General features: G+C 34.2%; 2 protein-coding genes across 7 annotated transcripts; one reads left to right on the forward strand and one right to left on the reverse strand.

Annotated features, from left to right (window-relative positions):
• Window positions 1-26,477: 26,477 nt before the first annotated feature.
• Window positions 26,478-38,841, reverse strand: LOC123705450 (probable medium-chain specific acyl-CoA dehydrogenase, mitochondrial). 5 transcript variants are annotated; one of them, XM_045654225.1, is made up of 10 exons: window positions 38,673-38,841; window positions 38,047-38,143; window positions 35,730-35,897; window positions 32,175-32,275; window positions 31,092-31,172; window positions 30,512-30,642; window positions 29,254-29,362; window positions 28,545-28,685; window positions 27,404-27,593; window positions 26,478-27,109 (listed from the first exon to the last, which is right to left on the reverse strand). In XM_045654225.1, the coding sequence occupies exons 1-10, from the start codon at window positions 38,688-38,690 to the stop codon at window positions 26,874-26,876; spliced, it is 1,272 nt and encodes a 423-aa protein (XP_045510181.1). In that variant the 5' UTR covers window positions 38,691-38,841; the 3' UTR covers window positions 26,478-26,873. The 5 variants fall into 5 exon arrangements, with proteins under 5 accessions (XP_045510181.1, XP_045510179.1, XP_045510180.1 ...); XM_045654223.1 differs by lacking the exon at window positions 32,175-32,275 and adding an exon at window positions 33,839-33,942; XM_045654224.1 differs by lacking the exon at window positions 32,175-32,275 and adding an exon at window positions 34,437-34,540.
• Window positions 38,842-42,446: 3,605 nt separating this feature from the next.
• LOC123705445 (USP6 N-terminal-like protein) lies at window positions 42,447-57,444 on the forward strand. 2 transcript variants are annotated; one of them, XM_045654211.1, is made up of 6 exons: window positions 42,447-42,964; window positions 44,887-45,715; window positions 46,085-46,320; window positions 46,864-46,925; window positions 51,324-51,516; window positions 55,681-57,444. In XM_045654211.1, exons 1-6 carry the CDS (start codon window positions 42,822-42,824, stop codon window positions 56,051-56,053), a joined length of 1,836 nt encoding a protein of 611 aa, XP_045510167.1. In that variant the 5' UTR covers window positions 42,447-42,821; the 3' UTR covers window positions 56,054-57,444. The 2 variants fall into 2 exon arrangements, with proteins under 2 accessions (XP_045510167.1, XP_045510168.1); XM_045654212.1 differs by having other exon boundaries at window positions 51,324-51,507.
• The last annotated feature ends 3,504 nt before the right edge of the window (window positions 57,445-60,948 follow it).

Raw genomic sequence — 60,948 nt, forward strand, 5'->3', positions numbered from 1 at the left:
TACAGCAAGTATCGTTCATTGCGACACTCCGAATCGAATTAATTACCTCGCAACCGAGCGTAGTATTAAAAAACGGTTTGCGCAAGAGTCGATCCACACCTTGACACAGATAGAGCTCAAACTGTCGTTTTGAATACACAAAACCGGACGCTGCCTTCACTATTTAAAAAAATCTTAATATTATGTTTAACTCTAAAAATAAAAAAAATTAATACTTTACTGCATCTATTTCATTATGATTTCGATGAAAAACATCTTTAACTATTCTCATGTGAGTCTGTGTGTATTCTAAACAATTTACCATCTTTTAACACGTCTTATAGATCTTATCGTAAAAACATTTATTTTTAATAATATTTATTATCAGCTATACATATCAGAGTTTCATAATAAAACGCAGTTTCGTCACAAAGGCTGTCGTAATGTTGGTAACTGATTATGAATTTTTTCGGAGTGATATATTTTGAAAATTGACTATTTGTTCGAGTGCCTAACCCAGAGTATCTATAGTATCGTGAAGAATGTTAGATAAGTTTCGACTATCTGTCGGGTAAGCGCGTCGCAAAAAGCTGAAACAATGAGACTCACATAAAAAGATGTACACAATACACGTGTTAAGAGTTGCGTAAAACGTCCGCAATCGTAAACGCGCCCGCATACAAACGTACCTTTGTGTTATCCTGCAATGACTAACAGACAATATGTATATAGGTCGGCATTTTCTGTCTGCTTCGAACAAAGATTATTTTGAATTATTTACTCTTTCTTATGGTGATAAATATGAATCTATGCGCATAAAATAACGAGAGTATAGGAGCATGGAAAAAACTGTTGGAATAACTGGATTATGAAACGGCAGAACTAAGTCATTCGTAGTATCTGCCCCTGAATGGAGCAGACATCTTGACCTGGATGGGATTGTAGTCATAATAAAACACATTCCTATTAGTTGTTTCAGCCTATCTTTTGTTTTGCTGCATTGTATTCTGCTTCTCAGCTAAAACGGGAGTGCAGGCCCCAATTCTTCGTAGAAATATTAACATAAAATAGGTGATAACTGAAGCATATTTTATGAACATACATAGAGTAATAATTCATGTGAAAATTGCTGTAATATTTAATGTGTGGACTATTAATGTCCAATCATAAGTTAATGCCTAGGCTTTGAAAACTCCTATTTCATCAAGAATAGATTTGTTGAGTTGTTCAATTTGGATCTAAAACCAATACCTACCTACAATATGTCTTGTAAAAATTGCCACAATATATTAAGGGTTTTTTTTTAATTTGTGGCATTTATTTAACCAGACACATGACTTGAAACCTCACATTAATCAAAGACTTTTTTAGATATTCCATTGAAGCTACGCACTTTCGCATAATTTGGTTTTTAAACAATAGGCCTGCCAAACCCCACGAGTCTCTGATTACGAAATATCAAGGACACAGTTCCACAGTAGTGGGAAGCCCTACGAGTCATTACGTCGGTGGCTGACATAAAGTTGATTATGTTTACATCGCTTGGACATTTTTCACGTCAACGTATATGGTTGCCAGTACAAAACATGCCAATTAAGTTCATAATACTTCATTATATTTCCTAGAACTGGGTATTTACCAGGTTCTCGAGTTCCGTAATCCGTACCATCGTAAAATTGATTATTTTTAAACAAAAGTATAGGTACGTCACTGTTTGTGAAAATAATAAACTTCAGTTAATATTACCCTCCATTATTTCCATTCACAGAAACACATTCAAATAGCTTATAGCATATTAAACACCCGTAATCCGTTCAAAGGTTGAAATCGTTCTAAAGCTTCATGCTATTGGTATTGCAATCAAATAAGCTGCGTGTTTGAATTTTCATATCCATACAGGAATTCATCGAGTGGACGGATATTATTCAATATTGTGGGCATAATAGAGTTCACTGAAGTGATATTGTAATTTCGCAATCCATTTCAACGATATTGTTATATTGTGCATTTCAACCGTGTGCTGGGCATTGAAAACTCTGTCAGGAATTTTTTCCTGTTGCAAATAACAATTAAAATGTGCGATTGATTTTACTAATGGGAATTGTAATATAAAGTTTTGTTTTTAATACGCACTCGAGTGCAAAGAGGGTAATCGTTATTCTGAAACAATGTTTTTATGTAATGTTGTCTGTTGGTGTAAATAAAGATTTTCAGCTTAAAACTATGTCGCAGTAAGCTGACGACCCGGGTCAGTGGGTGACGAACCACGTCATACGGATTAATGTTATTGGCCAGCTCAATGCGGCGAATTTAAGTGTTCCAATATGCTACAGCAGTGATGCCTGGCTGGTAGATATTTACAGCGCTCGCCCTAATTTTCTTAGCAATTCAGAAGTTGTTAAAGCTTTGTATGTTCGCTTGAAATAAATTTTAATATTTAACGCCGCTTCAATGAGGACTTCCCATTAATTTAGTAACACAATAGTGTAGTAGAGTTTTCAATTATGTTGTCTATGCTAAGGAATAATAAACGATTTTTTTTAAATATAAAGGATCACTTCTAATCCAATGGTATACCATTGGATTAGAAGTCCTATACCTATAACATTATCTAAAGTAACACAGAATAAAGGATCTTGTAATTACTTTACAGATTTTGTTTTACAGCACACGCGTGTTTAAAATCTTCCTGTACATGTAGTTATAATTTTTAAAACGAAATATTTCATGTTATTCCCATCTTACCAATTTCCATTACGTGATGTAAATACCTTCTATAAATTAGCATTTAATAAAAAAGGCTTTCACGGGAACGCTCTTTGATAAAGCGGTAGGTAGCAATATGGTTTAGCGGGATTAATTTCTCCTTTCGCCTATGCGCTGTTGAAGATTAATCTCGATGGCAAAACGAAGCTTTTCCATCACAACAACGTCTAATTGAAACAAAGGCTTAGTCGCTGATACAGACGTGAACAAAAAAATATCAATTAGCAAGTGCCTCTGTATATTGGTACGGTAGAAATTAAGCGGCTTTGACGGTGGAAATTGTGTTTCAGGTGAACAGGACCAAAAAATTAAAAGTGAATTGACAACGAGTAGTAAGTCTTTAGTGTTCGCATATTCCTAATTGATGAAATTCGTTGGCCGTTGCTATATAAAAGTATAGCTTTATCTGTTTCTATAAAACTTCTTGTAGAAAATATAACTAAACAAATCAAACGTGATTGTTATATTGATAACATTGAAAGCATCTTGATCATGTATTTCTCTAGAACGATTTTATGCCATTTGTATAATATATTTTCCTAACTAAGACTGCTTGATCAACGTATAATAAATAAAATTATAGAAAATCACCCTGGATACCCCTCGAAGTCTATCAGGGAAGGTAAACAAGCGAAGTAAATGGATGAACAAGTAAATTATTAAAAAAACAAAATACCCGACTGCACACTAAAAAAAGAGTGATTGAAATGAATCTAATGATACCGCATACATATTTTTTTAAAGGGAAATTTAGAAAAAATATTATTATGTCTTTATCCCGTGGGACTTTTAGGATAAAATGTATCCTATGACACTCCCGTAATCAAGACAAATCTAACGATACCTCATACATCAAAATCCATCAAGCCGTTTAGGCTACAGGTGGTCACAAAGGAAAAGACATACATACATACTTACATACACTCGAAAAACATTACCCTCCTTCTTTGGCAGTCGGGTAAAAATAGAGAAAACGAGCAGTAAGCTAAGAATACTTCAATATTTTTGTACCTATAAATTCAGAGAAGTATCACATTTTAAATAAACACATTTGAAGTATTTTAAAGAAATAACTTCATAAGTAACATGTTATAAATAAATTTAAAACATTGTTTTATTTTTGAAATCATCGGTTCTAGTCGCTCTCTATTCCATTTAACACTAGGTATCTATGTGATTTATTACGGCAGTGGATGAAACCCACATTTTATACCTAACCAGCATTATACTTCGACGATGCAATCGATATAATTACTTGAAGTTTCCTTCACTTTTAAAAGTTGTCTATCGTCTAGCATACCCATTATATCATTATCTACGGTTTTCTTCGCTTTATATTTTATTAATAATAATTATTCTTTCACTGCTACTTAATCAATATATTTTTTGTGAATTATTTGCGAGTGCTACCTTAATGGTTGGTTAAATCCCTTGATATTCAATGAAACATACCATTTATTCAAAATTCGTGAAACTTGTGTCCTAGGATAGAAAATATTAAATCGAAAAATTTTAGACTATGCATAGGTATTCAGAAAACAAAAACCCAGCTTCATTTTATTTTTCCGTACACAATAAACTCAGTGCCCTCGCGTAGTGGTATGCAGCCATGTTTGATCCTCTTTGACGCGACAATCCGCTCGAATTCTCTCAAATCTATTCATCGAAATTTTTTTTTGTTCACTACACCTTTCCACCTAAAAATTTTAAATTCACGTCAAAAAAGCAAAGCTCTTATTCATTGAGCGAAAACATAATATAACAAACTACGAGCCATACTTTATCACGTTGTAAAATGTAAAAATTATTTATATTATTTACTCTTACGAAGAATAGTGAGTGTTTATTCAGAGTAAGACATACTCGTGGATAATGTGCGACTGCTACTCTACGTATCTGGGTCAGTGGGTCACAGACGAGGTCTACTGATAGTAAAGAGCAGTCATTTCCCAAAGTGTATTATTGTTTTATACGAGTCGAGTTTATTTATCGTACGCACCCACTTTTTAATGGTTTTCATTATCACATTTTATTGTGTTCGGGGTATAAGAGTCCAGGTGGCGTTGATAACATGTCGCTTCGACATATATTTCGAGGGAATCAATAAAAAAACTAAACTCAATAAGTGGAACCAACATCTTTGGTTGAATAAAGTACATGCGTAGTAAATAGTAAACAAAGCAGAGCGGACAGTAAGTACCAAGTGCAATATTTACAGTACGTTGTCACGTAACCTGTGATTAGAATATCCCGTATAGATCCCGATCCCATTCGAAGTAGGGAACACATCCGCAGCTAATGGTCGGGGGTGCTTACGTGCGTCGCTTACCTAACAGAGACATGCGTACAGTCCATTACTATTCTTTAGGTACTATAAACATTCACTCACTATTTTAGTGAAAAGAAAATCACCATTTAATTTCAAAATATTTCAGAATTTGGTTGGTAAAGAACATACCGGGAGAAAAACTGTCAAGGTCAAGTCGACTCGAAGGACTTTTTCTGCTCAAAATTCTCAGTAAAATTCTTTTTGACTGACGGTGGTTCTTGTAAAATCAAATTATTCGGGAATGTTTAGCGGTTACAAATGATATCACAGGATAGATTAATCATTGAATACTCTGATATTTTACATTTAACCAATAAACCGCATAGAATATTTATTTCACAATGGTAAAAATATGGATAAAGCGATGTCCTACTTAGCAAACTATTTAATACAATTAGGTTCTACCCAATTCGCTAATAGCCGATAGATTCGATTGATTTCCTTTGCCTTTTTCCATTTGCCCATTGCGGACCAAACCCTCGTTCTCTACACGCTATACAAATAATCGAGTCCTATCTTTAGTTCAATAATTGATTTTTTACCAACTCAGTAGTAAACGGTAGCACTCATTAATGTGTAAACATTGCAGAATTAGAACATACATTGGCAATTAGAATCGCAAATCGAACACGAGCCGGCAAACTATGATCATTACGGTTCATTTCATTCTATTTAAACATCAGTTGACCATCAGCCTTGCGCCACTTCTAGAGAACAATTAATTGTTAATTAAAAAAAAAAAAAACTAGTGCGACGTAAATGGATTTACCCGCGATAAGTTCACTTGTACAGTTGTATTGGCTGGTTAGTAAAATATTAGCAAATTGAATACTGGGTTGTTTTGATATATTCCACAAAAAAATCTTATTGTACCACCAGATCCCAAACTCTATGATAGTTTACTATTTTCAGTGTATTTTTTTAGGTGTTCCTGCAAATAAATATACTCTTATTTGCGTAGGTGCTAACGATTTGTTTTAATTACGGTGAAAGAGTTTTCATTTTTTGTTCGGATTAATTTAATTCTTCAAAAGCGTTCAAATGACACAGATATTACAATTTACATATCAGATTTCCTATCATCAGTGGTTATAAAAATATTTCAAAAGAATTAGGTCGAATGTCTCGAAATATATTTTTTATCGCCACGTAGAAAATGTTATAATAAATAATATTAAAATGAAATGGTACGTCATTAAATTAAAAATTCTCTCAACGCCCCTTAGATGCACGACACCTGTAATAATTCACACCGAACTAGCAGATAGCAAATAAAATTGCAACGAGGTCGAGTATCCCACTCTGAGCTAGAAAATGGGTCACAACGTAGCACATAAAGGTACTACTCTGTACCTAACATTTTATAAATATAAATATTACAAGCTTGAACGCCTTTTTTTCTTACCGAAGCAGCTAACCTTATTAGTATAACGATAGACTTCGAATGCAAAAGCTGTAGATGGAAACCTCTCATCTGCTCGACACTGAATAAATACGAAGCAAAATGGAAAATATTCCGAACATTTTATTCTTGTGTCTACTAATTGAGCATAATATTATAATACTGTTTGCGCTACCTTTGTTATTTGAAATGCAGAAAATATCAAGTAAACAATATTACCCTTATTCATAGAAATAGCTTGAAATATTTACAGAGAATAGAAAATAATATGTGAATTCTTATCCTGCATATTACTTTATTTTTCAGTGTTTGTATTGAATTTGTAGAAATTTTATTTCATACGAGCTTCAAGTTTTGTGTAATTCACCGGAAGGGATAATAAATCTACGCAGAATAGATAAGTACGGGATAAGATTAGAAATTTCTCGAAGTATTGAATTCTAATATAAAAATCAAAACAAATAAATCTGGAGCGAATTCATATTACATAATTCATATTGTACTGAATAAAACAAACAATCATGTAAAGCAAAAAGTACAATGACGACACTAAAGATGTAATATTTTTGGGTCAGAGTCCTTATTGACACCGTTTAACTATCCAAAGTTTTTTTTACATTCATACTAAGTCCATATTTTACAATATTTGTTTCATTCATGATGTGATTTCTCACATATTTGTATATAAATTTGGGACTTCGTAATCCATCAGAATGCCTCGACCGGTTCTGACAATGTTCTTAATAGCATTTCATACTTGATACATTTTAAATGCTTAGTAATTAGAGTGAAAGCAAATTGGGTTTCAATTTGAAAAGTCACGTAACTCGGTTATGGTCGTGATACCGAGCTGAGGCTAATAAGGCTTTTAATCATTCAGCTCTTATTGCAAGTTTTATAATGATTTACAAGTATTTTATAAATTTGGTAGGTACATAATATGACGTCCAATTAGTACAGTTTTTATTCAGTAACGAAGTAAAAAATATCACCCCTTTGTTGTTAATCGGATGCCCGGATCGTATTTATAAAAGGCCATGAGGAAAATCCGGTTATATAAATTCAATTCTCGTCAATTTTGCCCCGGGTGAAAACAGTGCCACTGTTAGTAAATCCGCATGACAAAGAAAATATGTGGTAACATATTATCGATGGAAAACCGTAAATCCTCCACAAAAATTCATGCTTTTTTCATATTTAAATTTTACGATTACAATTATTTCTAAATATGTAACGTAACAGCACTAACTATAAGTATTGGAGACGCTTTTCCCGACTTTGTCCAGGATAATTTAGGATTAAACAATGCAGCCCTTATTACTCAACCAAGAATTTTTTCTTATGGTGTCATGTCATTTTCGGTTAAGGTTTTTGAAAAAAAAAACAAAAAACATAAAATCTATCAACTCTATAAAATAATATTAATTTATTATACGAAAAGATATATAAAATTATTACACGTGTTTCGTTATTGTAACATACTATCGGGAAATAAATTGAAACTATGTAGGTATAATAGATGCACTTTGATGCATTGTCGCTATGGTGATACTTACTAATAGATCGATGCAGAATTTATATGAATAATAAATATGTATTTGGTGCAATCGTCTCTGTTATAGAAGAGAATTGCATTTCTTATTGCTTTGGAAAAGAAGATACGTACGAAGGTACGTAACTGTTTTCTATACTGATGGTTCTTGGTAGGTAGTAATTTTGACGCGCCAAAGAAGTTTACATGAATAAATAATGAATTTTTAACCGACTTCAAAAAAAGGAAGAGGTTATCAATTCTTTTAAAAAATATGTAGGTAAGTATTTATAATATGATTACAGGTTGACAAATAGAAATCATAAAAATTAAATTTAAAAAAATAGTCAAAAATGTAACCTAGAATATAAATCATAAAATACAGCTGATTAATTCAATAATTTTTGTAAGTGACCAAATAGGTAAGAATTTCGTAATTATTCGTTTATGTTTATATGAACTCATTTTATGTTTAAAAATTCATTGTTAGCCACTAGAAGGTTCCAACTTTATGTGAAGATTTAATTGAACGATAATAATACGAAATACACTGCGCAACGTATTGTTACACAAGTGTCATTTGTAAAATTCACACGTGGTTGGTCATGCTCGCACACTGGCGACGGTCCCCACGCACACATGCATCACATATCTCCATCAAAATGCGTATATATACATCCTAATGTTGCGTACGACCAGTCTCAACCCTTACGTTAAAGGCGAATAAGGGTGATAATAGTTTGTAGTGTTCGTTTTGAAAGTCCGATATTTCTGTTACTTCCACAGTTGCATGCTCGAGGGTCATGGGTAGACTATAATGAATCGTTTACTGTTTACTACGGCGACCCTGCACTTGCTAACTCTTTGAAGACCTATTTTAATATTTAACCTCGATGCAAATCGATATTATCATAATAAAGTAGAAATGTGCTTGTTGCTTGGTTGCGATTTTGCAAACACGTTAAATTATTTAATTTAAATGCGGCGTAATCCTTTGTTCACTTTATGTTTATTAATTATAAAATATTCTATGTTACCTTTTTAAATATGTAAATCAATGAATTTTCAAAAGACTAAGATATGAAATAGGTATATTTAACTATTTCTAGTACCTATTCTCTTTAAAATATAATGTGATGAATGTTATGTATCTATCATAATATTTCCATTGAATTGTCATAATTTTATGGAGTGGACGAAGCTTACTATGCACATAATAAATGCAAATTGCAATTGAGTTTATGCTGCGATAAGAAAAGATCGTGAAATAATTATAAAATATAGATTGCTCTTAGTTTGTTCCGTTATAACACTTTAATGGATTACCATTTGCATACAAATAAATTACTATAATTGTATAGGTACTAAATTACTTTTTTTGTAACCAAGAGCAAATTAATGGTACTGTCTAGTCTAGGCAGATTACTTCGAGACGTGATAATTATATGCTAGATTGTATTCCTGTCAACCTTACCTGATTATGGAGTAGTTACATCAACATCTGCTTTGATATTAAAAAAAAACTAAAAAGAACAATCTTTTTAGTTTCATACACGCTTCTGCTAATATGCATCATACGATGTTGAGCTAATTTTTTCTCTTTGCAATCGGCTCAAGTATGGATAATAATTCTATTATAGTAGCCAATAATTCTATTGGCTACTTATTTGATGCCATTATTAAGTTTTAAAAATTATATAATTCTTCACCTAGAGTACACATTTAGTCCATTTCTTAATTATATTTTAAAAAGCATCGTACGCTGCTCGTTAAAAAGTAGGTATCTAGTATATTAAACGGATTTCGATATATCGTTAAAAAAACACACATTGTGTAACTAGGTACTAATAAAACAATTTACAAGAAATGCAAAACTTGAGCGATCCTCGTCACGTCAAAAAAAAATTCACAGCACTTCGCGTGGAATCACGGAATCCGGATTTATGTCCATTAAAAGGGTTTCAGTGCTTAGCTGTTGACAGTCCAGTTGCATGCAAATGAATAGAATTATTAGACAGCATTTCGCCAGTGCACGTACAACCAAATGCAATCGGGCGTAGCCGTGTCAACAGTTAATCCGGATTTCAGACATGGATCGGAAATGGACGCTCGGGGCAAAAACGTGGGATTATCTGAAAACGTACAATCCCTTTACGTCCGCATACACTGCCATATACTGCGACGCTAATTAACTAGATTTTTTTTTATCTTTTAAAATAACTAACTAGTTTACTGGCTATCCGCCTTCAGCTTCTCCCGCTTTGTTTTGACCCAATAAATGATAATATACTTACTGAAACTTTCTCGAGAATCATTCTATCTATTAAAAAGACGCATCAATATCCGTAGCGTACCTACTTAAAAAAAAAATTCTTTATTGACACATTCATAGGGGCAGAGAAAGCGACATTGTTTTACATGTATTGAAGTGATAGGTAGTTAGTTTCCAACGTTATCGATGGTAGAGTAATATCGATCAAAGTAAGATTATGTGAATGAAGCTTTGCTACATGTTATTGTTATTAATAATAATTATATATCTTCATTATAATATGTGTATACCTATGTATAGGTAAGTATATTTCTTTGGCACGATTTGTAGCTCTAACGGTTTTATGGATTTCAGCTAAAGCGGTTTCGTTAAATTCGTATTATGGGAATGCTTATACTATGTACATTGCAATGGTTATATTTTTTGCGGATCAAATTTAAAAGGTCCAAAAGGGAACTACGATTAATTTTTGCACCGGCAGGTTTGCTAATTACTGTACATTTTTTGTTTTTTTTTAATAATTTTTGTGAATACATTGATTAGTAATAAAATATGACACGCTCTACCTAATAGAATAGAGGCTTATTAAAATGAACAAATGTTTAATAATCCCGTGAAAAAGGTACCTTACTTGAAAGGAACTTTTTCTGTAATTAAATACTTGAGTATCGATGCTCACGGCGATGTTTTTCTTTAATCATATCATATTCCTTGATTCATAGAAAACTATCATATTGTATGCACTACTCTCCAATCGAGTTTGCTTTTTAATTTGATTAATTATTATTGCATTCTTGAAGTGTTTGGTGGCCCCATACGATTTATCTGTGCCATTTAAATATTTTTCGAGTTTTCCTTACTAGAATGGTTTCATTCATTTAAGTACTATTTCTTTTTACGCTGTGAATACGAAGTAGAGCCGCCGTCAAATATAGTTTTATTCATGTCATTTCTCTTTCGAAGCGTGGAAAGATATTGTTTTCATATGGCTACCCTCGTACCCGCATATTATGTTATAATGTTCTGTTATCTTTGACAAATACAAACGCTGGACGCCATATACTGCAATTTTTCTCTTTCAATTAGTAACCAAAGCCTTTGTTGTTTAATGGTGTCCTTTTGTTAAGGGCGTATTACATGATTACAGCAATTTAAATGTTTATGGATAGGGTTGCAGGTATAATTTCAGCCATTCGTAACATTTTAATTAGGAACTTTATATTTTTTCTATAGGTATTATTGTGCTAAGTTTTTTACTATCATTGCTCATCACAAAAATTGACAAGCCAAGCCAAGGGAATTAATTTGTTTAAAAATCATGAATTTATTATGATAAAGGGTATGGGAAAAACGGTAAATTCGTGCGAGTACCTATCTGGATTTTCTAATACGAGTTGAACCCTAGTTCTGAGAATTTCAAAGGTCTATATTTCAATCTTTTTACACTATACTGTAACTTCCTATCAAATATCGACTGGTAGGTACTATTGATAGTGCTTTTAATAATAATATTACGAGATAATCTTATTTTACGAGATTCTTTTCAATAGATTGGCCTTTTTATTTCTTATATTCTTTTCCCATTACATGCTAGGTATAATATTTCTAAGTAATATTTAGCTTTTTTTGTTCCTAGGTCAAATTTGAAGGAGTGGCTAGTTTTTTTTAAGTACTTACATATTTAAAGCTATTACAGCAACCTGTCACATATTTATAATATACTTTATGGTTTATAGGTAATAATTACAAATTACAAAATCCTTAGCGAAACTTTTATTACAAAATTTAGCCTCAGTCACGTAATAAATCTGAATTATTCAAACTACACACGCACTCACACTCACACGCAGGTTTTATCTCATTTATTTTATTAGTATTATTACGCAGGTACCTAGGTATTATTTTATTAAACAATTTTTTTATATAGAAGTTTGTTAATAGTCTTAGGTATTTGAATAGAGTCTTGAGTGCTTGTTTATTGATTACACCAATGTGTTAGAGCGACTCTACATTTTTTTCTAAAGCTGTTATGAAATAAACGATTTTATTATCACATTATACCTACCTAATCCAACACGCTAAAGTAAAGTAGTAGCCAGATTCTAAACAGAACGATCGCTCGGCCTACTTACAAAAATACGCAGAATGTTTGCGCAATACCGTACTATTATGACAGAGTTAGATAGAACAAGTCAATCATCGATCTGCGAAATATCAAAACTAAGTACCTATAGAATATCATGATGCCCGTGTCTGTAACTGTGTTTCAACCGCGCGTCATGATTACTTCATAATGTATAATACCTAACGTGATGTTGTGGACTGTGGAACTCTTCGCTGCACTGCGGGCTCACTGAGCGTGCCCTACTAACACAAAACAATCTAACAATAGGAAAAGATGCCTCATTCTCTAGCACGCTAGTGTAATTCATTCAATTATTTCGAATTCAGATTCTACGAACTTAGTCAGTCGCAGGAGTCTTTTAAAATAATATCCGTTAAAAAAAATCAGTCAAACTATTTTACACGGCTCGTTCCATCGTAGTTACCGCGAAAAGCAAATGCGGCGTTGCCACACCGTGCGACCGAGCGTACGAGCAGGTAGCCTATACTCTATAGCCTCCACAATGCATACAATGTAATTATTATATTATACAACCAGCACTTGTCTGTTTTGAATAAAAGCATTCATATTCCTTATGGCCTCATGTCCCAAAACTTGTTTTATTCATACTCTTTCCAAGCGGAGTCTAATTCGAAATTACCTTTCATAATATAGAGTCCCAAAATATCATTTGAAAGGTAAATTACTTAATCGAATATTCATCTCTTTTTTATCAACCTGTGAGTAATGACTTAAATCAATAGGTTTATGATCCGGCTTTTATGAATTTCATGTCTATTAATATCTCTGTTTGGGTTCCTGTACTAATTTAGTCGAAGCAGTAATGGATTAATTAGGAAATACGTACCGCTTGTGGGATCCACATATGCAATTTTCATTTCCATTTCTATGTTACTTTGCGTCGGTTTGTTTTCTGTTAAACTCATCTCGTACTCAGATGGAGTTTCTAGTATAATATCGCTCTTCACCTGGCTCGTGGAGGCAACCAAACCCTGCGCAACACTCATTTTTGGAGAATCTTCGTGCAACATTTACAGATATTCGGGCGAAACAACTAAATTTAGCTGTTCGCAAAATAGAAGAAATACCATCTACGCGTAAAATAATAATGTTTTATCTTAAAAATTGTCCACGAAAACCGATAATTCTATGTAAAACACAAATGTAGGTCTCTAGGCCACTTCACTTACACTTTGATATTCCGACATAACTCGGACTCAATAGAACTACTGTACTCATGACTGACATTGAAATAAGTCGGTAAAGGGCAGTGGGAAACTAACCCAATTTTAGAAAAGTATGTCACAGGCTTTTTTCAATATATTAAAAGTAAATAGTATAAAGTCAATTTTTATTCATTTATTTTGAATTTTTACAGTTGTTAAATACCAAAAAATATGTAAAATATTTGTAAAAGTACTTCTTTGAATAGTTTTAATTTCGTGTTAAATCTGCTTAAATTCATGAAAATAGTGCAAAATTACTACATTTGCTTATGAATACGCTGCGTTGTGTAATAAATGACCGTTTCTATTGCACAATCCTTTCACAAGGGCTTTGAATGTAGGTCAATCTGTATGAGTATGATAGCATAGCATTACTGTAACAATTTTGTTAAAAGTATTAAAAAAAACAAAAGCTTTAAACTTAAAAGTATTATTAATTTAATTTAATGATAATAGGATTAATTTCTTTTAAATAAAAGCATATTAAATATTTAAAAGACCTGGTATTTACTTTAACATCCGGTATATATAAGCGCCATCTATGCAGTGATCGTTTACATTACTTCATGGTGCGGTTCAGTATAGAGGGCTCTGTTTTCAATTGAATAAATAGATATGTCGCACTCACTGTCGATAACACTTTATAGATGTCGCTGATACAGAACTTTGATTTGCAATAATTAGTACGTAGGTACGCTTTTATAATAATACCACAGACTAATAATAATATACTACGTATACAAATAATACTAGCTTTCCGCCCGCGGCTTCGCCCGCGTTTTCAAAGAAAAACCCGCACAGTTCCCGTTCCCGTGGGATTTCAGGGATAAAACCTAGCCTATGTTACTCGTGGATAATGTAGCTTTCGAATGGTGAAAGAATTTTTCAAATCTGCCAAGTAGTTTCGGAGCCTATTCAATTCATACAAACAAACAAACAAAAAATCAAACCTTTCCTCTTTATAATATTTGTATAGATTAAGCTTCGTCTGTATGTTTGTATGTAGTATGTACCCGACTCCTTTCGACTCGATTTTGACCCACTTAAAATCGACGGATTTTGTTCAAATTTTGTACACTTATCAAGGTCCGGTGACAAAACAATAATATCATAAATTTATCCTTTTATCCTGATAAGGATCGCCAGGATCAGCTTAAAACATACCTATGTTTGTATGTAACCAATTATTCTCCTTTCGATTCGATTTTGACCCACTTTAATCCGACGGATTTAATTCAAATTATGTATACTTATAAAAACCCGGTAACAATACAATAAATTCATGAATTTATCTTATTATCCTGATAAGGATGGCCAGGATTAAATATTACCCTACGTAAAGTAACCGACTTCTTTACACACGATTTCAACCCACTTTAACTCGACAGATAATTTCATGAATTCAAATTTTGTGTACCTACATTGTTATGTTGACAACTCCCAGTCGGCTAAGGGTCTCAGCACACATATGGGATCGGAAAGGGATCGTAACCGTATCGCCTCGAGCCGTTCAGAATGGTTTTGTTGGGTATCAACTATGTAGGGGCTTGTTATGTGCGGGTGTAATAAAAGATGAATAACTACGCAAAAGGTTATATTTCGTTAAATTACATATATTTATTCGTATGTAATTAATATTTGACCTAATGCGACCCACCCGCGTCCCGACAAGCCCATGACTGTCTGTGCATAGCGCACAAACTGTTTATATACGAGTTACCGTGTGAACTTTCTTAGCGTTACACTTGAAATTCGATAACTCATAAATTGGCTTGTCGACGCTACATCATTCCCCCCTTAAAATAAAAAGGGTATACAAGTAAAAAAACTTACAATTAAAGTAAACTAAACAATAAACAGATGGGTGTATATAAAGTGTCGCTATATAAGGTTACAAAATGTTTACAATATAAAGTATAAAAAATGTTCACAATATAAATCAATCAATACGTATCGTATACAAGTGGTTAACAGTTAACACCTAATTTCGTTAAACTATTTATGTTATTACAAAAACTCGGTTGGGTCTTCTAAGTGGCGTGTGATAATTGTTACACGTCAATTAACACTTAGCAACATCAACATTTCAAATCGCAATACGTTCTTTACACTTGTATCGTTTAATATTACAAATGCTATTACATACTAAACACTCAAAAGCCATAAATCAAAAGTACTTAAATTTCTAAGTAGTAAACATTTCAATAAAAACTTAACACAAACATAAATTTGAAATACCATACTTAAAACGTTAAAGCATTAATAATGAACTCGTTTCAAATTTCATAAGTGCTATTATTTATTAAATACGATGTGTTGATTACTAAGTATTTATTATACATTTCTATGAAGTCTTATCAATACTTATAATCATCGTAATTCTAATTTAAAATAGTTGAAACAATTACAAATACAATACTATTACCTAAATCGTACCGGTAATCGAATAGCTCTTCCACTACGCGTGGTATGTGTATTAGGCAATTCGCTACTTGGAATTTGTAATGGAACCTCAGTATCTGCCCCAGATGTCGTATCACTATCATCATTCAAATAATATGCAGGTTTTAGACGGTCTACAGATATTCTAACTTTCCTGCCAGTCATTTGAATAAAATACCTTTTCCTCTCGACTCAACACACGATAAGGACCGTCGTATGTTGGTTGTAAAGGCTTACGTACTGCGTCGTTTCTTACAAAAACATAATCGCACTTTTCTAAATCGGGGTGTATAAATATGTTCCGTCTCTCATTCTGCCTAATAGCTACTGACTGATATTTCCTAATAGTATCTCGTAATTTACTAAGTAACATACTCAAGACTGCTATCAATTAATCGACATGATCTTAAATCCACAACCAAACCATGATGTGCTAAAAAAATCTGCACCTAATATAGGTTGAGTTACCTCGGCGATAATAAATACGGTCGCCGTAAACTAAGATCTAAAGTCATTACTTAGTACCAAATGTCTTAATTACACTACCGTTTGCCGCGTGTGGTTTATAATCACTACACAGTACACTCACTCGCGGATCGGTTATTTTTCGACACTGGTAAAATTAAAACATTGCGCCGGTGTCCACTATATTACTTGCTCTGTGGTGTCCACTAAAAACTTAATTTTACTCTTCCTGTCATATATGCACAGGCGTTTATTTACGGTGGAACAGACATCCGCCTTTGTCTGCACCGTATTTAGTTTTTTGATCGTCTCTTCTTGCTGGCATTGTTCTTATAGCGGTAATGGTAATAACATAACCAATTTGGTCTTCTATGGTTTGATATTCCTGCACGATCGTGATTTTGAGATGCGGAACGATGCGTGCTATTTCCATACCTTCGACCGCTAAACGATTTGCCTCTCGAGCCTGCACATTCCAGCTGGTTTATCCACTGCTTTATTTGTGCTAACTAGGGCATGCAGAACCGAGTCCGGTTCCAAGTTTCTGAAACCCGGTTCCAAATCGAGCTCAGAACCGGGTAGAACCGGGTTACCCGGTTCTTTTATAATACCTCGGAAAAAAAACGAAATTAAACAAAAGTTACTGTAAAAGTACCTGATGGGCCTTTTATTTTACGCGGCTTGTGTCGGGTTCATACGCACTATGCGGGTAGCCGCGTTGCGGGTAGCCGTCCGGCTGACCGCAAGCACAATTATGTACGTAATATTCATTTCTATGCGCACTGCGATGCGGCTACCCGCAGACCGCTCCGGTTGCTCGGAGAGCTGCGGCCCGAGTGACGGCCAGCCGGACGGTTGCTATACGCACTGTGCGGTTCAGTCTGCGGCTGCCCGCCATTGAGTGAGTGTGTGCACGTGGTTGCAAAATGCTTGCTCTCATCTCGTGTTTGCAAATAAGGATGCACCCAGTACTTCTTTCTTTGCTTTTCTTCTATACGTAACGTGTGTAAATGTAGTAAATAGCTGCAACTTCTTCCATTTCCATCTTTGAAATGGATCGACATGACCGCAAATCGCAACGGTTCTTCAACCGCACTATGCGGGTAGCCGCATTGCGGGTAGCCGTCCGGCTGGCCGCATTCGCAACCGCATCCTGCGGTCAGCCGGACGGCTACCCGCAATGCGGCTACCCGCATAGTGCGTATGAACCCTTATTTTATTAAATTAATAAAGAAACAAAATTTCAATACTTCTCTTTATTTATCAGTCTTATAAAAGTACCTTGTTATCATAATATCACCTATAAACTTAAACCTTATTCATTAACTGTAAACATGGGCGTAGCCACGGTGGGGCAGGGTGGCGCGTTTGCACCACCCAGGCTTTGACCTGGAAGGTACCTAACTAAATCTAAAAATTGAATTATCCAGGTACTAACTACTAAGCTTAATATCCGTAAGAAAATTCACACTCGATTCTCGAAAGTCGACAGTCGACACAGAAAATGAGATCAAAACATTAGTATAATTTAGTATAATAATTCGAATAACGAATTACACACGAAAAAAGAAAATAGCTGAGGCTTCTATGTTACATAAGCTGTAAGAAAAATGAGTGTAGTACAGTTAGTTACCCCACTATTTTATCCAATTTCAATTTTGTTTTAAGTTTCACGTTCTAAAGAACGTGTCACGTGAGTTACAACTCAAAAAAATATGGGCCTTAGAAAAAAAAACTTTCAGAAAATATTACACAGAATAAAGTGAGTGTTATAAAAAAGTTTTCAAGGTAAAGAAGATGCCATCGCAAATGCGTTCGCAAGCGCGATCGCAAGCGCGTTCGCAAGCGCGTTCGCAAGCGCGTTCGCAAGCGCGTTCGCAAGCGCGTTCGCAAGCGCGTTCGCAAGCGCGTTCGCAAGAGCGTTCGCATGCGCGTTCGCAAGCGCGTTCGCATGCGCGTTCGCAAGCGCGTTCGCAGGCGCGTTCGCAGGCGCGTTCGCAGGCGCGTTCGCAGGCGCGTTCGCAGGCGCGTTCGCAGGCGCGTTCGCAGGCGCGTTCGCAGGCGCGTTCGCAGGCGCGTTCGCAGGCGCGTTCGCAGGCGCGTTCGCAGGCGCGTTCGCAGGCGCGTTCGCAGGCGCGTTCGCAGGCGCGTTCGTAGGCGCGTTCGCAGGCGCGTTCGCAGGCGCGTTCGCAGGCGCGTTCGCAGGCGCGTTCGCAGGCGCGTTCGCAGGCGCGTTCGCAGGCGCGTTCGCAGGCGCGTTCGCAGGCGCGTTCGCAGGCGCGTTCGCAAGCGCGTACGCAAGCGCACGCGCAAATGCCTACGCAAATGCCTTCGCAAATGCCCTTGCAAATGCTCTCGCAAATGCCCTCGCAAATGCCTTCGCAAATGCCCTCGCAAATGCCTTCGCAAATGCCTTCGCAAATTCCTTCGCAAATGCCTTCGCAAATGCCTTCGCAAATGCCTTCGCAAATGCCTTCGCAAATGCCGGCGGCGCAGCCGCCGGCCGTGCCACCGGCATTTGAGGTTCGAAGACCTGGATATGACTTTGGGTACATACAGTTGCTAGTTACATATTATTTTTTTATTGTTGCCCCACCTTGAGCCCATGGCTAGCTACGCCCATGACTGTAAACTGTAAAGCAAAAAACCGGCCAAGTGCGAGTCGGACTCGCGCTCCGAACCTATTTTTTATATTGTTGTAACTTTGAAAATATATGTTTCTAGCAATTTTTTATTTATCTGTGTTATAAGACGTTACTTTTACCAAATTTAGAGGCTCTGTGTTCATGAGAAGTACCCTGTCGGTTTAGAGTCCCTTGGTCCCATGCGAATGTCGAAATTTTCGAAAATTTACAGCATTTACGTCTGTATCTTTTGATGCGTTGGCTTGTGAGTTTGACTTTTTTACAGCATCAAGGGACCGAAGACTTGAGTATTCGATATAAATTTCAGCTTGATACCAAAAACAAAAACATGACAGGATCAATATATTATGAAACCTTAGATCATTAAGTAATGAAATAGCATTTCAAATTCACGACAAATCTAATGAAAATATTTCAGTAGCCTATTTTTTGTCATTTTTGAAGCCTAATTTTTTTTGGTAATACATCCGTAGGAAACTTATAGCATCTAAGGTTACAACCAATCAGAGCCACGCTTGAGGCGTGGCACGAAAATTCGCGATGCACGTGAGTCTGACGTTGCAGCAAAATATAAATAATACTTTATATTTTAATATTTTGGTCGGAACCGGGAGAACCGGGTTTCAAGCTATTCAGACCCGGTTCTCAAGATCTTCAAAAAACCCGGGTTTACCCGGGTTTTTCGGAACCGGGTAAACCCGGGTGCATGCCCTAGTGCTAACTGCTCGAGAAGGGTTAACTGTACCGACGAAACTGCTCTAACTGGAACTGCCGGATTCATTTTTAATTGTTAACAAACGATATCTATGCAATTCACTATATATGTTCACTAATCGTCGGGAGTCACCAATGTAGGGGCTTGTAATGTGCGGGTGTAATGAAAGATGATTAACTACGCAAAGGTTATATTTCGTTAACTACATATATTTAACCGTATGTAATTAATATTCGACATAATGCGACCCACCCGCGTCCCGTCAAGCCCGTGACTGTCTGTGCATAGCGCACAAACTGTTTATATACGAGTTACCGTGTGAACTTTCTTAGCGTTACACTTGAAATTCGATAACTCATAAATTGGGTTGTCGACGCTACAGTTTGTATTAAACTCCCTACTGCAACGCACACTAATCGGAATAGTAACGTAATCGCCTCGCCTCGGAACAGGCTCCGAACTTGCAATTCCAGCGCTAACGGCTCATCGTCCCCGTGCTTACGTCTCTCCGTCCCCGCGCTTACGTCTCTCCGTCCACGCGCTTACGTGTCTGCCTGCTACGACTTGCCGTAGTTACCGTTTTTAGGCGTAACGCCGGTGTCGCCTAGCCGTAGCCGAGTTGACGTGCAGGCGCTGCTGATACGCTTTCGTCACGTGCATACGGTAGGTTGACGCCTGGTTGACAGCGAGGCGAAAGGCGTTACGGTTACGATCCCTTTCCGATCCCATATGTGTGCTGAGACCTTAATTTTGTTTCCGATATCTCCAACTATGTTTCATAATTTTATAGGTAGATATAGTAATGATAGTGATTCATAAAATTTCACAAAACCTTTTTTTACAAAAAAATTGCTCCCGATGCTCTATCAATTACTTACATAAAAATATATATATCTATATTTTTACAATAAATGACTGAAAAACTATGTTTGCATAACTAGTATCTAACTAAAAGACTTTAGAGTCTAAAGTCTTTTAGTTAGATACTAGTTAGACTACTGCGCTGTGACGTCATCCATTGTCTTTGCGATGAATAAGGGCTATATTTACATGTATCAACACTGCATCGATATGTATAGACCTCAATGTTTATGTTTTCTTATTTATATTATTTACTACATTTCCGGCTGCGGCTTCGCCCGTGTTTTCAAAGGAAAACCCGCATAGTTCCCGCTAACGCAAACGATAGCAACTTGACACCGAAACAAGCGACTGAAACACAAATTAATTAAAAATTAGGTACTTGAAGTTTTAATATAAAGTTTTAATAATACGAATAAATTCCTATGGTCTATGACTTGGAATACTTTAAGAAGAGAGCGTACTCCTCCCTCAAAGGTCGGCATCGCAACCACAATACTCCAGAGTCTGTGGTTGTTCATGGGTGGCGCCAATCATCCCTTTCTGTACGGTGACACACAAGCTCGTTTGCCAGCTTATACATGAAAAAAAAATGCAATATGCGAGTTTAGGGATGGGTAGGGAAATGTTTATAAACATATAGGTACGTTAAATCAATACATATAGGTAATAAAATTCTAGAAAAGCGGTGTCTGTACAATGAAAATATTGAAAAAAAATTAGCAGGTGTTATTACTAAATCGATCCCAAACCCAAAACTGTAGTTAAAAATTTTTTTGTCCGTTTGTCTGTTTGTCTGTATGTTCGTGCACGCTAATCTCAGAAACGGCTTATCCGATTTAGATGCGGTTTTCACTAATATATTGAAGTAATCTTCATTTAACATTTAGTGTTTATTTCATGTCAATCGGTTCGTAAACAAAAAAGTTATGACCATTTAAGTATTCACGGCGAACATTTGCTAAGGCATTCTATTTATTGTACACTGTACAGTGTACCTACGATATAAGTTATCTGTTACAGTTATTCCTATAAATGTCGCCAGGTGCCAGGTGATCATATCGAAAGTCCCCAAGGGTGGGGGGGAGTGGGGTAAGCTGAAGTAGTAGGGGGGAAGGGGTCAAATTAGAATTATGTTTTTTTCTAGGTAAATTTTATACATAAAATGTCCTTTAAATTATGTCGTATTATATTTTTAACTCCCGACGCAAAAAGATGGGTGATGAGTATTTGACAACTATGTATATGTGTATAATATATTATGTTTGTGCTACCGTAGCTCGCTAACAGGTAATCCGAATTTGATGCGGTTTTTTTGTTAGGCAGCATAGTTTCAGACGCTGGTTCTTAGATAAAGTGTATCAAAATAGGTTCATCCATTTATTATATCTAGGTATATAGGGGTAAAAGTGAAATGAAAGTGAACGACCAAATGAAAGTAACAATAAGTCAAATTTTATCAAAATCGGTTCATCCATTTATTTGATATAGGTATAAAAGTGGTAATAAAAAAATGAATTTTGTCAATTCGGTTAATCCATTTATTAGATTACAGCGGTAAAAGTGGGAATGAACAATAATCGAATGTGGTCAAATAATATACTCAAGCGGGGCATATGAAAGGACAAAGTGTGAATTACAATTAGTCATATTTTATCGAAATCGGTTCATCCGTTTATTACATTTAGGGCACTTTAGGGGCGACAGTGGGTATTAATAAACCAAATGGAGCATCAAACGACAGGATATGACGTGTACAATGTACGTATAGGTACAATTAGATATGGTTTACATCAAAATCGGTTCTGCCATTTACTAGGGGTGGAAAGGAAAGGGTTGAAAGTCTGTGAAAGAAGAGGAGATATGGGAGCGAGAGGATAGCCACACCCTGGAAATTTTGAACTCTACTCAAAGCCACATAGGCCTGGCCCTTAGAATTTTTTTTTCTAAATATACCACTTCTTTTGCCACTGTGGTCCATTACAATTTGGGCACGGTTACGGCCCAAATCAATATGATGTAGGAATGTAATATGGAGGTACATTTGATAGTTCGGTCTCGCTTACTTGAAAATATTACATGAAAATAAGAAACCGAAGTTTAAAAATTAAAAAATTAAAAAAAAATCCCAAAGCAACGAAGATAAAGGAATAAATCATTTTTCAAACTTCCCGACGATCTTAAAAATAAGAATGATTATAAAATATACTTGCACGATAATAATATCTGTTCCTTAATCCTTTCAACATTATTTTGCTAGATGAAACTCAATAATAAAAATATGTCTAACATCCCTAACATCCCTAAACTCGCATATTACGTTTATTCGAATTATTAAAACTTCAAGTACCTAATTTTTAATTAATTTGTGTTTCAGTCGCTTGTTTCATGTTTCGGGGTCAACTGTCAAGTTGCTATCGTTTGCATTAGCGGGAACTATGCGGATTTTCCTTTGATAACGCGGGCGTAACCGCGGGCGGAAATCTAAATCTCATAAAATCTCATAAATAAGAAGATGTTGCTGCAATGCTGATACATGTAGGTAAATGTGGCCCTTATGCGTCGAAACTCAGAGCAATCGTCGAAACGACAATAATTATTGATGACGTCACAGGCACAGCGCAGTATAGTTTACTATGCAAACATAGATTTCCAGTTAATTATTGTAAAAATTATCTAATTTTCTATAATTTTTTTTTGTTATTGATAGAGCAAATCGGGAGCAATTTTTTTGTAATTTTTTTTATGAAAAGTGAATATTATTCATTCTATAGGGAAATCAAGTTTTCAGTATTTGGATTTTTTTTTAATTAATTATATAAATAGACTAATAACTGTAAAACTTGAGCAATTACAGATTCTGATGGAGCATTTAAGAAGCAATTTTTTGAGAATATTAATAATTAAAAAAAAACTTTCCGCGCTAACTTCCTTCCGGTTCTGGTTCAATAACTAGTAAAAAATAAGTTTTACAAAAAAGTTTTCAAGGATTAAATATTAGGGCAATATTAATCAAATCGACCTAGTCCCACGGTAAGCTCATTTAAGGCTTGTGTTGTGGGTACTAGACGACTATAAATATAATATTAATTTATAAATACATACATGTATAGATAACACCCAGACCCAAGAACAAATAATTAATTAATAGAGTGCATCACACAAATATTTGCCCTGACCGGGGTTCGAACCCGGAACCGTCGGCTCAGTAGGCACTTTAAAACCTGCAGCGCCAACGATTAATTGAAATTTTAATTGTAATTAATTAAAATTTACCTTATATTGATAAGGACCATAGGTTTCCGCCCGCGGCTTCGCCCGCGCAGTACGGGATTGCGTCATTTTCCTGGGATAAAAAGTAGCCTATGTCCTTTCTCGGTTATCAAAATATCTCCATACCAAATTTCATGAAAATTAGTTCAGTAGTTTAGACGTGATTGAATAACAGACAGACCGAGTTACTTTCGCATTTATAATATTAGTATGGATTAAAAAGGTCTTTGGAAGGAATTATGTCACAGGTAAAGGATAAAAAAAAATAAAAAAAAAAAACAAAATTCTTTATTTGGATTAATAAAAACACACAATACAAAAACTTTATGAACGATGGCACCTATAAAAGCTTAAAAAGCTGTGGCACAGCACAGGTGCCAACGCCCGCCTCCATATTGGCTTATTAGGTATACGTTGGAATTTTTATAGCATCAAGGGACCGTAGACCGTAGGATTTCGACATTAGCAAAGGAATCAATACCTGCAGGGAGCACCCTGTCCCGTAAACACAAAGTCTTGAAATTGAGTTAAAAAGTATCGTCTTACAGCACAGATGTAGGAATAACTGACAAAAAACCCTAATTATTTAATTAAATAAAATAAAAATACATTTTTTTTTAATAATTTTAAATTTAATTTACAATCCCTTTACTCATGAACGTCTACACTCTACATGTATTAAATTGATATTCACATCAGAACTCAGGTCTATAATAACTTAAATCTGTTATTTAATAATTCAAATTCTATGTCAACGCAATCTGAAGAAAAAGCAAATAGAGCCTCATATTCTGTAACTCGCAACTACTTGCAAGGGAATCAAAACCTACAAGGTACTTCACGTGAACACAGTCTTGAAATTTGGATAAAAGCAACGACCTAAAGCAACCTATTAAAAAAATAGGTTTGCTCGGAGCCCTCGGTGCGCGAGTCCGACTTACACTTGGCCGATTTTTTGTCGTAATTTTCTATTGTTTATTAAAAAAAAATTGCTAATTTATGTCTTATCCACGAACTGGGATATTTAGATATTTGAGGTTTTGTGTGAAAAGTGTGCAAAAGTTGTGGTAAAAAAATTAATACTTAACCTACTATAACTTTATTACGCAGTTATACTTAGGTTTTTTCAAAAATCGATAAACCTGTTTATTGCCCTTGAATCACGACCACAGGTCGACTCTAATTAACTTTCCTCTAATTTTTGTTATATTCTCTTCCGTTTGTAATAATTGATTTGTTTTATATTACTTTTATGTCTCAAAAGTTAATAAAAACATCATGTTAAACAGTATGTATTAAGTTGTAAATTTAAAAAAGATAATATTAAATTAGTGGTCCACTTAGGTCGTGGACCTAGCCCAGGGGGGGGGTCATGACCCCATGACCCCTCCCCTGGATCCGCGCTTGATTTCTAGACGGACGTGTCGCTTGTTTCGCTGGTTTTTTCCGCCAGAATTGTTTCTTTTTGTTGTAGAATCCATTTTGATTACTTTAAAACTGATAAATTATTTGTAATAATTTTGTAAATGTTAAGTAATTATCACTACATAGTACAAAAGAAAGTCGCTTTCTCTGTCCCTATATCCCTTTGTATGCTTAAATTTTTAAAACTACGCAACAGATTTTAATGCGGCTTTTATTAATAGATAGAGTGATTCAAGAGGAAGGTTTTAGTATATAATTCATTAGGTATAAGACCAAGCGGGCGAAGCCGCGGCCCGCGGGCGGGAAGCTAGTCTAGTAATCAATCTGTAGAAGGGTCAATTCTGCACATTGAAAATATTAAAAAAATAAATACCAGGGGGTGTTACTGGTACCGATACCAAACCTAAATATGTGATTAAAAAAATTTTGTCTGTCTGTATGTGAAGGCATCACGTGAAAACTAACGGTTCGATTTCGATGAAAATTGGTATAATAATTATACCTTACTAGCTGCTCCGCGCGGTTTCACCCCCGTGGCTCCACCCCTGTAGGTCGTAGCGCGATGATATATAGCCTATAACCTTCCTCGATAAATGGGCTATCTAACACCGAAAGAATTTTTCAAATCGGACCAGTAGTTCCCGAGATTAGCGCGTTCAAACAAACAAACAAACAAACAAACTCTTCAGCTTTATAATATTAGTATAGATTATCCTGGGCGTAAAAAAGGATACTTTTTATCCTGGAAAAATACGTAGAAAAAAATAAATCTTAATTTTTCAGTTTTATCCATAGACGTTGTTCTGTAGCTTATTTTTTTTATAGATCATTATAATGATCTAAGTTCTGTAGAACCACGAACACACGTTGCGTATTAGAGCGTCAGGTGGTTAGATTTTTTTCTCAGTTTTGATAGTTTATAAGACATTTTTGGATCGGGGCTCAATCCTAGACACAAGAAATTACTACTAAATCAATAGGTGTGATTAAGTTTATTAAAATAAAAAATAAAACACTTAGCAACAATAGAAATATTTATTTGAACAATTATTTCACATCCAAAAATAAGTTCTATTTAAAATGTATATTTATTAAATTTACTAAAATAAACCTTTAAAACATTAAAATTATGCATTAGTTGTTTTATTGTTATCGTGCCTTATTCCCTTATAAAAATTCGATCATTTTAGGCTTATAAATAAGTAGGCATACATCACTCGCATAATTTTAGTTTAAATTTTAAAGCAGCCTTATTAACTGTGCAGGTATAAAACTGTAATATAAAATATGAAAGCGAACTATTGATTCAGAGCAAAACCAGTAGTCTAATTTAGTCAATTTCGTTTCATATTTGGTTATAGTACACATCTGTATACTAATAGGATGCTACTGCGTACAGAGAGCAATATATATCAAATTAGGCATTCGATTGTTTGGCGGCAGTGAGGATTTCTCGTGAAATGATGAGTCTTTGGATCTGAGAGGTTCCTTCATAGATTTGGTAGATCTTGGCGTCTCTCATGAGCTTCTCGACTGGGTATTCAGTGTTGAAGCCGTTTCCACCGAAGATCTGGACGGCATCAGCCGCGGCTTTGTTGGCGACTTCTGAAGCGAAACACTTGGCTACCGACGCCATGAGGGTGTTCCTTTGACCTGTGGATTGTTTTTAATGTTTAAGAAGATCATGCTACATGTAACTATTATTTTACTTAATAAAAACGAACTGTATCGTTGAACTTTATCCATCACTGTGATTGTGTGTGTATTGTTTTGTGCGAATAAAACAGATTTTCATTAATCAATTTGCTTATAAAATATGTCCAGCTATTTTAAAATTTTCAACCATTACAAAGAAAACAGAACATGGTGCTGTCGAATGGAAAACCTTTCGTATTAGAATTATTTACTTTTGAATTATTCCTTTAGCTATTAGTACCAAAATCTTACCATGGTCGACCATCCACGCAGACCTCTGCCAAGCGAGTCTGGAAGCTTCCACACCGATGGCCATATCAGCCAACATAAAGGACACAGCTTGGTGTTGGGCGATCGGCACGCCGAAGGTCTTCCTCTCCATAGCGTACTTGGTAGCCTCGTAGAGAGCCCTGTTAGCTAGACCCGTGGCACCGGCTGCTACCTGTAGTGGAATTTCATTTAATGGCATTAATTTTTTAATATTATATGGGTTCATTTGTTTTAGCAATTTTAAGTACGTATTTTTTGGGAAACTTGGTCATTCAAATAGGTACCGAATTTGTAGAATTTCTAATAAAATGTAGTGTGTTAAAATTGTTTAAGAATGCTAGTTCGTTATTAAAGTTGCCTAGTTTTGTAAATATTAATAATTTTATAGAAATAGGTACTAGCAAACCCGGCGAACTCCGTTTCGCCACCAGAGACACCTTTTTTTTGCTATAAACCTCACGTAGCCCGAGACCTTTCTAACGAATGCAAAACCGTGGAAATTGGTTCGTGCATTCCGGAGTTATAGCGTCAGGGAGGAAAACCCGACTTATTTTTATTACCCGACTACGGCAAAGCAAAAGGAGGGTTATGATTTTGACAGGCTATGTATGTAATATGTATTATATTAGTCACACGTTGTTGAAGTGCTGCGGTAGATAGGTATATTATGTAACGTGTGACTACGCCTTTCCAAACATGAAAATTTATCTTTACATAGTGGAATATTGCATACTTCAGAATAGTATTGTATGACATTATTGTCAATTTACAACGAAGGCATCTTGGTAGAGTCTACTGTGTCCATTTATTTGCAACTACATTAGCAACTTTGTTCAGTTCAGTATTCTGAAATCTTGTTTTATACTTTTTCAGCGCCGGTTATTGTCGTAGTTGGGTTTTAGTTTTTTCACTTTATATTATATAGTAGATAGTTATTTCTAATAATTCACGCAGTGAAGTAGCTTCATTTTGTTCCCTTCTTTCACACTATTATTTATTATAGAAAATATTATCTTTATGTTTATTTTAATATCATTGCCTTACTTAATTTCGACATCAGATGTGACATTTGAGGACAATTTATCAAGGGAGTCTTTTATAATACTTGAAATCCCATACATACCGGTGGGCGTGTCTTATCGAAAGCGCCCATAGCGATCTTGAATCCAGCGCCTTCTTCAATAAGCACGTTTTCCTTCGGGACACGAACATCTTCGAATGTGATGCCGCGCGTGTCTGAAGCGCGTTGGCCCATGTTTTGTTCCTGGTAAAGAAGTAAACAAATTATTTTTAGTACGCAGCATTGTGTAATATGGAAAATAGAAAATGAGCGAAGTAATAAAAAAAGTAAGGGCTAATACCTTCTTCATCTACTTCTCCATTTTGGATAATTGGAATATATTACATTATTATATTTAGATTGTCATCATTTCAATTGACATGTAAGCAAAACAGAAATAATCCAAAAGTTGTGAGAGAGTAATATCCTGAAAATACGTATAAAAATCATTGAGATTTACATATGGAGACGACACCGCCTACATCACTTATGCTCCGCTCACCATAAGCCATATGGCTCAACTGCACGTTCATTTTTTATTTGTTTTAAAGTGAAACGCATCAAATATGCCTTCGTGTGTGTTAAGATATTGCACAAATACTACAAATAATACGGAAAAGTGCAAAGGAATAACTTTCATCGGTAAGTACCTAACTAGATAATAATTTTTAAAACTTAGAGCAAAAAAATAGCGCACAGATTTTGTTCGTGGTGTCTCCTCCATACGTAGTATTATTATCTCAATGATAAAAATACCAAATTTATGTATTACCTTACGTCCAGGGTTAACTCCAGCCCATTCTCTCTCCACAATGAATCCAGTGAAAGCCTTGCTCGCCGGGCATTTGGGGTCAGGGTTCGTTCTAGCCAATACGAAGTACCTATGAAATAATTAGTAGGTAAATTATTATGTACTAGCTGTGCTCCGCGGTTTTACCCGCAGTGCTGCGCTCCTGTTGGTCTTAGCGAGATGATATATAGCCTTCCTCGATAGATGCGTTATATAACACCGAAACAATTTTTCAAATCGGACCAGTAATTCCCGAGATAAGCGTGTTAAAACAAACAAACTGCTTTATAATATTAAGCATAGATTTTAGGTGAAATGTCTGAATCAACCACGAAAATTGGTAATATTTTATTTGAGAGTGAGACTACTTGTTTGAGTATATAACAAAATTATTGTCTTTAAAAATAGCGTCTCATCTCTATAGGAATTTAATTTATAACTGGAATCAATGTTATAATATATATTATGTATATTCAGCTTCCACAATCAATTTTAAAACTTACTGCAAAAGTGGTAACATTACAAACTCTATATGCAATGTCAGCAGCGACTGTCCTCATATCCTTATTACATACAAACAAGAATTTTATGCTCTTATCACTAAAGACTAGACGAATTTAGAACCTCTTCATTTTTTGAAGTCAGTTAAAAAACACTATCTCTAGCTCTTATCACTAAAGACTATAGTCGAGCCAATTTAATAGGCAACATTTGACGTCTATCAATTTTATCTTCGAAGAGAGGTAACCTGCTTAAAAACATCGATTAAAGTGAATTAATCGATACGGATTTCAAACATTTGTCAATCGAATTTATTAATTTATGATGATTTTTATTCACAAGTAATCAATGCATTCGATTCTTGATGTCAGATTTCGATTTTTAGAGTAACGTCTCTGGTATTTAAAAAGAAAAAAGGTTTATTGACACAAAATTGTAGCGACGTCAGTTCTTCAATTCAGAAATTATTTATTATGTTTAGTATGGTTTATCAGTAAAATGAAATCTTAAAATTACTTGTATCGGTCATTATTATTATAAATATGTAATCATGATTGAAAAAAGTTAAGCAAATGTGCAGTTCTAACAAAACGAAATATCATGTTATTCTATGTCGTCGTTACTAGGTTACGTTGTTGAATTTTGATGAACTGTCAAATGTTGCCTATTAAAATGGCTCTACTATAGAAGACGAATTTAGACCCACCTCCTTTTTTTAAAGTCACAGAACTTTTCTTACCAGTTAGCAACCCCTCCATTGGTGATCCACATCTTCTGCCCGTTCAGGATCCATTCGTCTCCCTTCTTCTCGGCTTTAGTCTTAACACCGGCCACGTCAGAACCTGCGCCAGGTTCTGTCACGCAGTATGCCTGTTTAGAGGATTTTTTATATAGTGGTATACAACAAACAAACAAAACGTTGAAACGTCTAATCCGGATTTAATTTAACTTTTACTTTACATATAGTAGTATTGCACTTCATTAGATTTATAAAATTTCAAGATTCATGATCACATGTGACACATACTGTTTCAAAATTGAAAAAAAAATCCAGTAATTTTCCTGTTGTAAATAAAAACTGCACGTATTAAAAAATCAATAAAAAGGTCGTTTTTGCATATAAGATGCACATTGCACATATTATAATAAATAACAAAATCCAACATTTATTTTTCACTGAAGCCTCGTTTAGAAGCGCTTTAATCGTCAATATACAGATGAATAATAATTAACCTAATTAATATTTAATAGTTATAGTACATACAGACTTTGGTAATTATTATTAGTTTACCTTTACAAAAATTCTTATTGCTACTTACAGCTACAATGGGTTCTTCAATCAACCTGCCCAAGTATTTCTTCTGCTGTTCTTTATTACCAGCAATAATAACGGGAGTTTGCTGGAAATCATTCAAGGTTTTAGCTAAAATAACCTTCCAATAGGTATATTATTTTTTAAGACATTATAGTGTATTCGGTAGAATACACTATAATGTCTTAAAAAATGCATGCACTCAAAAGCATTTCACATACTTTTACATAAAAACAAATAACCAAAAACAAAGATTTAAATTTTACAGTTTCCAAAATAATAAAAATTTAATTATACTACAAACTATTAAAGCTATAATAACTACATAGTAAATTAAATAATAAAAAGTTAGTAGATAAGTATTCTATTGAATCTACATTACAAAAACACTTTGTAATATTTCAGAGAGACGTAGGTAGCATTATGTAACATAATTATATTTAATAGGATTATGCTTTGTTGAGTATAAAACTTTTTCTCATATTTCTTATTTATTTAAAAGGCAGATTATATCGCTGATTTAAATGATACACGTCTATCTAAAATTACAATGTCTTGAACATGACGTAACTCCTTAAAGAAGCTTATTTATACCTAACTCCTTACAAAAACGAATTTAACCATCTATTATTTTATTTTTATCTCATAAGTCATAATTTACTGTATAATAATATAAGTTTATTACGACCTTCATCAAAAATATCCATAATATATTATCAACCAGTGAATAGACAATAAATAAACATATTCAAGGAATTGCGTCCTAACAGATATCATCACCAACATGCCATGCGTGTAAAAAAAGCGGGATATACCATCACCAATCCCCCGTCCTCATGGAACATTCACAAGCTGCAAACATCACAAACACTTGAACACTTCAAGCAGACATGAAACTAAATTGTGATCATCACACACTTTTTAACACCTCATCATCATTCAAGCAATTAATCACATCGTGTATAAATTTAATTCATTGGACATAATATTATCATATCCGTTTGCATGCAGTGGTTTACCGATTCAATCAGTTAATAAATTATTGTTTGCTATACATTCAATTAGGGTACAATCCGTAAGTGTAACTCACACCAAGACCACTGGCCTCCATCGCGGTCATAATACCAGTACACCCGAACGCTAACTCTTCCCCCACCAAACACCCATCAAAGACTCCCATGTTTAAGCCACCTGTGGAAGGTAGGGGGTACTAATGTAAGCCATACTTCAACGGTTTACCCTACAGGTATACCTGTTCAGGTGAAACTCATAGGTAGGCTTAAAACTGCACAGACTGCACAGGTCCAGTCCAACACACGTTACGGTCTACCCGCGCAGGTATACCTGTACAGGTGGACCTGTTGGACCTGTCAGGAGTACCGTAGCCATAAGCCATGTCATATCAAGTCAATAATGTATGCTACCTAATGAATGGCTGGGCTCACTCCATTTGACTCCAAAAAACACGACGATTGGAAATTTTAGGAATGTAGCGATCATAGAACAAATGAATTTTAGAAGCTTTCTGTTAAATACTGCGCCAGTATTCATAAACCTAGTACTCTTTGTCCTAGGTTAAAAGCGACATTACAAATTATAGGTCCTACTCCTAACAAACCCCGACCTAATGAATACCGTTCACCTAAAAACCTTAGATAAAAGCTTTAGAAAACATTAATGAATTGGATTCCAATTTAATCTTATTGGAAACCGACTATAAAATACCCGAAACTTATTTAAATGCTACTCAGAACATAAATAGTAAATTTATTAGTTGTCGATACATTGCAGGGCCTTTCTAATGACTTTAGTCACGATACTGTTTCACCTATAAGTTTATAAAAATAGCAGTATTAACCAAACATGATAATAAATGTACCCGAGTAAAAATGTACGAATGTAACGTACCTACGATAGTTTATGTTTTATTTACAAAACAAATATCGTGATTTTGAAAATGTCTAAGACATTTTATAAGACAGATTATGGTGTTTTTTCCTGTTTTTTGAGACAAACGAATATAATGATGAGGCAAAAAGTGGAAAAATATTAATAATTTTATTAATTTTATTTTATCCAAGGATCTTTTTTGTAGATTAATATATTTCTTAATTAACACAAAATACCTTCTACCACTTGAAAATTTTAATTGAAAAAGGAAATTAATCTTTTTTTACATATTTTTTTTCATTTATCATGAAAAATAAGACTGTACAATTTTAATAACTATGTACTTATAAGTCAAATGGAAACGAAAAAGAAACTATGTATACAAAGATAATATAATACATACTGTAAGTACCTATATTTAAAATATATGTATAGATTAATAACGTTGTATTTAAAGAACAAATTGCGATTGAAGAATACTATATCGAAATATAAAAGAAAGAAAGTATGTTGAATGTTAATTAAGTTATATTTACATAACTACTGTTAATTATTTAAATATAAAAGGCAAATTTATCACAATACAATCTTATATCATGGCCAAAAGACAATATAACCAAAAAGTGGCAGAAGGCATTTAGGTCTCCCCATCATTGCTCAATTTGTTCGAATTCAACCATTTTAGTAGATTAATACCCTAAAATTAAAAGTGTTCCCGAACAAGATACAACAGTAGTAAAGCAAGCAACATTATCAATGAAATGTAATGTTATACATCGATATACCGCACCAGACTCGACATCACATTTTAATCATTATAGGTACTATAATATTATACGCTAGGCATAACGTCGTAAAACTCACTCCTAGACCAGTTCCCCCGACCGCTGTCGCAATGCCAGTACAACCAAACGAAAATTCCTCACCGATGAGACACTCGTCGAAAACACCAAAATTGCCCATGCCCCCTGAAATTACGCTCATGTTTATAGTAACATCGGATATTCAGTTAACCATCTAATTGCTTAGGTTCATACGTTAACAAGATCTAAATAAAAACAGGCTTATAGTACGAGCCGGACTTGCGCACTGAGGGTTCCGTATAAACCTGTTGTTTATTTTTCCTTTATCTGCTCTGTAAGAACGTTGCTTCGTACCAAATTTTAAGATTCAGTGTTCACGGGTAGTATCCTGTAAGTTTTGTTTCCTTGTTATGATTAAGACCTTCGTTAAAGTAAAGCCGATGACGACTGACTAAGATACATTATCTAGAACGTTCAATAATTAACATAAAACGCATTACCGGAACATTGTCCCCCAACAAAATATAACAGTAGTGCAAGTAACAATTATATCAATGAAATGTGATGTGATATACATTGATTGACATACATACTACACCATACAATAGTTCTACCGTGTACGATATACGTTAGGTATAACGTCATAAAATGGAACTCACTCCTAGACCCGATCCCCCGATCGCTGTTACAATACCAGTACAACCAAACGCAATTTCCTCACTTGTAAGACACTCTTCAAAAACACCAAAATTTCCCACTCCCCCTGAAATTTTGTTCCATTTTATATTAACCATGTTCGACTTTGGTTTAGAGCAGAACGATGTCAAGCGCTAAATATGGCAATCGAAGTTTTTTTATGAGCATAAAAACAAAAAAAAACACATTTAAAACAAATATTTTTCTCAGCACTATTTCTCTAGTATATTATTAAGATTGCGGATAATGAACTTAAAACGAAACTTAGCAATTTAGCTTTTTCCAACGTCCCGATGTGAAGAAGATTTTAGAGATGGACCTAACGTCCTAGCAGTCTTTGTTTGAATTCGTCAGGAATATTTTACGAGTTAATGAAGGGATTTAAAGATTCGCTGATGATATGGCCAAAATATCAATGAAAACCGCATGCTAATCCAGTGTCACTCATAAAACGTAAGAGCTGTTATGCTCACTCCAACTTCCGTGATATAAATGGCGGCCATAATTCCTGAACAGCCAAATGCTACTTCTTCGCAAACCATACAACTCTCCAGGACGCCTAAACCTAATCCGCCTGTAAACGATACTAATGATTATGAAAACAACTTTATGCCTCTTTTTATAAGAGTTAATATTCTAACAAATGTCGAATGTTTCACGTCTGTTATTACCAGATGTTACTTGATAATGCAAAGCGTCTAAATATGTGTTAGGGTTAATACTTAATATCTTCGTCAAAGTATAGACGCATGATGTGAAAGTTTATCCTAGAATGTTAGAATTAACGGCTGCTCCATGAAAACGGCTAGGGATCGTTACCAAATATGTGCAAAGAACGGTGAAATAGTGACCACCAATTGACTTGCTTCAGTATTTCTATGGCATAGGACCTTTGCTTTTCGGTGGGTTCTATCTCCTATAATTTCCTTGTACATGATTGGATAAGAGTTAATTATGCAACGAATTAGATGACTTACACCTATATTGGAAGTAAGTATGGATGCTTTTATGCCCGCACAGCCGAATGCCATTTCTTCGGTAACCAAACTAACGTCAAAGACACCTAGTTCTAATCCCCCTGTAAATTTATCTAGACTTCCAACTATGTTCTATGCGTTCATAAGGACTCTAAATTACCAGCAATACAATATTTCATACATTTCATTTAAATGATGATTGACCAAAATGTAATATAGTGAAGTAAATAAGGAAAATGTCCTAGAATGTTCTAGAATTAACGTGAACAATAACATTACCGCAATGCTCAGGAACATGGCCGTTCATTAGGCCGACTTCCCACGCCTTCTTTACAATGGGCCAGGGGTACTCCCCACTCTTGTCGTATTGAGCAGCGACCGGCATGATCTCTTCCCTCGTGAACTTGCGCGCCAAGTCCTGCAGGGCCTTTTGCTCATCGTTCAATTCTGAAAAAAATCCAGTTGTACAGGGATTAATTAAAACACATATTATTAAATATATATAAGAAATCTAAGTATTAGGTATTACATCTGATGATAAAGTTGCATGCCATCTTTAGATGTTTATGACATTCTAGATTGGTTGCCCAGTAACATTGCCAATTAAAAAGTGGACTTTGACCTTAACAGAATAGGCAAATTACAATATGTAAGCGTAAACGTAAAAAAAACACTTTGACCATAACATCTTCTATAGAAGTGAAAGAATTGCAGGACCAAATTTATGTAAAACCGCATCGTAAATTTTAATTATATCACACTTGATATTATTGTATCAATGTTTTTTATAGATTACTAATTATTATTAGAATGATAACAAAGATATAATTTTATTCAACAATTCTTATAGGATAATGACCTCAATTGTTAAGGATCAATTTTCTACTATCTACTAAGTTCTATCTATCGAAAATCTGGCAAAAGTAAGAAAATTAAAGATATATTTTTTTGATAAGTGCATCAATTTTTTAACCATTCTTATCGTGTTAGTGGATAACAGTTCTCGTCAAGCAAAAAAGTATAAATTTGATTTGATAAATTAGTTAAACAACTGTAAGCTACTGGGAATCATGACAATGTTCATAGCTATCTATCATTATGATTTTATACTTATTTATTTCATACAAAACGATTATGATGACAAAAAAAAATACCACCTAGATCATAATAAATACCAAAATGTTTATCTTTCAAGTATTGTTGGTATCTACACATAAAATTTGATATTTTTGATAGCAACAGTAATTGAAAAATTATCTCTAAAATACTAAAATTAGATAATGACTTTGTGGGTTGGTCAGTTTGTGATGTGAGAAGATAAGTCTCTTATGAAGGAATGTGTCTTTAACTATAAAATTTTAACATTTACTTAACAAATTAAGTATGAATAGAGATAACAGATTCATTCTTAAACATTATAGTATAGAACTAGCTTACCGCCCGCGGCTTCGCCCGCTTTCTCTAAAACTATTTTAAATTTAAACATCCTATCTCTCAAGTTGGATCGAACTGCACATGGTGTGCGAATTTTATTATAATCGGTTATGTGGTTTAGGAGTCCATTGAAGACAAACATTGTGACACGAGATTTATATATATTAGAAAAGATATGACTTGGCAGATATCATAAGAAGTATATTTACGTTGGAATATTTACACGCTGATTCATGTAATGCTATGAATGCCATTAACCTCAGGCTACATAACATAACAATTATCTCTTTGTAAATAAAATTCTTGTGTCATAATGTTAGATACCATACTCTTCGGTAACGGCTGCACCAATTCTCATGAAATTTTGTGTCTAGAGTGTCTATTGGGTAGATATAGATTAATTCTATTTGTAATTATATAATGACAATAAGCTATTAAGAAAAAATGGTAAAGTTCATAATAAAACACTTCACAAGTTATTTAACTTAAAAATGGATATGTTATACATATTATATTTTGTTACAACTTACTTATAAGGCATATTAATAATTATAATTATTTATAAAGGTTCATCCAAATTAAAAACCAATATGGAACTACTTCCACACATCAATGCAACTACTTTTTGTAGGTACCTTGTAATCATGACTTGCAGCATTTTCTAGATCAATTTCAAAAACAATCTTTCAGTTTCTTCGCAATGTATATAGTTCGCTCATGCATTAGTTATTTTAACAAAACAAATATAATAATGTACATATATACACAATAAAGCTCTATTCTTTATATTTATTAAGAAACATTAGAGAACAAAATTAATTTGTTTTAATATATTATTTTGTACATAATTAGTGTGAGTTATTTACATAAATATATTACCTAATTATATCTTGAACTATTTTATAACTCATTATGTAAATAACACACAAATAGCAATTGAATTAATATTATTTTATTTATATACATATGTGGATAAAATTATTATTGCAATATTAATATAAAATTCAGGAGATATGCAAAGCTATGTAATTAAGATAATATTTGGTGATATAATAAATACATCAAGGCAATTACATTCTATGATTAAGGGTACCTATTGTGCATTAAAAAGGGTTATATTATATTATATGAAACATACAATTTTTTTTTATAAATAACTCACCAAAACACATGCCGGTTGTTGGAATAGGTTTTGCAGCAGCTCCATTTGGTACCGTGGTTGATAGTTTACGATAGATAGGCCTAGTCGCACGCACAACCTGTAATCAAAAGCAAAGGTTACCTAAATATTCAATTACTTTTGTATGTTAATGTGAAAAACGTTAAAACGCATATATTATTTTTTATGTAAATAAGGAAAAATTTAAGGTTGGATATTTTCTACTGGTAGATTGACATTACCAAATTGTAGTGTTATGTATCTACTTTGTTATAACTGATTAAAATATGAACACACAGTCATTTAACATAAGTATTTCATATAGAATGTGCATCGTATTGTACAATGAGCAATCAAAAACAACTTCGGAATATGGAAATTATAAATTGAACTTTGGACTTTTGTAATCAATTTAATCATTTAAATGAATTAGTTTAATGAAGTGATTGATACAAAGTAATGTACGAATCTACACGTTATATTATGAACTAAAAAAACTTGTTGCAGTTGTTTCAAAGACAAGAAAGTTTTCAACAACTTTTGAAGAAATAGGTACCTACCTACCTATTATGAAAATACAGTTATTTGTATTCGATGGATTGGAATTTTTAAAACATCTAAAAACTTACCTGGGATATAGGATTCATCTTGATTAAATGAATTTATATAACAATGTTTGTAGCAAAGAATTGGACTTTGTATCAATGAATTATTTGTGTGTATGTAGACGTCTAACAACGAGAAAGTTTTTAACAGATGTGAAATGCAAATGTGTTTGAATCGTGAGACGTGACGTGAACTATGAAGTTATGTCATATGTGAACGATGACAGAAGTCACGAACGTCATACTATTCAAACTTCAGCGGTCACCTTGGACTATATCTAATATATCTAATACACTGGATCTTATATCTAATACACTGGAGATTGCACTATGACCAATAACTTGTAACAAGAAAATATGATCTAGAATGACGTCAGTCATGTTTTTTGTCTCTTTCTGTTGAGTGACCACCACAGTGACCACGCTGGTTTGTAAATTCAGGATTTTTCAAAATAGAAAAAACTAAAAATCATGGTCTATAAATAATAACGACAAAGGTATATTTTTAACAGTATTTATATTATAATATTATGGTCATACTTTATAGGTACATACAATTTTAATTGGTATAGAATGATAGTTTTAAACAACTTTTGGCTACAAAGCTTGGATATGAACCGATATATAGCATTAGCATCCTTTGTAAATAGAGGAAAGTTGTGATTTGCATCAGATGCTGTTTACCAAATTGTAAGCTACTCAGATCTTCTTTTGAAACGCGTTGCTTCGACTGGTCAATTTCAAGCCAAAATCATCAAAGAAAAACTGTTTAGCGGCCTTGCACAAATTTCAGCTAACTTTACAAAGTTTATTTTTCAAAAGGTATTTTTTTCTGGGTCGTAATCCTCAGTAACCTTGATGGGCACATATATTTCTTTTTATTTTACTTTTTGGAAAGCTGAAATACGTACTTAAAACAAAAAAATATAAGGTAAGTTAAAAAAGTATAAATTTCAATGTAAAAACGAACAATCTTATAACTACATGTGAGTGCAATACCGATGTCGTGTGTTGTTTCATTACTAGTAACAATCTTTAAAATGGTGTTCTAAATTTTCATCATAATATTGTTATTACAATATATTCTCCTCGCTATCCATAAAAACTCGTCATCATGGTTACCTTACTTGTTAAATTTGTTTATTGAAAACTTGTTGAAAAATGATAAAGTATTGGGGAAATAACAAATTTAACATGACTGCTTACTAAAATGATGCTAAATTAGACAATTTTTGCCATTGAAATGATTCTAAACAGGTAAATGCAGGAGTATTGAGGAATATTGTAAATAACGTAAATATACACTATGACGAATGTCCAAACGAAGTTACGTCGCAAACCAAGATCGAGCCTGTAAGTTTTCTCGCCGTAAGTGTTTATCGGCGTGTTGTTTGCCGCGAATAATCTGTAGGCGCTCGGATTGGTTTTCTTCATTTTGTTTGTTGCGGCCCACACGGATATATCTGCGCCTGTGTCCACGAGGAAACGTTCATGAGTGTTGCGATCATGTACACAAAGGCGATTGCTGGTACTGGGGACACCGACGTCCGCCACCGTCGGTGTCGAACTTAGTTTTCCGACGTTTTGTTTCTTCTACAGCAAGGAGATTCGCATCGTTTTGCTTTGTCGCCATATCGGAAGTGATATTTACACTCCCACTCTGGATCGCTGGGCTTCCGCGATGTCCGATGACGCATGGATGTTGACCGTGAGCGAGACCGACGTAGATGAAAGGGACGGCGATAGTTGCGATGTGTTGACCGGCCCCGTAGTTCGGCGATTTCTAACGTAAGCTTCTCAAGTTGTTTGGATAAGATTTCGAAATGCTGAGGCGTCGTGTTGCTTGTAGCTGTACTAGCGGTAGTCACTGCCGCTATGATGGCGTTGGAGCCGGAGTACTCCATCATCTTGTCCGCCATGGCTGCCAAGGTGTCGAGCGAAGATTCATTGTTGACGGAGAGCACACAGCGTATGTGTGTAGGTAGGTGATTCAGCCATTCAATTTTCAATCCTTCGTCTGTTATCATGCCGCCGGCGAGTTCACGCATCTTACGTAGAAGTATGCTTGGTTTTTGGTCACCAAGTACTAGACCGCTGATTAATTTTTGGAAATTCTGTACTTCGGACTTCTCATAAACGGTGAGTAATCGGTTCTTCAGCGATGCATATATTTTGTCCTTGGCTGGCGGGTTGTAGAGGAGATCTGTGAGGTGCAGGTCTTGCGCTTGCAGTTGTTGCAGAAGATAGCGGTACTTCTGGTCGTCGGAGGTCTTGAGTGTGTCTACAATACGGACAAGGCACGTCCCTACACTACAAGAAGTGGACGCGTCGTCAAGAAAAATGTTCGCTTCGCTTGAGGGGGGACACTATGGGAGACATGCATAGAGTTTATATATATCATATTGTGTACAGGCCGGCGCATTCTCTCTTTTTTTTTTTTTTTTTTTTTTTTTTTTACTTATATTACCCCTCTACACACTTGCCTGTGAAATTCTATGCCAGAATTCGGTGTCCAAATTGGCGCTTTTTAATAATTGGTTCCGATACTTATTTTATTTAGCATAAATAATAATTGTCTCATCCAACAATGCTTCTGAATGACGTTTTTGGCAATTTATCAACAAACTCATGTACAAAAACTAACCTTTTGCACAGAATATTACAGCATACATAGTAGCCTTGGGAAAACTTCGTATTAACAGTGGCAATACCAAGTTAGGTGTGAAAGTGATAAAAAACATGAACTGGGCAATATTTTCTTGTTACACGTCAATGTTCATACCGAAATCTCCAGTGTATTAGATATAAGCTTCTTGGTCACGAACTAAGAGAAGACATACAACCATAGATAATATTAAGCACCCAAACAATAATTTTATTAATATGCCTTATGGTGCGATTAAACGACGCGGGCTAGCCCGATCCTACGCGAGCCGAGCCGTCCGTGGAAATGCGGCTCGGCTAAATACGGACGCAAGCCTGCTCGTTTAAACGACGCGGGGTAGCACGATCCTACGCCAGCCGAGCCGTCCGTGGCGGCTACACATCAATACAAAATAGACAGTGACATCTGTTTAGACGGCGCGTATTAACACAATCCGAGCCGCGCGCCTTTGATCTGTGTCGAAAAAACCGACAAGTGATGGATCGTGCAAACTTGCCGAGCCGCGCCGAGCGCAGTTGTTTACACGGCGCGTGGCGCGGCGGACCACGAGCCGAGCCAGGCTCGGCTCGCGTGTTTGCGCGTCGTTTAATCGCACCTTTATACTTGCGAGCCTAGACTTGCCTTAGCCGCCTCCTTGGTACAGTGGTTGACGCGTGAGCGTAGAACCGAGGGGTCCTGGGTTCGATTCCCGGTAGAGATGAAGAAAAAAAAAAAGTCTCGGTCTGGTAGGACACAGAAGGCTGATCACCTAGGTACTTGTCCCTAAAGAAAAATCGATCAGTGAAACAGATGTATGCATAATGCATCTGCCCCTTACCCCACTACGGGGACATGGGACTTCACTAGACTTGCCCTAGATCCTAGATATGCACGTATTAAAATATCTCTAAGGTCTCCCACAAACTTTTAGATAGGTATAAATTAAATGCTAATTGTAATTTTTATATTTGCTCTTAGTACATAATACATTCCACAGATACATTCTTATGATACATTCGAACTGATTCGAACTCACCACAGAACAGTAAAAATCACAGTACCTACTAAGCTGTGGTCCAACTGTGGCAATAACTGTGGTCCTAAGAATAAACAACAAACCTTAGTGATTCTGTCATTCCACAGTCTGTAGTCGTTGATGGCGGCTTTGAGTGATACCTACCTACATTGAAGTCTGAATCTAGATATCAGGAAATGTTTCATTGGCACTAACAATAATTAAAACGTTGCTCGTGAATTAAAGAACAGAATTTTGAAATATGCTTTAATATCTACGTCGTACAAAAATAAATTAAACTTGTGGCCCTTCAATTTATCTAGCGACATGATTAAATAAAAGGGCGTTATGAACATTATTTGCTGGTGGTCCGAATTACAATGTAGTTATGTGTGTCAGCATTTTGGATTTGATAGCGAAGAAATGCGAATTATTATTTTGCGGAGCATTTAAACAATAGTCATAGTGTAGGTGTTGGTCGGTATGTGACACAACTGCAAAAACAAACTGTGTTATGAATGAGGAGGCTCTTCTAGCACGGGCTTCCGAGGAGCGGGAGCGTATCTTCCAGAGATATGAAAGGGGCAGAGAGAATCTCGTCGGTCAAATAGACCCGTGGGAGGACCCTGAGTTCGAGGACTATCACAAAACTGATAGGTAAAGTTGGATATATACCTTTAATTAAATATACATTTTAATTTATGCTAATCAGACGACATGTTATGCTTGTACGAGTAAAACACAAGATATTTTTTAATCCTCGTTCAAGATCTAAGTCTACAAAGCATTAATTAGGTTTTAAGATAAGAATGCATGAAATAGATAAAATTGCCTTTGCGAATTTTTTGCTCATTACAGTGCTGCAGTGATTCAACCCCTTATCACCTATTTTTGAAACCTTTTTATAGTGACAATTTTTGTATAGATAACATTTTTAAATAAGTAATAATTAAAATATATATTTAAAATAAGTAATTTCCCACTCCTGCTAGTATTATTATATATATTTTAATGACTAGGTTCAAACTAATGATATTTAAAAACCCATATGTTTTATATCTTGTGTAAAAGCCACTCAATCTCTTGTGAAACATACATAATATGATCAATGCATGCTAAGTAGATAAACTTGTTTTGGTGTATTTAAAGAGAAAGTGACTTTCTTAGCACAGATGGCTCATGGAATTTTGCTCACTTTCAACCTTTGCAAAACTTAAATAATATATTAATAATGGGCCTGTTTTTTTTTATAACTGCATTCAATGTTAACATTAAACTTATGAAATTGTAAAATATACTATTGTGGTCTACAATAATTATTACATTTTTAGGTTATAGTATATCTCTATTTATAAATCTAGAATTTATATTTTCACAATCACAACAATTATTGTCTAACATCTGGGAAACATGCTAATTAAAATCCAAGTGCAACAAAAATGGTTTCCTAACCAACATGATATTTGGCTATCATATAATTTATTCTTTTTTAATTTGTATTTGAAAAAATGATTTATCTTATTAACAGATTAGGATATGTTTTCCTAATCCCAGATATTAGATTAGTGACTGCTCTTTATAAATTCTTACTATAATACTGTAATATCTGTACTGAAATACCGTAAATATTTTCCATCATACAATATTATTCCTGGAGAATTTTTTAAATTCCAGTTGAACCATCCATACTAATATTATAAATGCGAAAGTAACTCTGTCTGTCTGTCTGTCTGTCACTCAATCACGCCTTAACTACTGAACCAATTTGCATATTTCTTTATATTATATAGCTTTATTTTGATGAGACACCGAATAATTTCGTGTACGAAACTCTCGATTGTCGTAGATAACAGAGATAACAAGGATAATATTTTTTGATTTGATGGTTCTCAAATATTTATTACACAATTTTTAGGACAATATGTCTGTTGAATTATATAAACATTAACTAAGTGAAATCAAAAAAATCAGCTTGTTTAGTAATCATTTATGATGACCTCGTTATCAATACACTTTGGAAAGGGGGACTCTTTGAACCAACCATAGATTTTGTAGGACAAATATTTTTTCGAATAATTTAGGTAATTATCTTGAGATTGAACAAAAAAAAATTCAGTTAGTAATAAATATTTGAGAACCATCAAATCAAAAATTTTTATCCTTGTTATCTCTGTTAGCTACCACAATCGAGACTTTCGTACACGAAATTATTGGGCGTCTCATCAAAATAAAGCTACAAACGGAAAATTAGCTTGATAGTAGTCACTTGCAAAAATGGGTGATGTATCCTGAACTAAAGGGCACATTAATTGTTTCCTGTATGCGATAATGCTTAGCAAAACATATTATTAAAAAGGTATGGCACTCTGCGAAGGTGTTAATTTGTTAACAAAAGCATTTATTCTTGCGATTTCAACTTCTTAGAACCTGTCAAAATAATTGCAATTGCCTATTTGGTTAGTAATTAGTTGACTGTGTAACAAATCAATTTTTTAAATTAATTTTTCCACAGAGTATATATTATGTACATTACTACACTTACATTAATATCCTTGATTAGATTTGTGATTTATCTACAGGTATGGGTTTATCCACGATGAGCGGTTGCCGCAAAAAACGGCGCCGCAAAAGATCAACGTTGAAGTCGAGAGGGAGAAAAAATGGGTCAAGATGCTTGGCTCATGGGACTCTCCCACAACAAAAGAAAAGCTACATAGAAGAATTTATAAAGGCATTCCAAATTCATTAAGGAGTAAGATATGGTGCAAACTGTTAGATGTTAACCGAATAAAGTCTGAGAATCTGGGGAAGTACAGAGAGATGTTAAAATTGGCCAAGACATGGTCAACGGACGTCAGGCAGATAGATTCAGATGTAAATAGGCAGTTTCGTGAACACCAGTTCTACAGAGAGAGATATTCAGAAAAGCAGTGTTCATTGTTCAATGTTCTATGTGCTTACAGCATGTACAATTCCGAAGTAGGTTATTGTCAAGGCATGTCAGGTTTAGCCGGTGTTCTGCTTATGTATATGGATGAAGAAGATGCGTTCTGGGCTTTAGCGATATTATTATCTGATAAGAAGTATGCCATGCATGGATTGTATATTGAAGGATTCCCAAAGTTAACAAGATTCCTGGAGCATCACGATAAAATACTCACAAAGTTCATGCCTAAGCTCAAGTTTCATTTCGATAAGTATGGCCTAGATGCCATATTGTACTCTCTCAAATGGTATTTTGTATGTTTTGTTGAACGAGTTCCATTCAGTCTTTGTTTGCGAGTATGGGATATATATTTACTGGATGGAGAGCGTGTTATAACAGCTATGGCATATTCTATTCTTAAGCTCCATAAAAAAGCCATAATGAAGTTGAATGATATGGATCTTATTGTAAATTATATCCAGGTAAGTTTGTTATAATTGTTGAATATAAAATTTATAAACATGTGTATTTGCTTCACCTATTTTTTTTAAGTGACCTATAGAGTTTCAATCTACCTTAATCTTATTAAGACTTCAGCTAAATTGTTTAAACTCACTGATGCATGTCTGCCTCTCATTGACATAATTACGATTGATTGTATTGATTTGAATTTGATAAGGTCATAAATGTACAAAAGAAACCTCTGTTCATCCATTAAAACAGTTATTAATTTTACTTTTGCATTTTATGCCTGTTCTTGTAGACATAACTTAGATTGTTGTAAAATCACCTATATCTTATTTATTTATTTCTAAATGAAATGAAGCATGACTGCAACTAATTTGTTTCAGGTTAAATTACATAAGGATTTCGGTTTCGAGGACGACATAGTCATATACAACTTGGAGAGGTCCATGGATGAGTTGAAACGGGCGAAGCTCGATTATCCTGGGCCTCCGCCCCCCGCCGAGTTGCCTAAGAGACAACTAGGAACGTTTGTGGAACCGGACAAGAAATCCAAGATTGGTCAAAGGGCTGAGAACTTTTCGGATGCCGAGAAACAAGCTAGAGCTACAGTGATTTTAAGGTAATTTAAAACTATACAGTACTTAGTATATGGTGTGATGTGAGTGAGCAGTAGTTCATTGGTTTGTTTAAATTGAAAGTTTTATCGTGTTATTTTACCTATCTGTTTGTGCATTATATTCTTGTTTGAAAAAACAAAACTAGTATGTTATAAGTTTTTTTTTTCATACAAACAAAAATATTAATTATTCGTGTCGACTTTTATGAAATGTGCTTGTAATTTTTTTTCAACAACGTGTAATCATTCTCTGTCTTTCTTATGGTTTCAATAAAAATATCAAAGAACTAGCGGTCCGCCCCGGCTTCGCCCGTGGTACATATTTCGCAATAAAAGGTAGCCTATGTTCTTTCTCAGGGTCTAAAGATTGTCTGTGCCAAATTTCATCAAAATCGGCCCAGTAGTTTATGCGTGAAAACCATATACATAATTACAAACCTTTCCGCTTTATAATATTAGTTTAGATACAATGAAGCCATGTGTTAACTACATTAATTCTCGGTCTTTAATGATTTTTAACACTAATTCCACTAAAATAAATTCCAGGCGTGAAAAGGCGGCCATAGATCTGCAGGAGCTGCGCGTATCACAAAGCGACACGGTGTCAGGTAATTTGGAGTCGCCGCCCACATCGAGGACTACCTCCGATGAGAGCTTGGGCTCCGATCGGTTCACGCACCTGTGAATCCGTCCGTACTGTGGTGACACGTTGATTTGTAGTTAAAGTTGTTTGTGCCTGGTTAGACCTTATATGATGTTCTGTTTAACTATAGGTCCGTGTGGTATTCGTTTTATAAATATCAGGTTAAGTGAATGACTTGTAGTAATAGTTGTTTGGTTAGGGCAATGCCTTATTAGATGATGTTCTGTTTTACTATAGGAGTGTGTGTAAGCTGTTTTAAATATAGATAGGTTTAAAAATCCAGTAACCGGAATAACTTTTAAATGGTCTATATTGCAAGTCTTGGTTGATCAAACTGCCTTATATTTATAATTAATAGCCTATGTTCTAGACTTCTCGAGTGATGGATCAAATTGTCTGATAGTGTATAATGTTCTATTTTGATTTATTTAGGTATGTCTTAAATAGGTTTTTTTAAACATTCAGTCATATGCTGATTGAACATACTGCCACTTAGATGCGCATAGATTGACTAAATAAAGTATCTTATGGATATGGGTAAATGTTTCAAATAGGTTTTTATAAAAATTACACATTGCCTATTTTAATTGATGTTGAATGATTGTTTTTGCTATGAGTTGTTAAGTTTGAAATATGTATCATTGAAATCCTATATTGAACCGAATTTAGTGGATAGCGTAAATCTTTTAAAGATCGAATGTGGTAAACGAATAAATTATTAACCAATCCAATAAAAACATCTTTAAAATATTAATAATAATATTTTAATGATTAACCATTAACCAAAAAGATTTTGTTTTTATGCAGCATTTTACTATGAATCTCATAAGACATATTTTATTCTTCTATTACTCATATTAATTAAATACATTTAATCTATACAAAACATCTAACGTAATAAACATTAATATAAAATATTTTTAATTCATAAACTACTGTTTAGTCACTTCAGAATTCAGATTAATAAAGTATGGTATATCCATAATTATTAATCCCTGATTAACTTTACAACGACAAAACAGCGATTAACAGCAGTGAAGGATCACTCCAAATATTAACCAGTGGTTAGAAGTTAAACAACGTTTAAGTCACGAATTTATTTAGTTTTAATATAAAAATGTGTCATCACAGTCGGATACATGCTTTTTACATTTTATTTTGTAGTTATAAGTAGAAATGCGTGCGTTACATTTGTTTTGAAGTAAATTACATTACATTTTGCATGGTTTAAATTGTTATTTATTGATGTTACACCAGTTTATAGATGTAAAGGTATGTACAGTATTTTAGTGCATTTTCTTAATATAACCTCATCCATGTATTAACAGCATTGTTGGATCAATATGTGATCGACCTAAAAGTACAAACTATATATATACTTATAAAATTTGTATACGATTGTATGGAAATCGAGTTACAAAAGTATGTGGTTATCAATATACCATTATCGCATAGCGGTTATATTATGTTTTTTCATCCGTTATGAGCAATGTTAAATTTTATTTGTTAAATCAACACGTGCCCAAGTAAATTGTTAGGTAAATAAGGGTACTTTGCCAGACTGCCAGTAACTTATTATTATGTTATTTCGATAGAAAAAATCTTTTATTATATATTTTTAACGAATAACTATAAAAGACCTTGTATGTAACTAGCATACATACATAGCTCGGTTTTGTGTGCATGTATGTGATTACATCTTAATCATTGTTGACGAACATTACAAACTTTTCATGTTTTACGTAGTTATTGAAAGTGGTACTAATTTTCATTTTAATAGAAGCTCACGTTTAAAGTTTATTCTATTTTGGATTATCTTAAGGGTGCTTGACATATTTTTTCATTTCACATTTATCCGGGTCAAGATGCGACGCCACTTTGCGTTTAAAACATGAAGTAAAAGATTTTTTATACTGTAGTGTATAAACTGTCGGCTATTTTATCGTTTCCATAAAAAAACATTTCTTTTTTTAAATTCTTACTATGACAATCGTTTCTTAATTACTTTCAACTTACAACTTACTTTCAACTTTCAAATTACGTAGTTTAAAACGATTATTAACGAGAAAACCGCTCTTTTTTGTTGTATTTTAGATACATATCTTTTTATTATTCTTCAATTAATATTACGTTTTAGCACTGCAGCTATAAATACAGTTTTCTTCATATATAATTACGTTTTTGTTCTTCCTTCATGTATGATCAAACATATCTGTATAGGAGGGTCCAGTAACTATCATTTTCAAGCGTTTTTAATAAAAAATGTTAAGGGCATGCTGAGATTTGTTCGTTATAAACATATACAGCATAGCGTGTATATCATAAAGTGAATAAATAACACTTTAGTCGAGTAGGCTTTTAGAAACGCTTTTAAGATATATTTAATTTTACAAAATAGATATAGATTGCTATGAAGATATAGGTATTTATAGACATAATACATCGTATATACAAGGTATAGACATGGTAAATGCATGGTCGTCTTGTTTATAATTAAGACTGAGTTCCATTTAAGTACCATGTGTGGAATTACGTCACAATGAGGATTTAAGTAATCAATTACTTCTAATTTGTACTTCCGCTCTGGCTTGCCAAAAATATTTTAATGTGTTCGTAATAACAATTTAAGTAAGCATTTAACGTTTGCTCACATTTATTTCATTTTCTTAATCTGTGCAATATCTCTTCGTATTTAATCTATCTTCTTTAAAGTCTTTCACTTTTTTTCTTTATATTTTAACAAACGTTTTACAATAAGAAAACTTTACTTCTTGCCAATTTTATATATTGTAGTATCCTTTCCTAAGATCCAAAGAAAACTAACTCCATACTTTTTTCTGAGTGTTTGGATAGAGGAATCTTAAAAAATTATCATATCATCACGTTAGTAAATGACCGACACATAAAGTTAAATCGTTATCACAAATAAAATATTGTCACTGAAAATATATTTAAGGTTACATTTAAGTTCAATATTTACGTATTCTCAAAAAGCCATTAGTCGTTAATTTTAATGAAACCTTAATCATAGGCATAAGTGTAGATCTATTATATGTAAATAATTATAATCGTTCAGTATTAGCGGATCATGCGATACGTACAGAGTATGTGAAGCTAATGGGTTATTGTACAATAAGGAACGTGATATATTACTGTTCACGAGCAGAGCCTGGTCACAAGCTTGTGTGATACGCAGGTACATGCAACGCAATATGACAGTGTGGTTCTTATGTTGCTTGCCCGATCCGTTCTGTTCTCACTTCATTCATACACTTGGTTTATTAATTACTATAGTTTTATGCACTAGCATGGTTTGGGCGGTACGGAGGTGGGTTTATGTCATAATTAACAACTGTTCTACTAATTACAGTTATAAGTTTTATTTTAACCTGCGCGTTCTTACTAACAAGGAATCCATGGCTCTTTAATGTTATACGCATTGATTTCTTCTCACTCGCACATTTTTAATCTTACGCAAACTCTTTTGTATAAAAATCTCTGCTCCCTATTTTCCCTAAGTACGTTAGTTTTATCACATAAACCCACCCCCTATAATCGTCTCTCTTGTATTGTAATGCATTCTTTTTTTGTAGTTGTAAGAGTTATTGAACGTACCTTTTGGAGGTTTTAGGTTTTAATAAAATATTAATACTGTATATGCAATTTTATTCATATTTTAACAGTGTAATGTAAAATTAACTCAACTTTCATTTTACCTCAAATAAACGCCAGTACTAGTCCATAAATAGGCGTATTTCCTTTGCGTACCCTGTTTAAAGTTTTGTTCTAAAGTTTAATATCTGTTCGCAGATTGTAAAAATGACGAGGCCCTCCCTCTCCACACTTCCCAAGCTTCAATGAACATCCTGAGTTCCCCATCCGAAAATCCCCCGATTAACCTCGACGCTAGTCCAAGTTATTTAATAAATAAACGAAAGCAAAAAGTGCAAAGTAAACGGAAACGTCGATACTAGTGATTAATATTTAATTATGAAGTATATTATACGTATTGAGCAGAGATTTTTATTTTATACGAAATTATTGCATGTGCGCTTACAGCACAGTTTTCGCTTAAAAATGTGTGTGTGTCGCGGACGAAGCGAGGTGAGTAATCAATGTTTTGCATGTATGTTGCATCATCGTTACGCTTATTGTTACAGTGTTATTATGGATATATGTACTTTTACAAATAATAATTTTACCATAACATCTTTCGTATCTATTCAAAATAAGTTCAAGCAAAAAACTAGTAACTTTAAAAGACAGTCAAATGTAAAAAGACGTGATATAAAGCGAGTTATTGTAACATATATCCATATGAGTGTGTAGCTAGTAGTGAGCGGAGTGTGGGCGCGTGTTACAGAGCACAGCGGCGCGGCGGCGCGCTGCGAGGACTCGGCGTCGGCGCTGGGCTCGCGGCGCTCGCTCGCGGACACGAGCGTCACGAGCACGGCCGACCTGAGCGTGTTCTCGAGCGGGCGGTCGCACGCGCCGGACAACTCGCTCGACACGCACAGCAACATCAGCGACGCGGACGACGGCACTGGGTCAGATGGGTGAGATGTTTTGTGTAGTGCTAGCGGCGATGGGCGGAGCGGAGTGCGCTCTCACCTTGTGGCCGCGCGCTCGGTCGAGGACTTTGAGGGTAGAACGTGTTTGGGTGTAAATTCAAATCCAAATTATTTATTTGTCAGAATTGTGGTAATACAAGGTCACATGATTTAATTAATAAAATAGTCCACACAATTCGCCAATAATTGGCATACAAATTTAAAGGGCGTAATGGAATGGATATTTTTTTAAGAATGTTATAACTGAATCGAATTAAATTTTTATAGATAAGCCCTTTGAAATATGATTGTTATAATGCGTCAGGTCGTTTTGTTCAATTTTTGTTTGTCATAAAGGGGTAAAGATTAACTACCGTTGTAGTATCGCGTTGTTTAATGGTTTATTGATTTCCGATAAGTATCAATAAATTAATAGCCCGGTTAGAAGTGAACTGGAAAACACATTAAGGTCAGCAGTAATGGCCGTTTACATATTGCGACGACGCGATCCATTTAAACAAATAAAACGTTTATTATCACGAATAATGAATGATTGCTCCGCTCCGCCTTGATGGTAAAGTACCTGGTATGCCATTTTCCCATTAGACTATGACACTTGTGTACAATGTAAATTAAACAAACAATTATGGTAAAAACTACATTTGATATAGAGGTTACATAACGTACATATTTTGTTCAGGTACCCACATTTGATAAAGTACAGAAGTGTCGGAATCTAAGCAGCTTTACACTTTTTGAATTTACAGTATTTCTGTGTACAGACTGAGGGTAAACGGTATGAGTATCCCTTATTCCCTTTAGCACTTATACCCTAGTAACTACGTAGATGCTATTAGGAGGGTGGTTTTTAGCATTATTTTTATTTATAACATAACATACAAATAATCACGACGAAGTGAAAACAAAACTATATATTTTTCTGGTTAAGTACTTGTATATCAGTGAATGATTACAAATTATACGTTTCAAATATTAACGACAGCAATTGTATGATGGCCTTGTAACAGTTTCTACTATGTGTTTAATTCAAGGTAACTTTGTTAAGTTTATGATTATGGTGATAATTAATGAATTATAATAATAGATATAGAATGGCCGTTTGTCTTGTAAATAATTATCATGGTCGTTTATTTTGAAAAACAAGGGTCTTGAATTATATGAAAATGATTGTATACAGTTTTTTTAACAGTTTTAACCTTCCTATAAGTATTCTCGAGTTACGCACCTAGTACTTAGATACTTTATATGTGGGTTTGTCTTCCTATACAACTGTATCTTCACTATGTACTTCACGTTATAGTATTGCACAGGTTCACATAATTGTTCACACTGGTAATAATGTCCAAAAGTATTACAGGCTATGGCATAGAATAATGTTTATAACCAATGTTATATAATTTATGCTAAGTAATAATTAATAATTTAATTAATTATTTATTAATTATTAGTAATAATATTAATAATTGTAATAGTTGAATGGTATGGGGTTTTATTGCTATATGGGTTTTCTTTTTCAGAGATATTTCTCAGATGTTACACTTTTTTTACGTTATTAACACAATATGAGAACCGCGGCGGATTAAAAAAAGTATGTCATTTATTTTTACAAAATGTATGTAATATTGTCGTAATTTCTAGACTCACGTATTATAAGCGTAATTAAATTATTAGTTTCGATACTTTTGCGTTTCTACCAACAATACATAATTACATAGATTAACTATAGTATGGGAAAATTAATTTATTCAGATCGAATAATTCGTGTAGTTTTGAAAGTTGCTACAGTTATTCCTAAAGATGTCCAGATAAATATACTAAAAGCCCCCGAGGGAGGGACACAAGCCGGCGGCGGGGGAGGGGGGGAAAGGTATCTTTTTCAAGGTTTTTGCTTGTAACTCGAATTTTTTTTCATAATATCTCTTTAGTGACTTCTACATTAATTATCTACATTAAATTTCCTATAAATTACGTCTCAACATTTTTACTGTACGATCAATACTTTAGGAGATACAGAGTATTAAAGGTAAGAAAAATAAGAAACAACATAGTTTTACAAATTTTAATTATAAAAAGAAATAACATCTTTTTTTGCACGAGTATGCCGACTTATTAGTCAAATTGTGTTTCATCTTCGTCATCTTTATCACTAACATCGATAGGGGGTCCATTAGTACAAGCTCCTAGGCAGCCGTTACAGATAAGACTACACATAATGCCCGCTTTTCGGCAACTGCATTTTCCGGAACATCCACTTTTACATCGGCAAAAAATTGAATTTAACAACGCTTCATGAGCAGGAGGATCCAAGGTCGTGATTGGTTCTAAGTATCCATCGACTCTTCGCTTCCAACCCCATATTTCAGGAGGCAGTTGGTTCCCAAGCCACTCCTGTACTTGATGGAATACTCTGTAGGCGTGATATTTTGCTGACCCTTTGGTAGGGGGGAGGGAAGAAAGATCCGGTTTGGGCTTGGTACAAGATTTCAGAAAAACTGTGAATCGATGTCTGTTGATCTCAGACTGAGTACAGGGCGCTCGGTATACTGCAAGAAACATTTTTTCTCCGGCTTCTGCTATAACCTCCTGAGTTGACGTTGGGTCATAAAATACAGTTGCTGTTTCCTTTAGTGACGGCTTTTGATCAAAAATCTTGATAATTGATGTTTTTCCCTTCCTGTAAATAGCTGAGGTTGTATCACACCCACTGAAACTATGCAGAAAGAGAATAGAATCACAAAATGAATGTTTTTGAAGTTTTCCTCTTCTTTAGTTTCCACTTTTCCTCTTCCTGGTTTGACAAAAAATATTTCTTTTTGCTTTTGCAGTTGCTATGCGGCGAGGCAAACAGCGAGGATCTTTGTAGCGCGACTTATCTATCATCTTAGTCAAGTCAAGTACCTATGACGATGTTGTTTCTTATTTTTATCACCTTAAGTACTATGTATCTCCTAAAGTATTGATCGTACGGTAAAAATGTTGAGACGTAATTTATAGGCAATTTAATGTTAATAATTAATGTAGAAGTCACTAAACAGATATTATGAATAATTTTCGACTTACAAGTCAAAACCTTGAAAAAGAGACCTTTCCCCCCCTCCCCCGCCGCCGGCTTGTGTCCCTCCCTCGGGGGCTTTTAGTATATTCATCGGGACACCTTTAGGAATAACTGTAGTAACTTTCAAAACTACACGAATTATTCGATCTGATCGACGATTCTGAATCTAATTTGCTGTGGCTACTATTTTGCTATATCTTTATAATTATACGATGTGTAATACTTTTGGTCGTGAATGTTTTCCTTGCTGTACCTATTTACTGAACTTTCTAGATGTTATTCTTCTTAGAACTTTTATGATTGTATGCACTTATGACCTATTCTATATAAGTAATACCAAGTATAACGAACGACGAAGTACCAGGTTAGCATAAAGCAGGAAAAATTTTGTTGAATATTAAATTGTTATTGCGATAAATTAAGGTGGGGTCCAAAGGATCGATACAAAGCGGTTCGATGGCAGAGTTGGCGGTCGAACTCAAAAACCACAATATCCTAAAACGGTCAGCCACGGGCACTATACACGAGGGAGGTGGGTCGCCGCTATTTAGGGTTGCCAATATGGAGAATATAGTATTCTGTGACCGATTTCAATCCAACGGAAGTAAATCGAGGTAAAGCTTTGCTACATTTTACCTTTATTTTGCCAATTACGGAGCTCGTGAAATGCACTAGTTTTCTTCTAATACTATATTGCATTATTCTGTTGGCAGCCCTACATTCACAGTGCATCTGCCCGCTCATGTAGAACGCTGCGATGATGCACGACCCAGTCAATAAAGTCATAATAAGCTATATCAATATGAGGATGAACCAAAAATGAGAGTATCTATAGGCACATTAATTTATGCGTTACAATTGATTGCTCAATCGGCATACAATACTATTGTAAACTTAAATTAAATTATATTATGCCTGTATTGACTACAACATCTTCGATATAATCATAGCTTAGCGTTCTGCCGTTCTTTAAAATTTGCGTTGCTGATACATTATCTCCATACGCCGATAGATGCTGACGCTAGGATTCACTTAGCCGCGGCAATGCTCCATGTTGTAAACTCTCTAACTGTGTTTTCGCGATGAATTTTCAGGTCCGGTATCTGCGGTCTAAGCATACAGAGGGTTTCCACGGCCAATTCAACACCGCGGGCCACTCCGTACCCGCCTTCAGTTTCTCCCATGTCAGAGGACGTGGTTCGCATCCACGTGACGTACAACCCACTTGCAGCCAGCCCTTCGCACCTGCAGCCCGTCAGCCCGTCCAAGTACAAGGGCTACACTGAGATACACCATAAGCCAGCGACCCTCGGCTTCTACACCTCGAACGGTACTAACATGCCCTCCGACAACAGGATACGCATTCAAGTCCCTTCTGAAGAACTCCTGACGCCAGTCGTCGACTCCGGCCGCATCATCTCTCCACGGTACATCGAATCTCATTCGGGAATATATGATATTAAATAGATTTAGCACGCTTTTTAGGTGTTGAGTACAAAATTTGGGAATACTGCAGCGGCGATGTTGAGTTTGCGATTGCTTTGCGCATATTTTTGGTCATATTATTAAAGACTGTAGGATGTATGTTTTTATATTAATATTATTTCGTGTAGGAATTGCAATGAGGTTTTTTAAATGGTTTTATTGGTGTTAGGTTAAATGTTGGTCCGTTTATTTCTCGATGTATAATAAATATTAAAATTATATGATCACCAAAAGTATATTCGATTTAGATATCGTACTTTCGTTTGGTAACGTTTAGTCTGTTTACAACGTTTTGGTAAATCTTGAGTAGTAAAAAGTAATCTTTAAACCTTAATTCATTCCGTGAATCGACACCTAATATTAAAAGTAAGATGTCAGTATTTTTGTATTAACTTTTAAAGTATTAGCATGTTATTTTTATGTAGAGGTGTGATGAGCTGATTTTTATAACTAATATCTTTATTTTAGTACAAAATTACTCATAGTCCACGCTTTGAGCATTGTATTTAGTTTTTGCACTGAATGTTTAACCAAAGCATGTTAAGGGATAGTTTATACAATATGCCTTTACAACCACGGGATTGTTGATTGAATTTGATAAAATGAAACGTATATTACTCAAATTTGTTGTATAAATGTTGTTCAAATGTTATCGCTCGTAAAGTGAGCCTTGCTCTAATACAGGACCTTACGAACCTACAGTGAGAAACGCAATAATATCAGTCTAACTGTTAAACTAGGTGTAATATATGTTACCGTTCATAGCCGTGTTTGAATGTGTAAGTCGAGTGTTTTCCAAACTTAATTCCTTCTACACGGAAAACTGTGCAAGCCTAGTTTGCACAAGTACGAGGAAATGTGTGGACGGGCCTTTAGCTTCAAATTAGGACAAGTCTAGACGATAGATCAATTTCGTTAATTATAAAATGTGAGACACTCGCAGTATGCCTTGGAAATAATAAAACATATATAGTTAGATATGTAGGCAAATAGTTATTATAGTAAATTATTGTTTATTGGTAATACATTAAGGTTTAAGGTTGGAAAACACTGGTTATATTAAGTATTCTGGAAGTGGGTGCGATTTAGTCATTGCTTCCACTTATCTTTTGTGTGGAACATTTTTGTATTTGTTATTATTCGCATATTACAACACGATTAAATTAATGTGATTGGTCAATTGTAATATTTTTTTTTTATACTTTTGATACTACAATATACACAAACCTGTTAGTACGTAGTTTGGAAAACTGTATGCATTTTTAACACTGTGTTAAACGTGGATATATAGTTAGATAATAGGAAGCGTATCAAGTATCAATGAATGAGTTCATGATAGCAATCAGATATCAAACATCAAAAAATGGTAGTTTTTACTAAATATGTTTATGAAATATTCAAATAAATAACATATTCAATTTAATCGAGTTGTACGTGTGCTCCGTATATTAAGAACTGTGTAGTCCATCTATAGTATCATATGAGTTTTATTCCACTAGGATCTCCTTATTTGTCTCTTCTCGAAAAATATATCGTACCTTATACCTCGTATTCTGAATATTGCAATGATATGTATATCTTATTAAATTGAATCTATTTTCTACTTCTATTACAAACGTCTTTAATCACTTCATTTTCCTTCTCTTATTCTGATTATTATTATAGACTTAAGAAGATCAAACCAATGTTTACTACCAGTGTACTTGTATACTGTTCAGTGTACTTTGCAATTTCACATGGTTGACACCATGTGTATTAAAAAAGATAATAATAAGATCAGATAGAAGAGATCTCAAAACGTCAGAATACCATTAAATATCGGTATTTAATTTTCGAGATAGCTTGTATTTTTTCAATACTTTTGTCATTTTCATTAAACTTACTTAATTTTCCCTCTGAAATTATTTTCTTCTTGACACACCCATGTTGTCTGCAGAATGCCTGCAAATTGTAACTGCAGAAAGCTTGAAACTAACTGCTCTATAGTTCTTATTTTCGAATATCCAAAAAGGAGATCCAAGCGGAATGTTTTAAATATATTATGTAAGCTTAGATATAGTATCACATATTCGATGTAATGGCTTAGTTATAGTACATGTATATTCGGCCTAAGGTCGATATAATGCTCACAGTAATTTATTTTATTAACTTTTTATGTAAACTCGATACAAGAGTCCACCTCGTATATTATTTTCGTATTTTATTACTTTATGTACCTATGAATATTAAGGATTTTTGCTCATAATTGGATATTTCTACGTGAATATGAATTTTGATATGGTTTCGTTTGCTTGATCTGAGAATTTTGTTTCTTTTTTAGGTTATAAAAAAAATGATGTAAATATCGGAATCTCAATTTTAAATATATATAGTAATATTTAGTAATCCTGAAATTCACTAGAAGTAGGTGGTAACATTTATGAGAATAATTATTTCTACGTTTATGTTATTGGTTGCAGTTAAGTTGATAACAACTGGAAAATACTCTTGAAATATTTATATGTAACTACCTAATAGATAAAATCTCATAGTTCGTTTTCATATATGAAATGACTTTTGTAGTGTGTATAGCAAAATTAATTGGTTCTTTATTAGTAGTTATAAGAAAATATTAATTTCGCAAATTGCGTAGGAAATATAAAAATTGCGTCGATTGTATTTTGAATTTATGCAACGTCCAAATTTCATTAAATAGATGTGCCATTTTATGTCTGAGGAGGGACAAGTCCAATTTTTTATTAAAATTAGAAAATAATATCTCATAATCAATAATGATTATTAAAAAATATTTCGATTTGTATGAAACATTTGAACGGTGAAAATAATGTCATAGATTAAAGTAGGTAAAAACTTAAAAATATTGTAGAGGCGTTGCAAATTAAAAATTGTATTAATGGAATTGAGATTAGGCATCTTCCTGAGACAGACGACAAATTTAAAATTTTAGTTATAGGACGTTGAGACCATTTTGTTTAGCAGATACCGACACTAAAATTCTATTAGGTACCTCAATATTCTTGTAAACCAACTACCAAGCCTATGGTCGTAACCATAATTTTCGTAGTTTCTGAACACCGTACATAGTTAGTTTAAATAGAGTTATACTGTGCACCGTATTCATGATTAAATAGAGAGGTATATTTTTCCATTTCTTTACTATAAAATAATAAAACTTATTACTGAATGGGCATAGCGTGAGGCATACAATCTCTGAGATAATTCGGTTTTCATTCAATGTTACAATATTGGAGCAAATTTTCGTTAGAGACCTTCATATAAGATTCCACTAAAAGTAGCTACGCTTACAAATCGCGTTATATATCTACCCTATAAACATATATTGATATTATTTGACAAATTGTATTACAAATTATGTAAAATATGTTAGACCGCTCCTTGCTTGAATTACTTGTGTATGCACGTATGCGATAGCTTTCTAATATTCCCTTCTGTAAGATATCAATTAGAATAACTCTGTGTATTTTGACTTCTCTTAGATGAAGATGTACCGTGCGCTATTCAATGTAACTAAAGGTAATTATAATTCAATATTATATTACGATGTTGAGCAGTTTCTTCTAGTTGTAGGCTGCAAGTGAAATTGTTAAAATAGAACTTAATATAATAGCACTAAGGATTTCTCCTTCGATAAAGTGAGCAATTGAAATTTAAGTGTTCATAAAATATAAGAGTAGCATGAAATTGTATTATTTATTTATCAAAATTATACTCAAATTTCGTCTGGATATTAACATCGATTATTGCAATGAAAATGAGTTTTTAATATATTTACTTTCTATGTGATTCATTTTTAGCGTTGTCTCAAAACAATGAATATTGTATTGTCCGTAACGAAGTCAGATTTGTTAATATTTTAACCCAGAAAATATTTGTACATAATATATATTCAATTTATTTATTTCTTTCGAGATATTATTTTTAGTTTTATCAATACAGTCGCATAAATGAGTCAATTTTAGTGTACTGTACTCGTAAAATCGTATATTATGAATTACAGATAGTTATTTGGTCTACGTATGTAATTTTAGTGACTTCCACGATGAAACAGTGAGAATAGTGCCTATGTGAATATAAGCAATGTTTTAAATCTAAATTCCTTGAGTAGTTGGAGCTGCGCAACAATTTCGACGCGTAATGTTTCACTGTTACATGAGCAATATAAATGCTTCCATAGTATAGAGGCAACTCTTTTTGGTATGTCGCATTTTACTCTCGTTACTACTTGCCTTCTATTTATTTACGCATCGGAATGTTGCGTATGCTCAGCGAGATCCTAACTTTTTGACGCTTAGACAAATTGATATACATATTATAAACCATACTATAATAGAATAGAGTTCAGAGTCGTTACTATAAACTTTTCGCCAAATCCTTATTACTTACAGGTTTCAAGTGTATGAATAGTACATAAGAATATCTAGAGCGTACAGCGTGTTATAGTTATTTTGAAGATTAGAAACATATTGTAAAGAGGAATTCATAAGTATGTAAAAGTAGAAAAGAAGTTTGATTGAATCATATTAAATTACTAAAAGATTTACTAAAAAATCTCGTTATTGTGTGCGCAGAATATAAGGTTTCTTGTAAGAAAGCTCATTTATTTTGAACGAAGGTATGTCTTTTCTCATTTTAAGTTGGACGAATAAACATCAATCAAACGACTTTTTTATATTTTATGAAAAGTTCAGTAGGTACCATGCAAAAGCGAGACATCTGGCAACTTTATAAAATTAAATTCAATGGCCAAAGATAGGTGAAAATTTAACAATGTATCCAAATGAATGGGAATTTATTTGCCTTTCGTTGTGTGGCATTTTGCTATCTCATTGTATGCCACAACACATTTGATACAAAAT

This window comes from Colias croceus, chromosome Z, assembly GCF_905220415.1.
Source record: "Colias croceus chromosome Z, ilColCroc2.1".
Taxonomy (NCBI): Eukaryota; Metazoa; Arthropoda; class Insecta; order Lepidoptera; family Pieridae; genus Colias; species Colias croceus.

Excerpts from the sequence above, each read along its gene's own strand:
- LOC123705450 (XM_045654223.1), bottom strand. Across the intron at positions 33,943-35,729 it reads CCATGTTCCTGAGCATTGCG|GGGGCATGGGCAATTTTGGT; the intron begins GTAATGTTATTG and ends GCGTAATTTCAG. Across the intron at positions 27,110-27,403 it reads TGCGTGGATGGTCGACCATG|GTCAAAGGAACACCCTCATG; the intron begins GTAAGATTTTGG and ends AACAATCCACAG.
- LOC123705445 (XM_045654211.1), top strand. The coding sequence starts at position 42,822 with ATGAATGAGGAGGCTCTTCTAGCACGGGCTTCCGAGGAGCGGGAGCGT. Across the intron at positions 46,321-46,863 it reads AGAGCTACAGTGATTTTAAG|GCGTGAAAAGGCGGCCATAG; the intron begins GTAATTTAAAAC and ends AATAAATTCCAG. Across the intron at positions 46,926-51,323 it reads ACAAAGCGACACGGTGTCAG|AGCACAGCGGCGCGGCGGCG; the intron begins GTAATTTGGAGT and ends CGCGTGTTACAG.